The following is a 72089-nucleotide window of genomic DNA, read 5'->3' on the forward strand; positions in this document are numbered from 1 at the left end:
CGAAAATACACAATAAATAACAATACAAAAATATATAAAAAATCTAAACCATATTATTTGAACGTGTTCATGCACGTAGCTCAACAACATAAATGCCTACATAAAGAAATGAGTCTTAACTAAAAATATTATATTATTTTGTTTTTAAACAACTATACACTGACTGATTTTTGTTTTGCTAGTGGTAGCAATGCACTTAGCAATACATCTTGTGCCCTTCCTCTTTATTGTCTCTCTTTGAAGCGAAATGACCTTCCTGTTTAGAAAACAAAACAAAAAATTTTTTAGTAATTAATACTACATCTTTCAGATACCTTAACATATTTTGACACTATATGGCCAGAAGTGTGATAATGGGCCTTGAAGCCTAATACATATACATGTGTTGTAACAATATTATCATACATGTTTTAACCCGCCTCTAATATACAGGGTTACTCACGTCATGTCCATAACGACCAAATCATGCACTAATTGTGTGGTTTATTTTCCGTAGCATGTGGTCACAATGCTTTCCTTCTACACTATAATGTTGTTTAATCTGTTGTGTGATACTGTATTTAGCAAATATGCAAGAAAGTCATATTACAAACCCCCACACACACAAACACACCCACACACGCGCATTAACGGTATGAAATCTGAAATTCCTTCTTTTATTGCATTTAACGTGGATAATTAAATTCGAAAATGATTTACAGTATATTTCCAGCCTAGCCAAATGTTTTCGTTTCGACTGGTAATAAAAGTTGGACGATCCAAAAAATGCAGATTTTTCTTCAGATCGAAATATTATTGATATTCTTTCAAAGTTCTTCATCCAGTGCATTCTTTTATTTCTAAAGTGCTCCTTGTAACTGTATGTCAAGATATCTTACTGATAAGTTACAAATACACAACCGGAAACTGATTTAACTAGACCCTTTCCATTTCTATATTTAATTTCTTAAATGCGGATTGTTTTTCTCAACTGTGGACACTAATGATGATTTCTTGAAAAATCCATGTATAGTCTCTATGCCATGGGTTTTGCGCCAGAAGGCATGCACTCCTTTAGCTACGTTCCTTAAAAATAATCTTTTCATCTGCATCCACACCCCGTCTCCGTTATATTTTGTAGTTCCGTTAAAAATTGTATTTTACGTTTTGTTGTTGATTACTGTAACCACCTATTATAGAGGTTCATTTTGTTGTTGATTACTGTAACCACCTATTATACAGGTTCATTTTGTTGTTGATTACTGTAACCACCTATTATAAAGGTTCATTTTGTTGTTGATTACTGTAACCACCTATTAAACAGGTTCATTTTGTTGTTGATTACTGTAACCACCTATTAAACAGGTTCGTTTTGTAATTTATTACTGTAACTGCCTATTAAACAGGTTCATTTTGTTGTTGATTACTGTAACCATCTATTAAACAGGTTCATTTTGTTCTTGATAACTGTAACCACCTATTAAACAGGTTCATTTTGTTCTTGATTACTGTAACCACCGATTTTACAGGTTAATTATGTTGTTGATTACTGTAACCACCTATTACACAGGTTCATTTGGTTGTTCATTACTATAACCACCTATTATACAGGTTCATTTTAGTGCAGCTGGTGACCTGTACTGCGATCTGAGCCTGTTTTCTCCACCACGCTGTCTCATCCTGTCTCTCTGTCTGTATGTATGTCTGTCTGTCTGTCTCTCTCTCTCACACACATACACACACATATATACACACACATGAGTACGATACAATCATAGTGGGCGATATATGTCACAGAGCATCTTTAGGGTGACAGAATGACTTGAAGTTGCGTTATGTAACTGTAGCACATATTTCTATGTGAATTCATAAAAAATATATTATAATTGTTATTATCAAGCTGAGATAGGCATATCTGAAAAAACAAAGCTTTTTTAAACGACAACACACTTATGTCACAGTAATGCTACTTCACCATAATGCCTACAACCAACTGTGTCAGTCAAAATATCCTTCACACTTATGTCACCGTAATACTACTTCACCATAATGCCTACACCTGACTGTGTCAGTTAAAATATCCTTAACACTTATGTCACAGTAATACTACTTCACCATAATGCCTACACCCAACTGTGTCAGTCAAAATATCCTTAACACTTATGTCACAGTAATACTACTTCACCATAATGCCTACACCCAACTGTGTCAGTCAAAATATCCTTAACACTTATGTCACAGTAATATTACTTCACCATAATGTCCACACCCAACTGTGTCAGTCAAAATATCCTTAACACTTATGTCACCGTAATACTACTTCACCATAATGCCTACACCCAACTGTGTCTAGACAACCAAAGCGTCTTCAAACAGTTCTTCAGTGTCTTGGTCATAATGTTATCAATGTCTATTTAGGGGTAGTGAACGTTTATTTATTGTATTTCATTCCAGTGAGTTAAGATCATATTTTGTTTAGAAAATCCAGTATTCTAATGCCTATGGTAAGAAGAGAGGATATTCACTTGCTCGAAATCTGTTAGATATATGTACTTAATTTATTAGTACAGTTATACCATCTGATTATGTAGTACAAATGTTATATTGCCTATGCTCTATTTATTGCATATTTTAGATAGGAATGAATTTTAAGACAGAGGATAAATCTGGTATAAAATTTGCATAACCAGCTGAGTCCATCTTATTTGTACTAACATCATATATTAAATATTTACATATCAACTCTATTTAGACGCTCTAAGTCTTGAATATTTCCAAAACTCGGAACATAAGTTGTTTATTTTATGGAGGCCAGTTCAAACATATTCACATATTTGCTGCTTTAATTCATTATCTTCATGTGGCTGTAGATGTGAAAGCCCCTATTCTTTATTATGTTTGAATTTTGAAGACTGGTTAGACTACGAAAGTCCGGGTCCACGTCATCATTTAAATCATTACAGTGTGGGACAGGTACAACTAAACATTTTATCATATTGATATGGCAGTTGTTCTCTTTCCTCGTAATAAGATTAAGTCATATTTTCACTCTGTAATGACCTCAATAACTAGCCGCAACAGGATCTGGAAATGTTGGTAAGAGAGAAGAGAGAGACAGAATCTTATCACTAGGCAGAACAGTTCTTTTGTGTAGTTTTTTCCTGCCTTAATTCCATTTCTGAGTGAGTAGGCTGGAGATTATTGTTTGCTACTTCACAATAAGACAAATAATACAGAAAAATTACTCTCGGAACCTTATGTTAATAGTAGCTTCTCTATTATTTCGGATGGTCCATGAACAATATGACCAAAACCTGGTTCAATAAGAGCAAAACTTGACATTACAAGTATAATAAGTTCTACATTATTTGGAAACATGACTTTTGATTTTCGGCCAAAAGATTGAAGTATGATCTTGTAAGCAGTCTTAATGACTCCCAAATGACCAGCCAAATGATTTTCATGGGCTAAACTAATTATTTCATGTATATATGATTTAGGAACAACAATTGCTTAGCTCACAGCTCACTTGATAGCAGCGGATGCTTGAGGTGGTCTCCATTTTCTCATCAGGACCCAATTTTTCAGACAATAGCAAGTTGGTACCTTGCGAAATCAGCTTCTCTAATAGCCCTCTGAAACATCCAGATCTCGAGATCATTTTACTGTTCAACGACAAGTGATTGTCGTTTGTCACCCTGATTAAAAATGAGACAATGAGTAGTAAAAAGAAGATCACATTGACCAATACATTTTCATTGATCGGTTTCAGGAGCAAAAGTGACATCATCAGTAGCCTATCTAATACATGTGTCAGCCATAGGAATAATATGCTGATCATCTTCACTCCCAAGAGCTCCTTTTGCCGTATCTCTAATAACTGCAACAAATACGGTATTAATCGGTGATTTCGTTTTCAATAGGATCAGCGTATTGATCGAAACTACACTTGTCACTTACAAATGGATTAACCACCATATTGTGTCCAGCAAAGTCATTGCTAGCAACAAATGAACACCCTCGATGGGCAAATAATTTATCGCTCTGACAGTCACTGGTCCTGTAACTAAGTCAGACAAATAATAACGTCGACTCCATGTGTGGGGTTGGTTTACTATCAGTAATGTTGTTGTGCACTATGCATATTAGAATGGAGGTGTAGACCAGTTTAGTCGTAGCAAGAGCTCAAGTGGACCTTATTCCTACAAACCAACACTCCTTGCACCTGAAAGATCACTCTCGAATCCTTAATGCAAGGTTCTTATCTCTCAGGTGAAATAGATCATTTCGACACTCAAATACACCGTCTTAGGGGAATTCATAGTAGTAGGTTAAGAAAGGAATCGCAGTTTAGAAGATTCTGAAAGTTCTATTACCCTAATTTAATTTTAGTCAAATTTATACTACGTCTAAAGCTTCTAATTTTGAGCTTGAGTTTGAATTTTCCCTAAAATACGGAGCTAGCAACTTAGATATGCAATACCTGCAATAATCTTTTAGCAAGGTATTATCCAAGAGTAAATTCTAATAGTTCCAGCTCAAAAGGCTACAAAACTGATTTAAATTTAATTTCCAGGAAAAGAGGACAAACACAAACATTTTTTGGCGAATAAGAGACCTCAGAAGATTCAAGGCTTCGTAATCAATCATATCAGCCATCAATACTTAAAAAAGTTCCAAGAGATCTCAGTTTTGATGTTATCAACGACAAAAATGCAGTAAACACAATTTCATGTTGACTTCTCTAAGTTAGATTCAGAGATCTTACGTTACACAGGCTTATTTCCGATCTTTTTTCAACAGGTGAAAGCCTTGTTGCATATCTGAAAAAGAATAAAAAATGAAATCTTAAATTTAGTGAATAATTTATGAAGAGACTAATGGTGAAAATTATGTGGGAAAGAAGAAAAACTGCATGACATAAATGAAATCAAGCCACCTCATACTTATACAGTATGCGAATAAATTTGGAAGGCTGGTAGAAAATATCCCTTATTCTATATAGTCTTTTTTCGCTCGTTATCATTTCCCCATGAAATGTCATCCCGTCGGGAGCCTCAGCAACATGGCTCTTTTCTCTCACCGTCACAAAGAAATCTAGCTGTTTTGCCAACCCTACTTTTACTATCTCAGTCTGGTTTTCTCAGTCGGGTCTACTCTGTCATGGCGTTCATGCGCTAGGAACAACGTTTAGAAAGAAGAAACCCTTGTTGTATCCTGCTGTGCCTGACAGAGTTATTACAAAATCAAGTAGCAACAATTATATATATATATATATATATATATATATATATATATATATATATATATATATATATATATATATATATATTACAAGCCAGAAGTATTTCCTTGACCAAGCCTCGTCAAACCCTGGTATAATTCCGCTAGAAGTCATAAGTTTACCCCAAATTATCAAAGACTTCTATACAAGTTTAGTCCATTTCATACATAAATTTATTTTATTCAATACAAGACCACAGATCTCACAACTTTCCAAATGTATAACAACCGGACATCTTCATGGTTTCTCTTTATCAGGTTTCCGTACTGTCAGCAGTTCACGCCGTATAAACTATGCAACTATCCTCTAACACATGAAGCTATTTAACAACGCCACCTTAGGCCAGTCTATGGATTCATAGCACATTTCTCCAGTAAAACTGCATCACATTTGCGATCGTGGCGACCGAGTTCCAATAATCAAACAAGTAATCACAAAATTCTAAGAATTTCTTAAATCTGTTCGCTATAACAAAATGTCAAAATGTGCATACTCCAAATTTATTACAATATATTCACCCATAATGCAACTTAAGGTCTTTCCAACTTTGACAATACGTCATACACGTTGAGTGTGATGTGATGTGATTTGGATTTTTAACGTGGCTTTAACAATTTTTCAGTCGTATCGCTACGATGTCTGCAATGTGGCAGTTTATAGTGATGTCTAGCACTGGCATCATGCCGCAGACATGTAGCATGATGTCCCACCCAGTCACATTATCCTGACACCGGGCCGACCAGTCCTAACACTAACCTCTTAATGCTGAGCGCCAAGCGAGGCAGCTGTTAGTACCGTTTTTGTATTCTTTGGTATGACTCGGCCGGGGATCGAACCCACGACCTCCCGCATCTGAGGCGGACGCTCTAACCACTAGGCCACCGGAGCGGTCATACACGTTGAGAAACGGTTCTTTATGTCTGTGTTGTACAAATTTCCACAGCTCATCATTTTCGATCAAAATAAATCAATTGTATCTTTGTTAACACTTTCTCAGCTCAAATAATCTGTGTGTGTGTGATTTGCATTTTAACGTACCTTTACCAATTTCTCAGTCATATTGCTACTATGTCTGCAATGTGGCAGTTTATAGTGATGTCCAGCACTGGGGCATCATGCCGCAGACATGCAGTAGGATGTCCCACCTAGTCACATTATCCTGATACCAGGCCTACCAGTCCTAACACTAATCTTTTAATACTTAGCGCCAAGCGAGGCAGCTGTAAGTACCATTTTATAAATCTTTGGTATGATTCTGTAGGGGTTCGAACCCGCGACTTCTCGCATATGTATTTATTTTGTTTATTTTTTTTTTTTTGGCTGTGTCCTTATATCTCAGTGTTATCGAACTTTGTTATACCGTATTATTTTTAAAATTATAATTTTTTGTTTCGTCCAATCCTTTTGCCTTTAGAAAGACAAATGTTGTTGAGATAATTATATTTTATTACCACGTGACCCCGACGAATCAACTATTTACAGAATCGAAACAGAGTTTGAAAGTTTCAGTTTCGTGTCCTGTTTGAGACGGTGTCGTGAATCGAAGTACATAAACTCGAGTGTAGGACTATATGCAAAACGGATGCTGGCTATTGAGATAACGAAAGAGGATGTCGCCTTGCACAGAATTTCAAGAGCAATTCCAACATGTCAACCATCTCCTAAGTAAAATACACGATAAACAGAGATTTTTAATACATGAATAACATATTATCTTATTTATAAACGTCCACACTGACATTTGTCTTTCTTTTTGTGTGTCCCGTCCCACTTGCCAAACAAGAGATCGAGAGTTCGAAACTCGTGGCATCCCAGTTTTATTTCTTATTTTTTACTTCATTTATAATTTTTATCTTTGAACATGCTTTTAAACTCGATCATCACATTTTTATCTTTTTAAAATCATTTTATGTTTTTTTTTCGGACTGCCGTCCTAAGACGGGCATTTAAGTTAGTAAGGATAATATATCGAGACTTAACATGACCCGTGACCAGCCTTCTCTGGATAAATGTCCTTTTTACTTTCTAGGTCATAGTTGTAATCGGATATATATTTTACGAAAAGAGACAAAAGGATCATTATATAAATAAAGAATCAAATAAAAAAAATATATACTATGTGCTAAAGTTTAATAAAATGCATCATACGTTAACACACACACACGCACACACACACACACACACACACACACACACACACACACACACACACACACATATAGTTTGTGCGTATACGCTTCTGTTAGGCCTTTTCATGTTTTATTTTATGAATTATTTATTAAGCTCGTTTCGTTTAAGTAATCTTTACGAAAACCCAACTTTAACAGAATAATGACTATTGTTAAGTACAGGTCCGTTTCTTCTAAACCGTTCGATAAACTGCATTTTTTGTTTTGACGATAAATTTGATCTGAGAGAAAAGTAATAACAAGGATTGTATTACTTTATTTCAAATCAATTAAATCTTAAAACAGTGTTTCCCAGATTTCTAATATTCGACTACTCCTTTCGGGACATAGGTCGTACCATTTTTTGTATAACACTGCCTTAAAATTTTCATTAACTTTGAATAAATAAGGAGCACTTTTGGAAATATCGCCCTAAATATAATTCGCTGACAGTGGGAGAAAACACAACCGTAACTCACGGTTCAAGATTTACATAACAATACTTAATTAAAACGTACATTTCTTGTGTTAAAATGTTTAAATACTAGTATACGGTAAAACATGATACTTGTATGACATTCTGTCTAGTATAGGGCATCATGAAGCAGACGTGTAGCATCATGTCCCATCCAGTCACATTATCCTGACACCAGGGCAACCAGTACTAACACTAACCTCTTAATCCTGAAGGCCGATCAAGGCAGCTTCTAGTACCATTTTTATGTCTTTTGTTTGACTCGGCCGGGGTTCGAACCCACAACCTCACACATCTGAGGCGGACGCTCTAGCCTCTAACCACTTAGGCCACAGGAGCAGTATGAGAAACACACCTGAATGTTACATTTAAGTCCATATTCTCCGGGAGGTATGTGTGAGGGACACACCCAAAACTAATTTAATTATATTAGTCATTAATAATCAAATCCATGCTTAAAATAATTTTATAAACAAATGGATGCTGAAGGTATTGTTAACAAAGAGAAGGAATAAACTCTAAATAAACAAGTTTAGAAATTAGAAAGAAGTTATAATACTTGAATTAATACACCTGTAGTATGTAACCCTTCTCACTTAATACCAATTATCTGTCTGCGTTTATAAATTAACACTACGTCGTGCATTCGTTGTTCCTAGACATATCAATCTTTGCGGTAGACTAAAATGCAAATCATTGTCATCAATATAAATTAGTGCTACATGGGTAAGATGGCTTGACAAATAAAACAGACCGATGTAACATTTGGAAGTAGCATGGGTAAGATCGCTTGACATCTAAAACGGATCGATGTAAGGTTTGGAATTAGAGTAGGTATATTCGTTAGACATCTAAAACAGACCGATGTAACATTTGGAATTAGCGTGGGTAAGATCGCTTGACAAGCAAAACAGACAGAGAAATAATATTTAACTTTAAACCAGCTCTTCCTTAGTGCACGAAACCACAATAATAATAATAATAATAATAATAACAATAAAGAAGAAAAATTAGACAGAAATGTATAACATTTGGAAGTAAAACTTTTATTTCACTTTATAGCAGCTAGTGCTTAGAGCATGAAAACTAAAAAATACTACTACTACTACTACAATTAATAATAATAATAATAATAATAATAATAGAAAAATACATGGAAAGATAAATAAGATAAATAAACTAACAGCCATTTTTCTAATGCTTTTATTTCAGAACAATACTGGTAAAAGATACGCGTTAAAATTACATGAAACATTATTTTTAAAATCGTTTTTCCATTTATGAAATAAAATCCAAACTTAAGAATTGCACTCCTTTTACGCGTCTGATTTGATATTAAGTTGAAGAGATGTGCTGCGTATGAACCAAAAGGAAGTTCTGTTGAATGCCATGTCTCGCCCGGTATGCCTGTACATTACATAGCCCAAATACGACATTACCCATGCAGTACATAGCCCAAAGACAGCATTACCTCGTACAGTACACATTCCAGAGAATGTGCATTACCCATACAGTACATAGCCCATATACTGCATTACCCTTACAATACATAGCCCAAAGACTGCTTTATCTGGTACAGTGCACAGTGCAGAGAATGTGCATTGCCCGTACAGTACATAGCCCATAGACTGCATTACCCATGCAATACATAGCCCAAAGACTGCTTTATCTGATACAGTGCACAGTACAGAGAACGTGCATTGCGCGTACAGTGCATAGCCCATAGACTGAATTACCCATGCAATACATAACCCAAAGACTGCTTTACCTCGTACAGTACACATTACAGAGAATGTGCATTGCCCGTACAGTACATAGCCCGTAGACTGCATTACCTGTACAATACATAGCCCAAAGACTGCTTTATCTCGTACAATACGCAGTCTAGATACTCTGCATAGCCCATACAGTGCAAAGACTGTTTTGACTCGTACAGTACAGTCTAAAGACTGCATAGCCTATACAATACATAGCCCCAAAATGTTTTCCCGTACAGTATATAGTCCAGAGGCTCTGCATAGCCCGTAAGATAAATAGCCCCCAAACTGCTTTGTCCTTACAGCAAATAGCCCAGGGACTACAATGTCCATACAGTACATAGTCCAGGGACTTTGCATAGCCCGTAAAATAAGTAGCCCAGAAACTACTTAGCCATTACAGTACATAGCCCAGAGACTTTGCATAGCCCGTAAAATAAGTAGCCCAGAAACTACTTAGCCATTACAGTACATAGCCCAGAGACTTTGCATAGCCCGTAAAATAAGTAGCCCAGAAACTACTTAGCCATTACAGTACATAGCCCAGAGACTTTGCATAGCCCGTAAAATAAGTATCCCATAAACTACTTAGCCATTACAGTACATAGCCCAGAGATTCAGTATAGCCATTTTTCCTAGTAAATTTGCGAATTCCAGCAACTATAAACTTTGAAAGGCCTTAACATAAGTAGGTGTCAAATGGAGTTTCTAGTGCGGTTCAGTTGGTATATAAATAAATACAAAGATTGTTGTTTAAAGCGGTCAAAAGGATATTTTTTCAACAAACTATTTAAATAAACTATAAAAAATATTTAGGTACTTTGGGGATGGTTCTGCTGTAGTTTGTCATATACATAGAAATAAATGCAAAAATTGGCCCTTAAGGAAGTTAATAAAAAGTATTTTCATTTTAAATAAACACAGGTATAAATGAATAGAAAATGAATGTCTGAAATGCCTGTTCTGGGGTATTTCTGCTTGCATATAAAATTAAAGAAAAAGTTTTGCTTATCACAATCACTAAAAGTATTTTTCTTTAAAAGGTACTGAAACAGATTGAAAAATATGTTTGAGGCGGTGTTGCGAATCAAACAAAGAACGGAAGCAAGGGTGTAGGACTATATGCAAAACGGATGCTGGCTATTGAGATAGCGAGAAAGGATGTCCCCTTACACCGAATTTCAAGAGCAATTAGAACATGTCAACAATCTCATGAATAAACTACATGATAAACAAGTAGTTTTTATTACACGGACAATTGTCTTTCTGCGTGTCCCATCCCACTCGCCAAAACAAACGATCACGCCATGGAAACTCGAAGCATCCCAATTTTTTTTATTTTGTTTACTTCATTTTTAATTGTTATCTTCGAATTTGCTTTATAAACTCGCTCATCGAATTTTTAAATATTTTTTTAAATTTTTTATTTTGTTTTTTTGTTTGGTCTTAGTTGAAACACTCTTTTATGACTGCCGTCCTAAGAATAAATGCCCTTCATACTTTGGAGGTCATAGTTGTAAAAGGAAAATGTGTGTGTGTGTGTGTGTGTGTGTGTGATTTGGATTTTTAACGTGGCTTTAACAATTTTTCAGTCATATCGCTACGATGTCTGCAGTGTGACAGTTTATAGTGATGTCTAGCGCTGGGGCATCATGCCGCAGACATATAGCATGATGTCCCACCCAGTCACATTATCCTGACACCGGGCCGACCAGTCCTAACACTAACCTCTTAATGCTGAGCACCAAGCGAGGCAGTTGTTCATACCATTTTTGTAAGTCTTTGGTATGACTCGGCCGGGGGTCGAACCCACGACCTCCCGCATCCGAGGCGGACGCTCTAATCACTAGACCACCGGAGCGGTAAGTAAAAGGAAACAGATAAAAGGGCCACTATATAAATAAAGAATAAAATAAAACAAGTATATGCTATGTGCTAAAGTTTAGTAAAATGTATCTTACATTAACACATAGATGTATAAACATTGTTATACGCTCCTGTTAGACCTTTTTATGTTTTATTTTATGAATTATTTATTAAGTTCGTTTAGTGTTAAGTATTCGTTACAAAACCCAACTCTAAGAGAACACTAACATTTGCTAAGTTCATGTCGATTTCTTCTACTCAGCTTCGAAAACCTGCGAATTTTAGTGATTTATTTTCTGCCATGTACCACTTGAAACCTTGTCGCGTACTTTATGAAACACCGCCTTTAAATATTCATGAACTTCGAAAAATAAGATGCACTTTTCAATATATTGGCTTAATGATTATTCACCGACAGTGGGAGAAAAGACATCCTTAACACACGGTTCGATATTCTTATAAAAATATTTAACAAAAAACAAGCATTTCTTGCGTGAAAATTGGTAAATACTAGTATTCGGTAATACATAATGCATGTAGCAACATGTTCCATCCAGACACATTATCCTGACAACACGCTTACCAGCCCTAACACTAACCTGCTAGTGTCGAGCGCCAAGCCAAGCAGATGCTATTGCCATTTTTATGTTTTGGAATGTTAAATTTGAGTCCATATTTACCGGGTAATATATCTGAGGAACACATGAAAACCAACGTAATTATTTTTTCTCTTAAGCCTCAAATCCTTGTTAAAAATATTCTTGTAAACAAATGGATGCGGAAGGTATTGTCAACAAAGCCAAATAATAAACAAAACAAAAAATTAAAAATAAATAATTTTAGAAATTTGAAATAAGTTATAATTATTTAATTAATACACATATTATCTTAAACTCTTCTCACTTAATATCAATTACCGGCCTGCGTTTCGAAATTACCACTACGTCGTGCATTCGTTGTTCCTAGACATACCAACCTTATCGGCAAACTAAAATGCAAACCATTTCCAAATATAAATTATTGTTAAATGGTAAGATTGCTAGACATCTAAAATAGAGAAATAATATTTGGAAGTAATATTTTTATTTCACTTTATACCAGCTAGTTCTTGAGTACATGAATAATAATAATAATAATAATAATAATAACAACAACAACAACAAAAATAATAATAATCATATTAACAACAAGAACAGAAATAATAATAATAATAATAATAATAATAATAATAATAATAATAATAAAAATAATAATAATAATAACAGTCATCATCATCATCATAATAACAAAAATAAGAATAATCATATTAACAACAAGAACAGAAATAATAATAATAATAATAATAATAATAATAATAAAGAAAAATTAAATAGAATAGACAGAGAGAAACAATAGTTGGAAGCATCATTTTTATTTCGTTTGAAAACAATTAGTAACATGAAAGCATGCAAAATAATAATAATAATAATAATAATAATAATGATAATAATAATAATAATAACAACAAAAATAATAATAATCATATTAACAAGAACAGAAATTATAATGATAATAATAATAATAATAATAATAATAATAATAAATAAATAAATAAATAAATAAAGTAATAAATATATAAATGAATAAATAAAATAGATTTAGAAGTTGGATTTTTATTTCACTGTATACCAGCATTTCCTTGAGTGTATGCAAAGTAATAATAATAATAATAATAATAATAAAAATAATCATAATCATATTAACAACAGGAACATAAATGATAATAATAATAATAATAATAATAATAAAGAAAAATAAAATATAATAGACATAGAGAAATAATATTTGGAAGTAGCACTTTTATTTCGCTTGATAACAGATAGTCCTTGAAAGCATGCAAAATAATAATAATAATAATAATAATAATAATAATAATAATAATAATAAATAAAGTAATAAATATATAAATAAATAATAAAATAGATTTAGAAGGTGCATTTTTATTTCACTGTATAAAAACATTTCCTTGAGTGTATGCAAAGTAATAGTAATAATAAATAAATAAATAAATAAATAAATAAATAAATAAATAAATAAAAGAGATTTGGAAGTTGCATTTTTATTTCACTGTATGCCAACTAGACCTTGAGTGCATGCAAATTAATAATAATAATTATAATATTTAAAAACAAAATTAAGAATTTTTTATTTCAGAAAAGTACCAGGAAAGAATGCGAGTTAAACACTGAAAATGAGTTGTGTTTTGTTTTTACCGTTTTTCCCGTTGATGAAATAAAATGCAAACTTAAATATTGAACTTCCCTTACGTGTCTGATTTGATATTAATTTGAGGAGCTGTGCTGCGTATGAACCAAAAGGAAGTTCTGTTGAATGCCGTGTCTCGCCCGGTATGCTTGTACAGTACATAGTCCAAAGACTGCATTACCTGTAAATTAATAGTCCAGAGACTGTCTTTTTTTTCTCCGTACAGTACATAGTTCAAAACCTCAGCATAGCTATTTGTCCTGGTAAAGTTGATAATTACAACCACTATACATTTTGAAAGGCCTTAACATGAGTGACACGCTGATTAAGTAGGTGTAAAATGGGGTTTCTTGGTCAATTCTGTTTGCATATAAGTAAGTACAAAGATTGTTGTTTAATGCGGTCAAAAATGTATTTCTTTAAAAGACTATTGAAATAAATGAAAAAAAAAATATATATATATATTTAGGTGCTTCCGGGATGAGGGTTCTAGTGCATTTTGTCATAAAAATGTAAGTAAATTTTAAAATTATTCCTTGAGGAAGTTAATACAAGTAATTAAAACAAAAATAAAAACTGGTATCAGTTAAAAGAAAATAAGTGTCTTTGAAATGCCGGTTCTGGGGTGGTTAAATTAATGTTTTTAAGGAAATCAATTAAAGAAAGCAACTTCTAGAATATAAACAATACGCAATCTTACAGAATAATATAAAATATTACATTGGATCAAAAGCATATTGAATAAATAAATTATTTACCTAACATAAAAATAGTTACATTAAACAATTTATTTTTAAAGGTTATTTAGTTAAACAAATTAAAATAATATATGAAAAAAGAAGATATTGAGATAAAGTAGCAAAGCGTTCAATGAAAGGGATTATTCAGATATTATAAATAGTATTTCAATCAAACCGATTAATCAACTGAATTAATACTACGACAGAAGGATTAATTCTGTCACACAAATTATTCAAATAAGTCGTTCACATACAGTCAGATAATATAAAGATAGTGACATGAAACAAATCAATCAAGGGAATTATTCAAATAACTCAACAGTAGTTCAGTTTTTAAGCAAGTTACATAGAGGCATAGTTCATTCAATTAATCAGACACATTATTAAAGGTACTTTGCTTATAAAAATTATTCTGATATAAAAGTTGCTTGGTTTAACATATTATTAAGGTAATATAAAAATGTTTATAAACATTTAAACCTATTGTAAACTGTTTAGACAGGAGTTCCTCTCAATCAAACAAGTTATTCAAATGCATTAACTGTAATTTTGTTCTATAAATCAATCTGAAAACTTAAAAGTAGCTTATTAAATAATATTAAGGTAGTAAAAAAAACAGTATTATTAACAATGTAAGTCTCCCATTAGTCATCTCCTTGATTTCGAATAACTGCTGCTATTATCTTTTATTTACTAGTATTTGTCAGTCGTCTAGGATGGAGATATGTAAGTTTGGTGCATCCTTTAAACTGTATACAACATGCGTACGTTTGGTGCATTATTCAAAACTTTACCAAATTCAGAGAATATCTTATGGGTGATAAATTGTCCTCAGCGAGAAACCCATATATAACAATGACTTTCATTTTCGATTACTTGCAATATTCCTGAAATCCTTTCTCACATATGAATGCTTTCATATGTATGTCATTTTTTTTCATTTCTATGAATCATTGATTTAAGATAACACTTTGGACTATTTGACAAACAATTGCATAAATGACAAAAATTATTAGCAGAATACGGTTTGTGTTACATTTATATTTTATATTCCTTCTATATATCAATAAATGTATAAATATCCGTTTTATAAAGCTAATCCATTCTACCAGAGAGTCCCTAGAATACGATTTTATAAAACTAATTCGTTCTACCAGAATCCCTAGAATACGATTTTATAAAACTAATCCATTGTACCAGAAAGTCCATAGAATAACAATTTTATAAAACTAATCCATTCTACCGGGAAGTCCATAGAATACGATTTTATAAAACTAATCCATTCTACTAGAAAGTCCATAGAATACGATTCAGATTCAATAAAGCCTATCCCTAATAAATGTTAGTTACCATGTTTGACAAATATCTTACCAACACACACACACACACCGTATATATATATATATATATATATATATATATATATATATATATATATATATATATATATATACCCTGTTTTGATTATTCTTTGCGTTACCATTAAACGCAAGCGTAGAACTCCTGTTAGAATGTTTCGAAACATTAAAAAACAACATTCCTCATTTTTTCTTTGGATCTTATTTTTTAACTCGACTAGTTTCGACCACATTTTTATCCCATACAAACTGTTTACCAAATGGAGACTCTCTCTTGATACTGACATTATTGCTTTCATGTAAAATATGTGATATATCTATTTCAACTCTCTAAAACCTATTGATTTCAATACAATGTTAAATCCGTAATTAGTGTCACTTCCCTGAAAGCTATTGATTTCAATAAACTAAAGCGCTGTGACTATTTATGGTGTGTAAGGAAAATAATTGTCTTCACTCTTTGCGCTGTAGTTATTTCTATGATTCTAAATGTACTACTGGTCCAGAGATTTTAAATTTTGATTTGTATTTTTTTGTCCTATTTGTATACGCGGGATTTAAGAAACAAACAAACAAGAAAAGAAAACAACTCACTTTGACTAACATAACTCAAATCGTCTAGGAAATGAAATAATAATAAATAATTTGCTTATTAAAATGAATAGAATTTGTATTATTTGGAGGAAAGAAAGACATACAAGTTCCTGTAATACATAGTACTGTGTGCCTAAATAAACTTTAAAGAAACATATTTGTGGTCCATAATTTTGCCTGAAGTTCCAAAATTTCATTAACAAAAAGAATGAAACAGCAACAACAGCAACACCACCACCACCCACAATCTAATTGTGACGTGTCTACTTCGAAAGACGTTGAGCCGACTGAATAACAAGCAACCTACAACGCCTTATTCATTTCCAACGACAGAAAAGTATAAATTCACCCCACTCCACCCAAGTCACAATAATGAGCAAAAGCCCACAAAATTCACAGAGTGATATAATCTTCCAAAACGCCCTATGTATCGCGTAAAACAGTGAGTAGATAATGACCTGGCCAATTCAATATTTTATCTTCCAACAAGCCCTATCTATCATGTCAGACATTGATTAGATAATGGCATGGCCAATTCAATATTTTATCTTCCAACAAGCCCTATCTATCATGTCAGACATTGATTAGATAATGGCATGGCCAATTCAATATTTTATCTTCCAACAAGCCCTATCTATCATGTCAGACATTGATTAGATAATGGCATGGCCAATTTAATATTTTATCTTCCAACAAGCCCTATCTATCATGTCAATCAATGATTCTATGAAAGAAATTACAACTGAGTAGTTTACCCGTCAGCATACAATTATATCTAACAAAAAGTAAAACAATTTCGTTTGTCAATGTAAATACCATGTTTACCAACGTTGTTACTGGACACACGGTACTAATGGTATGGAAAATGGGAACTAGCGTGGAAATGGGTGTACCTAAAATAGAGTATATATGGGTTAGGCTGACCAGAATTGGTTAATAATGTAAGTTATGTTGCACGAAAAAGAACTTTTTGAGAGCTTATCCTAGTTGTAAATGATTTTTTTTATAGAGACATTGTTTTATTAATGGAATTTCAGTCATTTATCAGTTTTGCGTTTGGAACACTCATTACCAACAATAGCACCTGACTCTTTGGTGAGGAATTGTAACCACATGTTTCTAACACATGCAGGTCCACAAAATGCCGCGGCTTATATCCTTTCCTCTACACAAAAGCTGACATGCAGGTTTCATCATTTAGAGTTGTACTAACTGTGACATTGCACATTTCAATGGACTCTTTAGAGTTGTACTAACTGTAACATTGCCACATTCTATTGGATTCTTTAGAGTTGTACTTAGTGTGATGTTGCCACATTCCAATGGACTCGGTAGAGTTTAACTAAATATGACATTGACTCATTCCAATGGACTCTGCGGACATGTACTAACTCTAACATTGCCACATTCCAATGGACTCTTTAGAGTTGTACTAACATTTCCACACTCCAATGGACTCTTTTAGAGTTGTACTAACTGTAACATTACCAAATTCCAATTGACTCAGTGGAGTTGTACTAACCATACTATTGCCACATTCCAATGGACTCAATATAGATGTACTAACTGTAATAGTGCCACATTCCAATGGACTCAATATAGATGTACTAACTGTAACAGTGCCACATTCCAATGGAATCGGTGTAGTTGTACTAGCTGTAACACTGCCACATTCCAATAGACTCTTTAAAGCTGTACTAACATTGCCACATTCCAACAAACTTGGTAATGTTGTTGTAACATTGCCACATTCCAACGAACTTGGTAATGTTCAAGTAAGAATATTCACACCTTCCACTGTACAGACTGAAAGAACATTTCCATTCGGAATAAGTTTCAGGCTGACTCCAGATGAAACTGGGATACAGTAACAGTATATCATCTAAGTGTTTTGATCAAGAATGATGAGGAGGGAAATTAATATAATCCAGGCAGTGTTCTCCTAAGAAATTCACAAAATGTTTGCAGTACATACATGTATGAGGAGAATAAAAATGGATGTAAATTTCTGTGAAAGGCCTGATTTGATGGCTACCGTATACTTTGAAAGGACTGATTGAATGGTTGTCAATTACACTGAAAGGACTGACTGAATAGCTGTCAATTACACTGAAAGGACTGATTGAATGGCTGTCAATTACTCTGAACGGACTGATTGAATGGCTGTCAGTTACTCAGAAAGGACTGACTGAATGGCTGTCAATTACTCTGAAAGGACTGATTGAATGGCTGTCAATTACTCTGAAAGGATGGATTGAACAGCTGTAAATTACTCTGAAAGGACTGATTGAATAGCTGCCAATTATTGTGCAAGGACTGATTGAATGACTGTCAATTACTCTGAAAGGACTGATTGTATGGCTGTCAATTACTCTGAAAGGACTGATTGAATGGCTGTCAATTACTCTGAAAGGACTGATTGAATGGCTGTCAATTATTCTCAAAGGACTGATTGAATGGCTGTCAATTACTCTGAAAGGACTGATTGAATGGCTGTCAATTACTCTGAAAGGACTGATTGAATAGCTGCCAATTATTGTGCAAGGACTGATTGAATGACTGTCAATTACTCTGAAAGGACTGATTGAATGACTGTCAATTACTCTGAAAGGACTGATTGAATGGCTGTCAATTACTCTGAAAGGATTTATTGAATAGCTGTAAATTACTCTGAAAGGACTGATTGAATAGCTTCCAATTACTCTGAAAGGACTGATTGAATGGCTGTCAATTACTCTGAAAGGATTTATTGAATAGCTGTAAATTACTCTGAAAGGACTGATTGAATAGCTTCCAATTACTCTGAAAGGACTGATTGAAAGGCTGTCAATTACTCTGAAAGGATTTATTGAATAGCTGTAAATTACTCTGAAAGGACTGATTGAATAGTTGCCAATTATTGTGCAAGGACTGATTGAATGTGATGACCTGGATATTTTAATATTAGAAAAATGTTTAAAAAAATGAAATAGTTGTAATTTTTGTCCATCAATTGCTAAAAATCAAATCCTTGAACATTTGTCCTTGTTTAAGGTAAAATCTCTTCACAAAATTTAGGAAATTTATTTATCACTCATGTCCTGACCTGTCTTTTCTGTCCAATATTTGATGTCGGTTGGTAGGTCATGTAGCTGTCTTTTCTGTCCAATATTTGATGTTGGTTTGTAGCTCATATAGCTGTTATTTCTGTCCAATATTTGATGTCGGTTTGTAGCTCATATAGCTGTCTTTTCTGTCCAATATTTGATGTCGGTTGGTAGGTCATGTAGCTGTTATTTCTGTCCAATATTTGATGTCGGTTTGTAGCTCATATAGCTGTCTTTTCTGTCCAATATTTGTTGTCGATTGGTAGCTCGTGTAGCTGTCTTTTCTGTCCAATATTTGTTGTCGGTTGGATGATTATGTTGCTTTCTTTTCTGTCCAATATTTATTGTCGCTTGATAGGTCATGTATCTGTCTTGCCTGTCAAATATTTGATGTCGGTTGGTAGGTCATGTAGCTGTCTTTGATGTCCAAAGTAGTTAAGGGGGATCTTATAGCGTCAATGGGAATTAGCATTACAGACCCCCTTGGGAACATATAGCGTCAAGGGAAATTTAACATGGAGAAAAATCGTGGGAACATATAGCGTCAAGGGAAATTAACATGGAGAAAAATCGTGGGACTGTTGAGCGTCAAGGGGATTTGAACATGGGAATAGGGGACTGTATAGCGTCAAAGAAATTTAAACAGGGTGGGACTGTATAGCGTCAAGGGAAATGGAACATGGGATTTTTTTTTTTTAAAAAATAAAAAAGGGGTAGGCAATTCAAAGACTATCTCTTTTCGAGAAATATGGCTGGCCCTGAAAAGGGCCTTTGGGTTTTCTTCTTCTTCTTCTTCTTCTTCTAATTTCTTCTTTTCCTCCACCAAGTTCTTATTTTATCTCCTACACTCTTCTTCTCTTTCTTTTTTTTCTTCTCCTCCTCTTCTTTCTTCTTCTCTTCCTCCTCTTCTTTCTTCCTCTTTTCATTTTCTTCTTCTTTTTCAATTTTTTCATTCCATTCTCTCATCCTTATCCTTTCCTCTTCATCCTCCTTTTCCTCCTTTATTTCTTTTAACAGATCACTGATGATTACCTTCATTTTTCGTAAATTGTTTATCTCCATCTTCACTCTATGGGGACTATATGAGTAGTGATCCTCGTTTAGGTTAACCAACATTTGCTCAAACATTCCTAAATTGTCCATGACGTTTTGCAATTTTTCCATTTTGTTAAGGTGGTTTGAAGCCATCTTCTTTTTTATTCTTTGCAGAATGGTTTGAACCACGAATACTGTCGGTTCTTATACAAAAAGCGCGGACGTGATGGAAAACATCCCCTAAAACATAAAATGGATCTTACCTAGATCATAACCTAACAACGTGCGGACGTGAAGGAAAACATCCCCACTTTTCTCATTTCATATAATCAAACCCAAACTTTACTCTCCACATACTCTAAGAAACAATAAAGAAACCCATAATCTACTATTCACACCAACCTACTTCATCATTTACAAACACAAACTCACAAACACATACACTTCCACTATTAATAAAGAGTTAGTGTTTATTTTCACACTACTCTACCTACTCACATTGGCAAATTGATCGTTATTTCTTTTCTAGAGCATTGGGTAGCCCTGAAAAGGGCTGTTTTGTTTGGAACTTCATGGGCACCTGGTTAATGGTGGCACCTTCCAGGCCTGGCGCCACATACGCATCTTATCCCCCAGTTACTTTTTACCTTTTGGGGGGAGAGAGCAGAGGCAGGATATGTCGCTTCAGAATCCCAATTTTCGCTCTCTGGGATTTTGAAATTTCTTCTCTCCTTTTCCTCCTCCTCTTCTTTGTTTCTTCTTTCCTCTTTATATCTTCTTTCTTCTTCTTCTTCTTTATATCTTCTCTCCTCCTCTTCTTTGTTTCTTCTTTCCTCCTCTCTTATCCTTCCCTCCTCGACAATGGCTTCCGCGGCCAGTTCATTTAATATGCGCCTGGCATATTCCAGATGCACATGAAGCTCCAACAGTTTCTCAAGTCTCGTGTTCATTTTTGGTGTTGATCAATCAACAAGGGTAGCTGGACTGCCGAACGAGTTTCAATTTATAGTGAAAGCGCGGACGTGAAGGAAAACATCCCCTAATAACATAAAATTGATCTTACCTAGATCATGACCAAAAAAAACAACAACGCGCGGACCTAAAAGAAACACTCACTCACTTTTTATGCTACCCATCACTATTTTAAAATTTTTATAAATCACTTCAATAGACTATCCACATAAGCAAAACAATCCAATCTAACTCCAAATATACACCTCAAAAACCCAAAAAACATCATTTTAATCCACTATCCACACCAACCTACTTTATCACTTACAAACACCAACACATACCCTCACTTTTTTAATAGCAAGAGTTAGTGTTTATTTTCACACTACTCTACTCACACTCATTGGCAAATTAATAGTTATTTCTTTTCTAGAGTATTGGGTAGCCCTGAAAAGGGCTGTTTTTTTTGTTTGCTATGGCATTCTTTTTTAGTTTCTAAGAATGCGATGTCCTCTGAGGATAGACTTTCTGGCAATAGGTCTGCTTCTTCGGAAAGAGAAGAAGAACTCTTTGGTGTCGATACGGCAATCGACAAAGCCTCTGTCAGGTTCAGGTTGCTGCTGCTGCTGCTGCTGTTCTTGTTGTTGCTGCTGTTTTTGAAGTCTGTACTTCTCTGTCCATTCTTCTTTTTCCCTGTTCACTTCTTCTCTGAAGAGCTCTTCTATTAGGTCTTCAGTGATTTTTAACATTCTCACATTCTCTATTTCTTCTGGCTTCGGTATCAGACTGTGTCTGACCCTATGCAAATTCACGTAGGCTTCGTTGAGCTTAGCTAGTTTGGAGCACATCTTCTTAGGAGGATGAGTCGACAATGGATGGTTAGACTGGAAACAACCCCGGTTATTATATTGAAAGCGCGGACGTGAAGGAAAACATCCCCACACGATTTTCGATTCGCAACGTTCAGTGATTGTCATGAGAGGGATAGTAAGAAATGAAAGAGCATCAATTCAACATTCTTATAGCTAAACAAAAGACAAAAGCATTTTTTTCAAAACACAACATTTTTTATTCAAAAATCACTTAACACTTAACATCAACAACTCTAACATTTTTTAACAATAATCCAACATTATAACATCAAATAATTTTTTTCAAATCACTAACATTTTTTCTCAATAGACAATCTACTTTAAACAAGGCTGACAACGTTGTGAATGAAATCGTGATTTCCACTGTTGGAAATCATTAGGCCATTGATGGACACTACGTTTCCTAGCTTGAGACAAAAGATAAGCATAATGGTCACAAAACCATCGATCTACTTTCACATCGTTTCTAGCAGAAGAACGAGGATCGAAATGAGTCACTAAATGTTCTAAGGAATAGCCCAGGCTGCGATGATGCAGAAAATACACACAGTACTGTCCACACACCAAGGAATCTGTGCCTTGTAATTTCACATTATTGAATCGGGTGGTTTGAGCATTTCTTTTCATAAAGTCGATGATATCGTCTTCCAAAGGGGGCAATCCGTACGAATCGAAATATTCCACACATCCTTCTTGAGGAAAGTAGACGGCTACCCAGTGGCTTCCTGGGAGATGACTGTCATCCGTGTTGATCACGTAAGCTTGATGGTCTTTAGGTTTGCGATGAGGGAGTTCATCTTTAGCACAGACGACAGGATTCCAAGAAGCCGTATACGAACTGTGGTTCAAAAGGTAATGAAGTTCCCAGGTATCCATTGTTTTGTGTTTTTTTCTTCACAGGTAATAATAAGTTGTCAATTCGATCCTGACTTTTTGCTTGAAAATGTCTGACGAATAAACGGTTATTCGTTCTGTTTCCTCACTCTGATTTAGGAGAGCTTCGATACGATGGATCTCTTGAGTGGTTAATGGTGGACAAGAATGTTCACGCAAGTCTTTATACCACTTGTGCAACACGTCTTTGTTCGAGATGAGACTCCAAGCTTCGTCCAGATACTCGTCCAATTTTTCTTCTTGACTCAACATCAGGCATTTATCGTGTTGAATTTGACTGGGATGATCGTTTTGACATCCATAGCAATTTTTCTTGATCAATTCCGTCATTTTGTCGACCAAGTGTTTGGCAAAACAGGAGACTAAATGGGCTTCTTGTTCTGGCCATCTCGACTTCATCATGATCACTTCTTCTTTTTCCACACATTTCATCTCCAAAGTTTCTCCACTAGGTAAAGAGGGATAACAGTCTTCCATGGTTTCTAGTAATCTAGAATGACTTCTCTCAAACTGTTGATTTCTATGGTATTGTCGAATTCAGCATACAGAATGACGTTCACCGTTTCATCAGGGATTCGGTTTGCAAATTGAATTTCCACACGAATCTGGCCAGATTTTATAGGGTGGAAATGTCCCTCGTCGCTGCCTTGGTCAGGAGTGAAATCGAAAGCCCACAAAGCATAGCCTCCTGTGTAATCCTCGTACGTAATACCGTGACTGGTATTGGTTCCTAACTGGCCGGTGGCTTCGTACAGGGACAAGTACGATCTCAAGTAATTCTTCTTCTCAAAGTCAGGTTCGAAAGGTCGGGTACACAAGGTCTTGCCATCGCGACTGACTTCGATCTTGGACACGCCAAAGTGTTGAAAGTAGAAAGGATTTTTACCCAAATCTCCGTTGAAGGCTGTATTTTCGACGATACCAACGATCAAACGTTTGGGTAGCTGTCCTTGAAACAGATGATCTTCGATCATGGATCGTTGTCCCTTGGGAATGGTGAACGTTTTCACTTCCACGCGTCGGATGGGATACTTAGCGGTCGTTCTGCTCAACGACTGACTGATGTCGTTACCCACTTTAGGTAACACTTCCACACGGCGTACGTAGAGTCTGGCTTCCTCGATGACAGTTTTGCAAACAGTAGTACCTATCAAATGGAAAGCGGCACTGCTACGATTCAGTCTCAGGCGAACATTCACCCCGTTTAGCAAATATTTCTCTTGCAACCACATGTCCAGATGTAAACGATCCATCAGTTCTAAACTTTGTCCGTTTTTGATTTTGTCTCTTCGTTCTACAAATCCGTCATTGTTTGGTGTTTTGCTTGCATCAGTTTCGAATCTTTCAAACTGGCCTGCTTCGTCAGCTTCCCATATCACACAGGCATTGAGATGAGTGTTCTTGGCATCTATTCCGTACGTCAAGAGATTTTCCAGGTACGCTCGATAAGGGTAAGTATCCATGCTGCTGCTGACCAGTTTGTTGTTCAAGTACAAGTCCACTCCGCTAAACAAGGAATGCATGAAATTGTTGACGGGAGCTATTACCTCATCGCCATCTAGGGTCGAATTGTCCTCATCGACAACTTTGACTTTCAAGTACAAGTAACTGCTATTCAGACCGATGTAATCTTCGGGCTGTCCTTTGATTTCAAACTCGATGGGAGCTGAGGCTGTCAATGAGGAGACGGGGTGAAATTCCACCCACTGGGATTCTTGCATCGTCATCATGGTGGGGGGCATGGCAAACAGATCCAGTTCCGTCTTGGAACAGGCGCAAGACTCTCGGTGCATCATTTTTTCTATGTTTCAATAATCGAAAATGTCTAAGTCTCGAACGGTTCTTCTTTTCTTGGCCTTTTTCGCTTGAAGTCTGGTGAAAGGGTGTTTTCTGCGTCGTCTCTTTCTGCCTTGTCCTTGCTGAATGCCTGACTCGGTAGCGTGCAGGGCATTTATAGGTGTGTCTCGTCGGCCTAAAATGTCTTTACCCGTTTGCAGCAAGACATTTTTGCCTGCCCTCATGAAGGCTTCTTTAGGGTTTTGTTTGTCGATGATGACATTTTGGAGAAATTCTTTGCCTTGCGTCAGTGCCGCATCTTTCAAAGCGTGCAATCCGCGTGTCACCATCGGTTTCAACACTGGGGCCACCGAACGAAAGGCCGATTTTAACATGTCTCCTAAACCGTGTCCTCGCTGTCGAGCAACCCCTCGGTACACTGGATACATGACTTACTTACGAGTCGTGAGAGAACCGTTTTCGAAAATGGAGTTTCACCGTGACTTTTCCTTTGGTGAATGGAATATTTTGTCCTAAATCTCCTTTTATAGTAATGTTGACTGTGTCCAAATACGACTTGCTGACAGGCAAATAGTGAGGATGGACAAATTCACGGTGGACGTGGTAAGTGTTTCCACCTTCCTCGTCAGCGTTTGCGGCAGAATCCACTTTGAAAGGAATGACACGCAGTAACGGTACGGAGGTGTGTCCCACCACGTTATACTCCACCACATCGGAGTACACGAACATCAAATTCAGTCCTTGGTTCAGTTCTACCGGGGTACGAAAATACTTGGCAAAAGAATCGTTGTCAGAAATGACTGGTAATTCACCTTTTTCTTTTTCTACTTTCTTCCTTAGCTCCATGTCACCGCCCATCATGTCAAACAATTCATGACAAAATAAGAAAGACATGATTTTGGGCCCCTCAGGAAATTTCATCAGGAAGCGACGAGCTGTTTTGTGGTACTCCAGGGTGACACTTTTTTTGACACTTTCCAAAGCTTTCAGAAACACACTATTAAACCTGGTGGCTATGGTGTTGACCAAATGTTGACCACTAAAATAATAGCCTGGGGGAATGAACAAGTGATAGGTGGTCCACTTTGAATTTGGTCTACGGGTTTTCTTGTCATATTTGCTATGGGTATCCATCCACTGTTGCATTTGCTCGTCATGAACTTCCACATCAAATTTATTTTCATTGGGAAGGACATTGAGGACTTGGGTCGGGTGAATCATTTCTACTAAAGCCACTTCCCAATGGGCTTCGTGATCTAAGGGGATGGCCTGAGGTAATTTGGCCGTGTAACAGCACAACGTGTTGTTGGGAAACACCTCCATGGAACTGTCACTGGGTAAGGTCAAGTAAAATTGGTTTTGGTGACTCATAATTCCAGAGTTCTGTGGCTGTCCGAGGGAATATTAGTGGACGTCAGAGGCGTGTCTCCGCCCAAAATGGGGTTCTGGTTGTGGTTGCTGGAGTGGTGACTGGCACTGACACTGGACACAACGTTCCCGTTCGAGGAGAATTTCAAGGAGGGATTGGGAAGCAGGTAACCGATGCAACTGCTCAATAAAATGGTCCACAATTGTTTGTCTCCTTGTTGCAAACTCAAATTGGCGATGGCTGCCCCGATGACACAATACACCACGAAGATTTGGCAGAAAAAGACGATTTGCGTTTTAGGCACACGTTCTCCACACCACACCCACAAGGGTTGTTTTTGTAAATCTTGCACAGAAGAACTAGGGGAAGGAGGAGTGGTCGACGTAGCTGCGTCTGATGTGTGAAAGGGCATGATGGTCACTTCTTTTTATAGTCGATGACTTGCGAAGCGTCGATCCAAGAATCGAAACTGGGTGGATATCCTTTCCAACGTACTTTGACTTCTTTGACACGTCGTTTGCCCACTTTACGGGTTCTGCGTTCGAGAATGCTTTCGATGTCGTACACGTCGTCTTCTTTTTTGGTGACACGTTGTAACTCGGGCAAATAAAACGTTCCTTTGAGTACTTCTCCGTTCATGTCTTCCAATTTATAGACGGCAGGATGACGGCCATGTACTCGTCCAGTGACGCGAAACAATTCGGTTGTCCAGTTAGGTAAGTAACCTTTGTCGAAAGTGCGTTTGGTTTTGCCAATGCGCACCCAATCTCCTACGGTCAACTCTTCACTTTTCTTGGGGACAGCCCTCGTCGGGGACGTACCGAACAGACGCTCAAACACCAACACTTCATTGTCGGGAGTCACGTCTTGCGGGGCACGTCCGATGCTTCGATGGTAAGATTGGTTGTACGCTTGCACCAGGTGCGGTAAGATGTCGATGTACTTCAGAGTGTGTTGATGCGTAAAATATTTCCACATGCGTTCTTTCAAAGTGCGTTGAAAACGCTCCACGATGCTGGCTTTGGTTTCGGGATTCTCGGTGGTAAAAAAATGAATGTCACGTTTCTTTAATTCTTTTTGGAAAGCTTGGTTCAGAAATTCGGTGCCTTTGTCCGTTTGCCATCGAAGAGGGTGACGGCCACTTTGTTTCAACACTCGTTGCAGGGCTCGCACTAACTCGCTGCTGGATTTGGAAGTCAAGGGCACGACCCAGGCAAATTTGGAAAAGACGTCGATGACACAAAACAGATATTTGTAGCCACGATTGTAGCTGGCCAAATGAGAGACATCGGCTAAATCGGCTTGCCATTGATGATCGATGCCTTCCACTCGGGTGCGACTTCTGGCAAACTTGCGTCGAATGGGTTTGTGCAAAGTGTAGGTAGCTTGTTCTTGTAACCATCGTTGCACTTGAGGTAAACGGAGACTTTTCATTCGCGTTTTGGCAGCACGATACAATTTTTGAACTCCTGCGTAACCTGCAGGATGCGAGGGATCGTAGTAAATGCTAGCTAAGACTTTTTCCATTTTTTTGTGTTGATTGGTGTCTTAATAAGGCACCCACTCTTGGAAGAGGCTACTCTTTTTCTCTTGGGGTATTTTCTTGGATTGCAAGGCTTTGCGTGTGCGACCGGCAATAGGTGTCGAAGAGGAGGATGTCTGAGCAGGGGATATCGGTTCTTGTTTCACTTCTGTCTTCACTTTCTTTTTCTCTTGTGAGGAAGAAGGGGTGGCCATCATCTTTTTAATCCATCCAATTCTGGAGGTAGGTGGTGTTGTTAACTTGCGTACTTTTTCTGGTGGAGTTTGAAACCCTTCTTCTTCTTCTTCTTTTCCTTTTTCTGTCTTGACCACTGGTACCGGTACTGGTACTGGTACTGGTGATGGTGCTGGACTTTTCATCAAGGTCTTAAAATCTTTCAGAGTGGGTAAAGCTGTTTCGTCTAAAGCTTTCTGGTGAAAGAGTTGCAGTCGTTGCAAGAGTTGACCGTACTTTTGCGATTTTTCTGTTTCGGACAAATCTTGGCGATCCATCAAGGATTGCAATTCGTGTTGTAACTGGGACATCTCGCTCAAATTGGGATTGGGAGGTAAATGCGGGGTGCGTTGTTCTTGCCACCGATGGTATTCCATCCATCGTTTGTAAGGCACTAAAGCTAGTTTTCGTCCTTCCATGGGGTTGTCAGGGGTCAATTCTGAGATCTTGGGACTTTCGAAGGCCTTTTTATCTTGCTCCCATCAGTCCTCCCAACATGGTTCCCAAGACTCCTTTCAGTATGGGGCCTAACAAGAGAGGCAAAATGCCTCCACGTTGAACCAACATCTTCTTTTTTTGATGAATGGGAATTTTCTTTTGAACCATTTGGCGAAGAACGTGACGATGTTTGCCTAAGCATTGTTTCTGGTGTTTGGACAAAGGGATCGTGCCTTTCAAAACGTTCAAACAACATTCGCAGACGGTATCGATGACCTCTTTGGAGGCCGTTTGAATGAGTTTTTTTCGTAGGGGCGAAGAAGCTTTGGACAGGACAGATAACAGGTCCCCATGTTTAGCTAAACGTGGTGGCAGTCCTTTCCTTTTCTTTCCTTGGGGTTTTCTGGAGGGTGACATTTTTGCTTGTGGGTTCCGGGACATTCACCGAACAGACACTAACGTCGATGACTTAACGCACACCCTTTTATCTTTTTTTTTGGGACTATCGCTTTGTCATAAAGGTGACAATGTTTTTCCCAAAATCGCCAAGGAATCCTCCCCTTTGTTGACGCCTCTTTTTCTTGGAACGACTGTGTCTTTTCTTAGGGTAATGTCGATGCTTGGCTAAGCGCTTTGTCGGATGACGCGTCTGCCTTTGTCTCTTTCTTTTGTGGCTTCTTGGAGGTGACATCTTTTTTACAAGTTCACTGATACCCCGACTTGGTCACAGGCTCTTTTTATACTGGAACGCGTCGCCACTGATTGTCTTTACGTTTTATCAGTTTGAGGACAGGCATGACACGTCGTGCAGGGGTACGCAACGGACTAAATCGAGCCAGTTCTTGCTTGGACAAATCCAGTAAACTTTGTAACATGCCCGATCTTTCTTGGACTTTGATTTTGGGAGAAGGTACTTTGTGAGCAGCAGCCACTGCCACTAAATTGGAGGGTCCTGCCACTGGGGAAGTTCTTTTGGGGGTCATCAACGGAGATGTTCTTGGTGTGATCAACGTCTCCAAGTACTCTTCAGTTCTGGGTGTCATCAACGGAGAAGTGGATGAACGTGAGGATGCCGGAGACGCAGTCACTGCCGTGGCAGGTCGTGGTTTGCGAGTGTAAGGTTGCGTCCTGGCCGAAGTGCCTCTCTTGCGACTAGTTTTCTTCTGTGGACTTTTCTTTTTCTGGGGACTTTTTCTCTGTTTCTTTTTCTGGGGGCTTCTTTTCTTTTTCCGGGGTGGTGTCTGGTAAGAGGAGGGTCCCGCCACTGGAGAAGTTCTCCTTGGGGACCTGGTCTTTTTCTTCTTCTTCTTGGGGCTTCGTTGGACTTTTTTCTTGGGGAGAAGTTTGGGGGCATTAGGATCCCATCTTAAGAGAGAGCGAATGATGACCCCTCCTAGAGTACCGCTCCCTCCAGGTTTCAAAATGATTTGTTTTTTGGTTTGAGTGTCGATGCGGGGATCGGCCAGTTGGACCAAAGCGACTTTGTTTCGATCGAAAAAGCGTTGGGTTTGATGAGGAATCTGAATGATTCCTTGGAGTAATTGACGTGCCGTCACCGTAAACCATCGTAAGACTTCTTTGAGACTAGCTTCTAAGACACGAGCTCGTGTTTGTGGATCTTTTTCTCGACTTATGCCATACAAGGCACGAATCAATTTGACGGGAAGATGCGACTGAAGGGACGTCATGTTCGCACTGAGAGTGAGACAGACGAAAAAGGGTCTGAGGTTTTTATAGATTTTTTGATGGGGAGTGAAATGAAGTCGAGGACGGAGACGTGTACAGGACAGGCCCTCCGTCTTGGCACCAGTGGTGAAACAAGTGGGTACGAAATCGCAAATCCTCAGGAGTCGTAGGTTTCAAATCGACGAGTAAATAGGCGTGTGGCGTTTGAGTGGCATCGTCGTACGCCTGAGTCAGCCAAGGCGTTCCTAACTGTTTGGCTAAGACTTGCACTTGCGATTTATCTCGAGGGCTTTTAAACAAGACCACGTAATGCGCATTGAGACTGATGGTGCGATGGGCTTTACTTTGTTGAAACAAATTTTGGGTGATGTAAACGACACTGGCATTACGGTGATGCCCTTTGCGCGTGAACCACAATTTAATTTCTTCTTCGTCTTCTCCTAACATGTCGTCGAAAATGACCAAATGGGTTAGACGGGAGTCAGAGACGATGCCGTCGTCTTCTTTAGGAATGCCTTCCACAAACACGATGGAATCGCCTTGACTTTCTCGCAAAAGGCTGTACGCCGATTGCCACTCTTTGTAACACCACACGATCCGTTGAGGGGGCCGATCGATCAAATGATGTTTATGTTCGATCAAACGTTTGACGAATTCGGTTTTGCCAGAACCGCTAGGTCCAGCAATGAGCATGTTAAAGGGATGGCGAAGATACAAAGCCTCCCAACTGGCACGATCTAAGTGTTCGTCGATGACTTTGACAGTAGAGGAAGAGGGAGCAGAGAAAGCAGAGGTAGCCATGGTGTGAGAAATGTCACTTGTGACACGAAAAACAAACAAGACAAGAGTTTATATACTTTTTTCAGAACACGTTTATTGAATGTTTCAAATATGAACACGAAAGACAAAAATACATACAACCCAAATAGTGATGTACAGGAATATAAAACACAGCAAAGTGATCAAAGTGGAATATAAACAAGTGTCTGTACAACATGTTTTGGGTAACGAAGATGTCCTAGGGACAGTGTGTAATGTTCTTACAGTCTCTACATGAGGTATTGTCACACAAGTGTCCTCCCGGAATGACCTTTCAGGCCTGTCCATGACAGTCCTGTCCTGAAGCGAGTGGTTGTTCTCGGTGACGGGTTCTTCTGGCACCGTCACTAACACAGGTTGAAAAGTAACTTTTTTCCTTGAACAACTCTTGTGCATACTGGGCCACTTCTTGGGTCCAAACCTCAAAACCCCCCTTTTTCCAGTCACGAACATCTGTCCAATGAGGGTGTAAGTCACAAGCTACACACACATCGTCATACACGTCTTGGGTAGCTAAAAGTTGACGAATCTTTTTTTCCTGTTGAGGTCGAGAAGTATCCAGATGAAACCGCAAGGCTTTGAGCAAAAGGAGTTTTTCGTGACCATTTAAGGCCATGGAGGTGGTAAGTACTGATCGTAAAGAGTCCACAAAGAATCGGCTGGTAAACGAAATCCCAGAAAACAAGTCACTAAGACACACACCACTTTTCGTCCCAAATTGAATGGATACAGTTCTTGTAATAATCGATGGTAATGATCCACGGTTTGAATATGGTCATTGAGTTCCTTCCACGGAATCTGTTGGATGACATGTGACATAAGTCGTGGCATGGCAGCCTGTTTTTATAGTCTCTTTGTTTCGGAAACAATACACGTACTTTCTAGCCAGAGATCTTCGTTCTCCAGTAGGGAATCTAAATCTTGCATACTGTAACCGAAACTTCAGAGTTCGGTTAGAAGTTTCCTCTTCCGCTAAGTAGATTCCACGGAAAATATGTTGGTAATCCTTTACCTCGTCTTCCTCAATGCGTTGCTCTAGGTGAATCTCGAAGTAACCAAAATGATCAACAGGTGGATCATCGGGGGCCTGGAAGTATTGAACAAGGTCTGACCACTGAAACAATTTCTGACGAATCAGTTCTCTTATACCATTCAGGTACCAGTGCTTAAAGATCTGGTGACGTAACGGATGCAATTGTTCTTTACGTTTGACTTGTATTTTCACCAGCTCTCGGTAAATGCGTTCTCTCAACTCCACAGGCAAAGCACGAATGTTCTCTAGCAAAGTATCCATGAATAGGTCATACTAAATCCTCTTTGGTCTGACACAAGAAATGTACTCTTTGCACAAACATGGTTTCACTTCAGTGTCAAATTTAAATCGTTGAGTCACTAATCTACACATTACAATTCGTTCAGAAGTTTCCTCTTTCACCAAGTTGACATTGTGTTCAAGATGTTGGTAATTCGTTAACTCTTCCTCTGGAATTCGATGCAGTACGTTTACAATGATGTAGGTAGAATCGTCCATACCAAACCAATCCTTTTTAAAACTAGAGGATCGTTGATCAATGTCTGTCCGATGGAACACTTTCAATTGAATCAATCCTTGTATAGCCTTCAGGTACCAGTGGTTCAAACACCGGTGACGTAACGGATGCAATTGTTCTTTACGTTTCACTTGTATTTTGACCAGCTCTCGGTAAATGCGTTCTCTCAACTCCACAGGCAAAGCACGAATGTTCTCTTGTAAAGTATCCATGAACAGATTATTATGGTAAGAAGTTACTTCAATGTCTCGGTCCCACTAAAGGTAAGTAATGACAATTCGGTGACCATCGAGCATGTTCTACGTAGGCCGAATCTTGCGGTTCCCAGTGGTGAAGTGTCACATCGCAACTGAAGCACCTGACTTTATCTCCTTCGCCCAAGTAGAAAAATCCGGCTCTGGCTAATTCTTCGGGGGTCGGTCCTCCCAGATACTTTGGCCATTTTCCTTTGAACGATTGAAGACGATTTTCAAAGTCGCAGTATTCCGACAAACGCACAGGAAACGAATATTCGTTTTTCACAGGTTCGTTTCGATGAGGGTTGAGTGACATGGGTAGGAGTTTGCTCAAGGCTGGATGACATCCGTAGGGGGGTAGACGTGAAGGTGAACATTCCCCTTTAAAACGAAACCCAGTAAAATGTCCAAGAGGACGAGCGGCATCACTTTCGCATCCGACAGGTTTGACACGCACAGCATCACTTTCCATGATAGGGGTAGGGGCACTAAAGTTCCCATGATGCTTTACGGCATCGCTCAGGTCACAACGTACAGCATCGTATCCATCGCAAGGCTCACAATCGCACTCGTCTGCAAACTCCGTTACGCAATTACAATGGTAACCACATGGACAATCGCAGTTTCCTTCCGGACATTTTCCGTCGCAATGCCTGGGTCTTATCCATCCAATATTAGTCACACTAGAAGAAGATACAACTTTTTTACAATCCCCAAACTGGAACGATGTCTCTTTCAAAGTATTCATCTTGTTTGCTCGGTCTTGGTAGTCACAATGAACTATCGATCTTGTCTAGGATTCCTTTTTATATACAGACCAATACCGACGTGACCGTACGGTAAGGTGAAATGATTGGGAAGTCGAACTCGCTTCTGGTATACAATTTGATAGACTTTTTCCAAGGGTCGACTGACGATGTGGTGAGTGGGTAAACGTACAATCTTGTTAGGTTGATAGGTAGTCACTTTAAAGTTTCCATCCTCTTCCGATTGCAAGGCTTCTTTCAATACCCCAAAGTTGACCACTCGACTGGTACGATGATTCAGAGTCAGTCCTTTCACTTTGCACGTCGTGTGCACTTCTCCTTGTTTGTCCCGGTATTCGTAGCCGTAATTTTTGGGACCGCCACTGACGAAACTTAGAATCTTGTCGTCGGGATGCTCGTCTGTCCAGGCTCCTAAACGGTCTCCTTCGATGTCAGGGTGATGTTGAATCGGGTGATGGATGTAAATGCAACTGTCCGTGTCAAAGTACAGGACGCGTTCTTCTAACAGTTCTAAAGCTTCGTACAATTTTAAGCGAGCATGGGCTGTCACGTAAGCCGCAATGATGACATTTCCAAAGGGGTCGTCTTGTACAAAGTCCAGATCTTCTTCGTAATTGACTAAGATCAAATCCTCGCGAACGACGTCCACGTGTTTCATGAATTTGGTTTTGTCGTGAATCATCTGAAAGTAGCGGGAAGGTTCTGTCAAATATTCCGTCTTGGGTAAACACGGGCGTTGTGCCATTTTACCCCACAAGCAATTTAACATCACTTTGGCAAACGATCGCCTGCCTTCGTTTTTCTCGATGTGGTCTAAAGTGATGCCTTCTTGTTCGTAGTATTTCTCTTTGAATTGTATTTGGTCTTCGGGAGTGTGACACCAGGAAGGATAGCCGCTGGCTTCTTGCTTCAGTTTCAAAAAGGCATCCACGTAGTCTGCGAAAATGCCTTTCTGAGTAGGGTCACCCTTGTGGTATTGTTGTGTCTTGGGAAAGTGGCAAATTTCGTACACTTCTAACAGCTGGTATCCCATGTCCAGAGCTTTGAACAATTCTACGCTGACCCAGGTTCCCGTCAAGGCCCGTTCTTCCTGGCTGTGATGGCAAGGTTGGTCTTGGTTGCACGTTTCGGCACAAGTACGGCACAAGGGAAACATCAGTTTGCCTTGACAATGGTGAGGTAAGACGGGATGGTATAGGTTCGTGGGAGGCAAAACTTTACACTTGATCAAGCCTTCGTATTGTCGAATGTTGACCAGGTCGATGTGTTCCGTCAGCAATTGCGGGTGCCCTACAGGAAAGCGACAATATTTGCACACGTAGGGATACAGCGAACACACGTCCAAGTATTTGATTTCTTCTCCTTTCTCTTCTTCGGCTTGGTACAGCAAACAGGTGGCATTGGTCCTTCCTCCGTACAAACTATCCCTCGGGTTCAGCGGGTCCATGAACTGGTAACTTTCCACGAGGCGTTTAAACTCGGGATCGGTTTTCAAACGGTGATCGTACTCGTGTTCCCACATTTCCACCACTTGGTATCCTTGCTGTTCTAACTTTAGGCGTCGCTGACAAGTGTCCTGGTACAAGTCTTCCATGGTTCGTTGTAAAAACTGATTTTTAGTGCCACGGTCAGGGTAACAAACGGGACATCCGTGAAATAAGCAACCGTTAAACTCGTACACGATCTTGGGGTTTTCTAAGTCCCAGCCATCGACCGAATACGTTCCGATGGTCTTTTCACCCCCTCCGTTGCGAGCATGCTGAATCCACTTGTCTTCCTTGTCGCACAAGTAATGTAACCAGCGTAGGGCTTTGACCGAGTATTGACGCTTGACAAAGTGGGTCGTTTGAGGACTGATGACAGCCACGGTGTTTTCAGGCATGAATCGTTGTCGATACACTAAGGAACACGCTTTGGCAATGGTGCAAGCTTCTTTCAAAGGATCGACCCCTCCGTGTTCCATGAACAGTTCTCGAAATTTTCCACAGCAACGCCGTAAAATGTCCACGTCGGAACGACAATACTTTAACATTTCTTCCTGAAAGTCGAAAGGGTCCAAAGCGTGAGCCTGGTACCAAGCGTAGAAAGCTTCTCGTTGTTCGGTACGCATGTTGTCGGGGTCGTAATAGTGAGCCTCGGGCAAATGGGGTAGAACGGCATGTTGATTGGCTTCCGTATTGAAAAAGTGTGGAAAGTACCCTTTAGCCATTTCTGTCATTCCAAACGTTTTAGGCATTCGACTCAAAGGCATGGCCAAATAGCTCATCGAATCTTTAAACTGTACTTGTCCCACTTGCATGAAAATGATTTTGGCTCCGTTCAAAGTCACTTTAGGACGCTCGGTGCCTTGTTCCGCATAGTACCTCAAAAGAAACTGTCCATCGTATCCGGAGAAATTGTGAGCCATCACTGTGGCATGACGATGACAATCTCCGTAAAGTTCGATGTCCTCTTGGCTCCACGTCTTGTCGACGGGGTCTAAGACCCATTGGGCAAAATCGGCTAACGTGTTGGGTCCCCGAAATATTTTTTCACGCCCTCCAGGAATCTTGCTGCAGTGAGGGCAATGACTGAAGATAGGTTCTTGAATGCACTTCTCGCACGCTCGATGAGCCACGCAGAAATTAGGAATGTGAATGCCAGTCTCTTGCATGCATTCGAAATCGAAAAAGATGAAATTGCCTTTCTTCTTGTGACCGTCCTCTTTCTCTGGTGGGGGTTGGTATTTTTGCACGTAACATTCGTGTTCCAAGTCCACGATGTGGTGACAAATGTGACATTTTTTCTTTCCTGAACATACGTGTGCCTTGGTATTATTGGTACGTATGACTTGTTCACACGTAGGGCACAATCTCAGGAGTTGACAAGCACATTTCTTCTGTGAACCTTGCGTTTTCAGATGTTGTTGGTAACAGGTAGGGCTGACAAACGTACGCAGACAAGTTGAACAAGGCACTGGTTCTTCGCTCAGACAGGGTTGAGCGGCCAAACATCCTGAGCATTTCCATCCACAATGCTTGTGTTGCTCTCGATTATTATAACCATGGTCACATTTCTCACAGTAATAACCGTATCCCAGGAATCCAGGGATACTGGTAATGGTATCGAAATGGTCATCGTGATGATAAACATGAATGTATTTTCCGTCCTTAAAATCTTGCCCTCGAAACAACATAGGCCCTCGCACTTCTTGAGGGTGCACTTTCAAGGTGTATCGTGGAGCTAGGACATCTTGCAATTTTTGCATCTCAGGAATGCCACAGGGTGTGTCTTTGGACAGGCCAGCTTGTTGCAACAGGAGTTCTGCTTCGTTTCGTTGTTTGGCTCGGTCGGATTGTTGAATAGTTTTCCAGGTTCTTTTCCATTCTACCGTGTCGTTCTTGTTGGCATAGGTTCGTCCCACCACGATGGCACGGGCTAAACACATCTGGTCATGAGGGTTGTGAATTTGGACAAGGCTACGCTTAATGCTGCGAAGGTCGTTCACCAATAACATCTTTTTGCGTCCGGTCCCTTGAGGAGGAGATACGTGGGTCATGTCCAATGTGGCTTTTCCATCGGTGATGTCAAACTGGTCATTAGATTGTTGCACGTGTTGAATCTTGTCCATGACTTTGGAAGCGGTCAATTCTGCAGGGGTGCTAAACTCGATCCAAACAGGGGATTTCAAACCGTCGTGTTGTATGGAAAGTCTCAAGCGATCGTCTTCTTTGGGTTGACATTGTTGCTTGAGTGAAGTGAGCAAAGAATCCCACACTCCGGTGATAAACACTTCTGCTTTCTCTAACGGCACTTCAGCCTTGAAATCTTTAAACTTCACCGTGTATTTGTAAGCCGTGGTTCTAAATTTTCTAGAGGAGCGCTTTTCCGTCTCTCGAATGGAATAGTACTTTTCAGGGTTGACTAAGGGTGGTGAACTTGGTTTAGAGGGTTCGGATTCTGGTTCACTCATGTCCTCTTCAAAATCACTGGCATGAATTTGTGCCAAGATTTCAGCCCTGGTACGAGGCGATAGATCACGTTTCTGCCTCTTACTTCTTTCTTCTTCTTCTTTCTTCTCGAATGAATGGGATCGTTTCATCTTGAAAGCAAAAAGTCAAATGACTCAAGTTCAAACACCATAAACTACTTTATAGTCATGGCAGACCAGCGTATATAAAAGGGTGTGTGTCTTGTCCTTTCACTATTCATTTCACTCTCAAGCCGAGCACAACGATGGAAGAGACTAACCAGATGGAACGTTTCGTCAGAGCTTTGCGAGGGGTCATTAGAAAATTCTCTTCAGACCAGCCTACGGACTACTCTCCTTCCTTTCGAGATAAAAGTCAAGATACTTGCTATATCTGTCAGAAGAAAGGGCATTGGTCTTCAGAGTGTCCAGACCGTGAAAAAAGAACAAAAACAGGGACTAAAAAAGACAAAAGTCAAGATACCTGTTATTATTGTAAAGAAAAAGGACATTGGTCTCCAGATTGCCCAAAAAAGAAACAAGAGGAGTCAGAAGAAAAGAAGGATTCTTCAGAAGAAGAGAGGGATTCTTCAGAAGAAGAGAGGAATTCTTCAGAGGAAGAAAGCAGACAGGTGAAGAAAAAGAAACAGGAGAAGAAAAGAAGAAGGGAAGAAAGTGAGGAGGAAGAAGAGGAAAAGAGTGTGACAGTGAAGAAATTCAAAAAACAGAGAGACTAAACAAGGAGAAAGAAGAAGTCAATGAACTTTTTATTAAAGTGTTGTGTTGTGAATTGTGAATTGAATTGTAAAAAAATGGAGAAAAGAATAAATGAATGATATAAGGTAAGTGTCTTTGAGTTGTGATTTTAAAATAAGAACGTACACTCACGCACTCATACACAGACACGTACTATAAGGGTAAAATGAGTGGGGTTTATTTTTTTTTTGAGTTATTGGCAAATTGAAATTGTATTTCTTTTCTAGAGTATTGGGTGGCCCTGAAAAGGGCCTTTTTTCTTCATGGTGAAAGGGTGAGTTTAAGCAATCAACTTTAACTGCCTTATGCCTTTGCCACGGCCAAGGCCTACTTCTGGACTGCGTAATGTTGATGATGATTGGGTTGAAATCACTAAGGGTGGTACGGTAGGCTTAGTCACAGGGTTAACGTGTTTAGCTCGGGAAGGTCGTATTCTCTTCGGTCGTGATAAAGAAGTCTGATACATTTGTTTCAGACTTCTTAACTCCGCTAAAATGTCCAACAGTACCGTGGTCGTTTGATTTTCACCCTCTTGTTTCTTTGCTGCTACTTCTTCTTGCTGTTGCTGCTGTTGTTTTTTTCTTACCTCTTCTTCTTGTTGCTGTTGCTGTAGGAGAAAAGCTTGTTCCGCTTCCTTTTGTCGTTGCATAAATTTCTCCAATTCTTCTTTCTGTCTCTGTCTAAAATTCTCCACTTGCGGTAATGAAGAAGGTAACGAAGGTTCCGGAACAAATTCTTGCGAGGAGAGAAAATCCACAAAATCCCAATTCACTTCTTCTGAAAGTAAGTCCGAGTTCCCTTGGGCAGTCTCCCCTGCTGGTGCAGCCCAATGGATCGTTTTCTGAGTTTCCGTCATGTTGAATCACTGTCGCATAGATTGACTGCACACAAGCGTTAGCGAATCTATATTGACTACGTGACGTCACAGACTGCTCTCTTCGGATTGGATGCGGGCTGACTGAATTCTGTAACGCGTGTTCGGATTGGTGAATGAACTCAATCCGTTTCAATCCCTCCTGTCCCTATAAATAAGCGCCGTTCACTGCATTGATTCACCTATTCTCGTCGCTTCAAGATGTGGACTACAGTTGAGTCATCCACCCTTGTGTCTTCCATGATGTTTCGGACAGACTTGCTTATGTATGTCCGATCGAAGTGGACCGTTGTCCACAGGACAAACACCAGCCTGTGGATACGTAGGATCTACGTCGAAAGACAAGGATGCCTGAAAAGAGTGCTGATGTACGGACCAACAGTAAGACGCAGCCTAAGGAGAAGAAGAAGACCAATGCGGTGCCATTTATGTTTATGAATACATTAACATAAACCCAAAGGCCCTTTTCAGGGCCAGCCATATTTCTCGAAAAGAGATAGTCTTTGAATTGCCTACCCCTTTTTTATTTTTAAAAAAAAAAAAATCCCATGTTCCATTTCCCTTGACGCTATACAGTCCCACCCTGTTTAAATTTCTTTGACGCTATACAGTCCCCTATTCCCATGTTCAAATCCCCTTGACGCTCAACAGTCCCACGATTTTTCTCCATGTTAATTTCCCTTGACGCTATATGTTCCCACGATTTTTCTCCATGTTAAATTTCCCTTGACGCTATATGTTCCCAAGGGGGTCTGTAATGCTAATTCCCATTGACGCTATAAGATCCCCCTTAACTACTGTCCAATATTTTGATGTCGGTTGGTACGTCATGTAGCTGTTTTTTCTGTCCACTATTTGATGCCTGTTTGTAGGTCATGTACCTATCTTTTCTTTCAAATATGTGATGAAATTGTGACAAGTGAAATGACCCATTACATGATGAAATTTTGACTAGCAAAATGACCATTACTTGATGACATTTTGATCAGTGAACTGACCCATTAGATGATGGCAATTTGACCGTGAAATGTCACATTACATGATGGCCTTTTGACCGGTAAAATAACCCATTAAATGATGGCATGTTGACCAGTAAAATCACACATTAAATGATTGCATTTTCAACAATGAAATGACCTATCACAATGATGGCCTCTTGACCAGTGAAATGACCTATTACATCATGAAATTATGACCACTGAAATGACCCATTACATGATGGCATTTTGACCAGGGAAATGACCCACTATATGTTGAAATTATGACCACTGAAATGACCCATTACATGATAGCATTTTTACCAGTAAATGACACATTACATGATGAAATTATGACCACTGAAATGACCTATTATATAATGGCATTTTAGCCAATGAAATGATATATAACATGATGGCCTTTTGGCCCGTGAAATATCCATTACATGATATCCCTATGACCTGTGAAATGACCGATTACGTGATGAAATTATGACCAGTGAAATGATCCATTACAGGATGACATTTTTGCCAGTGAAATGACCCATTACACGATGAAATTATGACCAGTGAAATGACCCATTACATGATGGCATTTTAAACAGAGAAATGACCTATAACATGACGGCCTTTTGACCAGTGAAATGCCCCATAACATGATGGTATTTTGAGCAGTGAAATGACCCATTACATGATGTCATTTTGACCAGTGAAATGACCTATAACATGATGGCCTTTTGACCAGTGAAATGCCACATAACATGATGGTATTTTGAGCAGTGAAATGACCCATTACATGATGTCATTTTGACCAGTGAAATGACATATAACATGATGGCCTTTTGACCAGTGAAATGACCCATTACTTGGTGTCATTTTGACCAGTGAAATGACCTATAACATGATGGCCTTTTGACCAGTGAAATGCCCCATAACATGATGGTATTTTGAGCAGTGAAATGATCCATTACCTGATGGCATTTTGACCAGTGAAATGACATATAACATGATGGCCTTTTGACCAGTTGAATGACCCATTACTTAGTGTCATTTTGACCAGTGAAATGACCCATTACAGGATGACATTTCGACCAGTCAAATGACATATAACATGATGGCCTTTTGACCAGTGAAATGACACAATACTCGATGGCATCTTGACCAGTGAAATGACACATTACATGATGGCCTTTTGACCAGTGAAATTACACATTACATGATGGCCTTTTGACCAGTGAAAATACCTGTTACATGAAGTATGGTGAAAATTCTGGTTATATTGAACTGGTTGAAAGAAACATGGAATCAGCAGTTTGGAATTATTTCAGAGATAGTGGAAATATAGTGGAATGAAATGTAAGTAGAACAGAGTTGTCTCCCTTACGTGAGTCAGAAACAGGATTGTTAGGACATGTTCTTGCTTTCCTTAAGAATGATTTATTTTGTGTTTGGCAGTGAAGATGATTACCATTTGACAACCAAGCCATTAAATTGGCTGATTACTGTATGACAGCCATGTCATTAATTTGACTGATAAGTGAATGACAACCATGCCATTAAATTGGCTGATTACTGTATATCAATCATGCCATTATATAGCCTGATTACTGTATGACAACTGTGTCATTAAATTAACTGATTACTGTATGACAACCGTGTCATTAAAATGGCTGATTACTGTATGACAGACATGTCATTAAATTGACAGATAACTGAATGACAACCATGCCATTAAATTGGCTGATTACTGTATGACAACCATGCCATTAAATTGTCTGATAAGTGAATGGCAAACATGCCATTAAATCGGCTGATTACTGTATGACAACCATGCCATTATATTGGCTGATTACTGTATGACAGCCATGCCAATAAATTGACTGATTACTAAAGTCAGTACCTTGCTCAAAATTTATAAGTTTGTGTGTGTGTGTGTGTGTGCATGGGAGAATGCACGTTTCCCTGACTAAGATGAAATAACTTACATCGAAGTGTCGTACCAGGGTGAAGCCCTTTCCTTTTTTACCTAATAATAATAATAATAATAATAACAAGAATAACAATACTATTATTATTAATTATAATAGTATAATTAGTATTATTGTTATTATTATCATTATCATCAGTATCATTATTATTATTAGTATTATTATTTAAATGGACATAATTTAAATTATATCCAGTTAACTGGACAAATTTAACATTCAACTTATTTGAGAGAGAGAGAGAGAGAATGATGTATTCTGCTAGTGCAGTTTCTTGAGGCTTTGTCCCTTTGCATAAAGGTGCCTTTAGGTTGGTGAGTGACAAACGGAATGGAACTTACCTATTGACATCTCACAGTTGTCCCCGTCGGACTGAGTCTTGATTCGGGCAGCGTGGATAGTTGAAAAAGCTTGCCAGTAGCTTCCCGTGCGTCGGTAGTTATTCTATAAGTTCTTCCTCCACCAAGTATATAGACTCCATGTATAACCAATCCTATGATGAAAAGAATAGCGATAAACCCACGAAACCACAGACCGTTTGCTGGAACATACTATCAGGCAAGCAAGCAAATATGTTGGTCAAAAATCATGTGTAAATTATCTTAACAAAGCAAACACTGTCTTGCAAAATGGTAAAGGAAAGGAAAGACAATTGTAAACGAAAGAAAGTTGAGAAAACTACATCCTTTTGTGTCGGATAAAATTATAACAATAAACTTTTAATTTAAAGTTCATTCGTGAAAAATGCAAATATTTCTAGTTTTGATTAATAATACATTTTAACGTGTTTGTCCCCAAAGATCAGAAAAATATGTATATAATTGTCAAATGAATATCATGGGATGAAATATAGTCAGGCCACCTCAATGTAATTGCGATATATAAATTCTGAATTTCAAAATTATATCTCAAGTGTTTTCTACTAAAACGTTCTATTAAATTTGCTCAGAATGTCTCAATAGAAAAGTATATCCCCAAAATAATTAAAATGGTTAAAAATCTGTAATGGCCTGAAACTAAGTAGATCATCGATAAACTAACACAGATATTCTATCATATTTGCAGTTTTCTATGTTGAGTATTTTCTGCTCGAAGATCGTGCTGAACACTCTTAACGCCTGGACCGTTGTGCCGCTAGTTTAATGTAAATTGATAAGGAAGAACATGTCGAAATCACGATTCCCCCGACGGAAGAATGAATTGTGGTATAAAAGTCACTGGAGTGCAAAGTCAGTACATGGTTGTCCGATTGTAATATCTTCTACCAATCTCTCAAGTTTTGTGAAAGTTCACCCAAAGCGGCATATAGTCCAGGCAACCGCGGAAGAGGACTGGGTCTTCTTTAGAGACACTGTCTGTTCTATCGCCCTCTAACATCTGGGGCATACAGCAGGCAAGAACCTGAAATGATGTGATAAGAACGCTTAGAAGATAGGGATGTAGCTTGCAGAAAAACACCTCGTACACAGAGCCCTTCTGAACGACCCGTATTCGGCCGCAAAAAGGGCAGCCTCCACCAGTATGCGCAGAAAATTTCAGACCTGACCCAACGGTAAAGCAAACGAAAATTAGACACATGAAGACAGAAACGACTCAAGCGCTTCTACGATGCACTGAAAGCTGTATACGCCATCTCCCCAGTATCATGTGCTTCCTCTCAATTTCTTAGTGCAGATGGAAAAATACTGCTAAATTAAAACGCTCAGATCCCGGATCGAAGGGCCGAACACTTCAGTGGTATCCTCAACCGTCCATCATCCATCAATGATGAAACTATTGAACGACTGCATCAAGTGGAAACTAAATGCAGGGCTGGGCACTCCACCCAGTGAAAAAGAAGTTAATAAAGTCATCAATAACTTGTCCTATGGAAAAGCCACATAATCAGTTGCCATACCTGCAGAGATGCAAATCTGTGGAATCTGCACTGCTGCAGAAGATCACAGACCTCTTCCAAGCAGTATGGAATGAAGCACCAGTCGCTAAGGTATTTAAAGACGCATAAATATTCCACCTCTACAAGTTGCAACTTAGGTGCAACTGTCAATGCCACGACATCCATTGAGGAATATCTCTACTGTCAATTGCTGGCAAGACACTTTCTCGCGTTCTGCTCAAACGTCACATTCACTATCTTGAGCTGGATCTACTACTACAAATTCAGTTTGGTTCCGCGTATGACTTGGGACAGACGACAGGTAAAATACCAGGAGAAACACAGAGACCTCCTCAAATGCTTTGTAGACCTGACCAAGGAGTTAGAAATAGTCAACAGGGATGGAGTATGGACAATCATGGTAAAATTCGGCTGCCCTTATAAGTTTATCCCCCAGATGCCTTCCCTGTCACAAATGATGTCGAACAAAGCTGCATTCTGGCGCGCACACTCTTCAGCATAATGTTCACTTCATGCTCATGGATGTGTTCCAAAACAATTATGAGGGAATCCATGTCAGATATCGGACTCATAGGACGTTATTCAACCACACACAACTGCAGGTAGTCATGAAGATGAAGGAAACATTCGTCAGGGCCTTTGCTGACTACTACACCCTCAGTACCAGCTCTGAAGTGAGACATGCGGACTAGCATGGACAGGTTCACTGAGGCATACGATTACTCACGAACAGCACCAACACAAAACGAAGCCATGTACCTGATTGCTCCTGAGAAACCATATTGTGACCGATGGGTCAGAAACTCCAGGCTGTTGGCAGTTTCGCGTATTTGGGCAGCAACCTATCAAGAGTAGTCAATATTGACACTGAGGTCAATAGCAGAATTGCCAAAGCCAGCCCAGCCTTCGGGAGACTAAGTGGGAATGTGTTGGACTGCAGAGGAATCAGTCTTACAACCAAGCTGAAAGTGTACCATTCCAACTTCATCTAAGCCAGTGTGACGTGGACTGTGTAAAGCAGACATTCCCGACAACTCAATCAATGCTGAAGAGGGCCCGAGGTAGATGCCCAGTACGAATGGTCTGTATACCCTATGAACGTATTCCTAAACACCTGCAAGGGAAAGGGCATTGTTGGAGGACAAAAGAAGCTCTTCAAGGGATCACTGAAAGCTTCTTTGAAATATTAGCATATCAACAGTGACTCATGGGCGACCTTTGCGCAAAAGTGTCCCTCCTGGCGTAGCAGGATGACATATGGCCCCCAATAAACAGATCAGTAGAAAATGGATGAGGTGCAGAGAAAATTGGCCGAACTTAAAGATAGATGTGCCAAAGACTCTTACTCTGTACCAACCCTTGTGTGTTTCACTTCCGGGAGACACTTCCATGCATCGATTGGCCTGACTAGTCATCACTGAACACACCGCTTGACAACAAATAACTGATGCTACGGTCATGATCGACACCGATAGACAGATATTCATATATACACAAATGACAGGAACACTGACATGCTGAAGTGAAAAACTGGTATCAAACGTTGTTAACAATTCCTACCTTGCTGTTACTGCATTAATCCTTTGTATTTCAATTGTGTTTTCTGTTTTGCAATGATGTCGTTTGTGTAATTGCCTCATGTGGCTTTGTGCATTTCAAAAGAAATCTGAAGAGGTTTAAAGCTGGGCTGGTTTCATATTAGTTTTGCACTGTTATTTGTCCGTTTTTCCGTAAGATATAGTATGTCCCTGGCCAGTTTTTTGAGAAAGTCTCTTGTTTGATGTGCAATTTATATATGTGATATATATATATATATATATATATATATATATATATATATATATATATATATATATATATATGTGTGTGTGTGTGTGTGATATTATATATATATATATATATATATATATATATATATATATATATATATATATATATGTGATATTATATATATATATATATATATATATATATATATATATATACGCAACGAGGGTCATAACTCCGGAGAAACACACACGGTATGCACATCACGAACTCATTCCAGATCTTTGTCACAGAAGGGTATGGTAAAGTGGTCCATTGATCACCGAATTTATATATCGATTAATATTGAGGTGACCTGACTATATTTCACCCCATGATATTCATTTGACAATATACATATTTTTCTGATCTTTGGGGACAAACACGTTAAAATTTATAAATTAATCAAAACTAGAAATATTTGCATTTTTCACGAACGAACTTTAAATTAAAAGTTTATTGTTATAATTTTATCCGACACAAAAGGATGTAGTTTTCTCAACTTTCTTTCGTTTACAATTGTCTTTTCTTTCCTTTACCATTTTGCAAGACAGCGTTTGCTTTGTTAAGATAATTTACACATGATTTTTGACCAACATATTTGCTTACTTGCCTGATAGTATGTTCCAGCAAACGGTCTGTGGTTTCGTGGGTTTATAGCTATTCTTTTCTTCATAGGATTGGTTATATATGGAGTCTATATACTTGGTGGAGGAAGAACTTATAGAATAACTACCGACGCACGGGAAGCTACTGGCAAGCTTTTTCAAATATCCACGCTGCCCGAATCGAGACTCAATCCGACGGGGACAACTGTGAGATGTCATTAATAGGTAAGTTCAATTCCGTTTATCACTCACCAACCTAAAGGCACCCTTCTGCAAAGGGACAAAGCCTCAAGAAACTGCACTAGCAGAAAACATCATTCTCTCTCTCACTCTCTCTCTCTCTCTCTGTCTCAAATAATTTGAATGTTAAATTTGTCTAGTTCACTAGATATAATTTATTTTATGTCCATTTAACTAATAATAATAATAATAATAATAATCATGATGATAATAATAATAGTAATGATACTTATTAACTATTATAATTAATAATAATAGTATTGTTATTACTATTATTATTATTATTATTATTATTATTATTATTATTAGTTAAATAAGGAAAGGGCATCAGTCTGGTGCGACACTTCGATGTAAACATTCAGTTATATCCCCCTTGTCAGGAAAACGTGCATTCTCCCACCCTCCCACCCTCTATCTCTCTCTCACTCTCTCCTTCTTGTTTTCGTATGTTTTGTAAGCTCATAGATTGTTCATTTTATATAAGTGACGTTTGTTTGTCCTGAAATATGGCGAATTGCAGTTAAAAAGTGAGCCGATAAAGTTATCAGCAATTTAACATATGCTAGGAAAGTAAATTCGAGCAGGATTAGCTTGCATAGCAATGGAGAAGACCTACTCGTATGCCATTAGTTTGTACATCTTTCATTTTAAACCAGATTGGTTCAGCTTTGTCACTCTCTACATCAATCGTCCCGTTCATGTCATTGTTTTGATTGCTATTAGTTTCATTGTTTCGCCCATGTGTTATATTGATGTTATCCTATTAGAAATACCTGACAGGTTTCGATTTATATTGCAATGTAATTGTCCTGAAAACATTTTAAAGTACAAAACTTATTAATTTCGAGAAAGGTATTGACTTGAAAGGTAACATATGACTAGAGCAATAACAAAGTTCAGGAAAGAAACATGAACAGTGTTTTGTCTCCAATCTTACTCTTGCTAATAAGTCAGTTCGTTTGTAAGAATATATGACTGATTCATCAATCACAATCCGACCTAATCATGAAATACATCTTATGTGATTAAGAAAAGGATGCGCTAATTTCATCAATGGTAAGATAATTGGTTCGAGCATGATGTTGGCTAGAATCCCCTGTATGTAATGGACACCTGCCTTTTGAGAGTTGAACTTCCATCTAAGCCTTCATTGCATCGAGTTAAACATTTCCATAATGTGTCTGAACAATATGTATTGATAATGCGATTAGGAATGTATAACATATATATTTTAAAGCATTGTATGATTTTAAAATATTCGTAACCACTATGTATAATAGGTGGAATGTGCTATTTATTATAAACAAAGACTTGACACATATTTATTTCATATGAAATCAAAAGCTCAACGAAAGGAGAAGTGTGTGCATTATTCATGCTTTTAATACCAACTTACAAAACCTTCACCCGTAACGCTATTTTTCATTCATTATTAAATTGTAAAAGTTATGGAGCAGCAGAGAGGGCGAACAGACCACTTTGTAGGAGCTCCAAAACCAAAATAAACCTTTTGATATTTGATATTATATCTTAAGCAAATATATTTGAAACAAAAATGCTAACCAACTCGGGGAAGTCTCGAATCGGTTAAATAAACTGTTTTTATAATTGTATCCGATGATATTATATGGCATGTAGACAACCCGCATAGATAATGAAATAATTTTAAAATTAACAAGGTGAGGATGTTATCAAATGTAAGTCAAGCTTTCTAGTTGCCACGTTTGTACGATACTGGACAGATTCAAATAAAAGGGTCCGTTCACATCACTGGAATGTTTTTTTTCCATATTAAAGGAAAGTATTGCAAAACAATATGAGATAATTATATTAACATGCATTGTTTTTATATAGATATCTGTATATTTTGGATATATTCCAATGCATGCTAGCGTCATGACCTTCCATCTTGTGAATTGTCTGCAAAATTATAAACACATACATGAAAACGTTAATATGTTATATGTTATGAAATAAAGCGACTATGCAGCGGTCTATTTTTGCCCTGATAGACCGTCCCCTTCGCATTGGTGTCTTTGGTCCCTGATATAGCGTACCACTTCGCATTGGTGTCTTTGGTCCCTGTTATAGCGTCCCCTTCGTATTGGTGTCTTTGGTCCCTGATATAGCGTCCCACTTCGCACTGGTGTCTTTGGTCCCTGATAGACCGTCCCCTTCGCATTGGTGTATTTGGTCCCTGATATAGCGTCCCACTTCGCACTGGTGTCTTTGGTCCCTGATATATCGTCCCACTTCGCTCAAAAATGTTGGTTTTGAAGGAGATGTTTCAAAAAATGATTGTCTTTCTTTATTTAATGGCTTTTTATCATTTACGATATTTAGTTTTCCATTCGTTCATAACATTTCCACCAAATTGTCATATAGTTTTACTAATATTTTAACCAGTTCTGATACATTTTTAAAAACAATCTAATAGAAAATATTAAAAGTATTCACAAATTTGTAAAATCATCTATGTTAAAATAAGCTGCTACTTCTACTACTACTACTACTGTTACCTATTATTATTATTATTATTATTATTATTATTAAAATTAAAGTATAGGAGAAAACTTCAAGAGCTTGAAGATGAAGCATATATTTCCATCTTGTATATACAAATAATATAACACTATAGCATCTGATATTGTATTTACGGACCAGTTATTATATTCTATAAATTTAAGTGATCATTTATTTGATTATGGGAAAGGATGTTGAGAAGATATTTCTCAAAATCAAAACTAGTTAGTATGTACAGTATTCATATCGAACCGTATTCTCGAACCATAATGGCAACTTGGTTTAGAAATCCGCCTTAGCAATAATTATGTTTATTAGTTGTTTGATGCGCAGGTAAACAATGTTTCTTTAAAATATATTTATTAAAGTAGACAACTATACTCGACCCGGAAGGTCAACACAGCCTTACAGGATTACAGTTGATGTTGTAGCATGTATACATTCAGTATCAGATGGATTTGAAGAAGTGAGGTTACCATTTCTTCTCAAGGGTTTACATGATTTTCAACTGTTGTTTTTCTGCTGTTAGAAACATCTGGATCGTGGCCGTCATGTGATACTGGGGACTGCTTCAGATGCAAGGTCATTATGGTTCAGATGTTGCGTCCTATTAAATGGAAGAGAGGAGCCTACCTAGGCCAATTGATGGATCTACTCAGCCTTCGTAACCGATATGGGCTATAAGATTGGGACTCATTATCTTGTCCTTTCCCTTAATATAACTTCATGCCAGAAGAGGTTCACAGTTTTGGTAGGCAGTCCAAAGTATATCTCCGTTGTTCCTGAGACAGAAAAAAGGCAGCCCTTCTTACTTCTATTTTCTTATACTTGAGAAGGATGCATTTGTTAAATTAACGTGTGTAGTTGGACATTTATGTTTTATGTTTCATTAAATGTGATACGTCTTGCTTGTAATTTGTATTGCGTGTTGATATGTTCACATTCAATATTTTGCATTAATCTCTTTTGGTCATCTCATGGTACTATAATTTGGACTTCGCATTAAATAAACTGCTTCAAGCTATATTACTTCAATACCTCCCTTCGTCTTTAATTTTTTACCACATGCGGTTCTATAATGAAAATGCATCAAAGATAAAACAACCTGCACAAATCTTAGTCGTTTCATTCATTTTATTTATCATATTTAAACTGATTATCGCTAGGGTGTCCCTATAACTATCATATTGCTCGAGTCACAACCAAACTAGAGTTTTTAGTGCTAAATAGGAGCGTGCTCAATGTCCTTTTCCTGGTCCTGGAAAAGTCCGTTTTCTGTCAAGGGGTGTCACGTACGGTACAACACGGATAGAGAAAGTTCAAAATGTGTTGTCTGCATCTCATATTTTCAACATCTAGTTTTAATGGTTCTCCCAAATTTTAGCAATCTTTAAAAGGCAACCGTTGCAGACCTTATGTCCATGGGTTCAAAGGATGCAACTCTTAAATTTACGGAAATTCTCGGACTTATTCGGAGCTTTCAAAGATGATGAAGCATATCAATCACTATCTGAAAAGACAGACTTTCTCACTTAAATACGGGGGCACTACTAGGACATGAACCCCAGATTGGATTGAAAGCCAAACAGGATGACAGAGAAAGACACCCCCTAGCGATAACCATGTCATAACATATAAATTAATGAAATAAATGTATGCGTTTTGTGCATTCTGTTCTGTCTGTGATGCTATTCGTTTTTAAAATTAATAGTGGTATACAAACTGCCGTGGTGGGAGGTATTGTATATTCCTATGACACAAGGATGTTATATTTTCCATAAGACAATAATATCCAACCTGTACATGGCTTATTTATTATTTAAAAAAAAATGGATTTTAATGTAACACTCATATGTATTGAGAATTTGTCTCATCATACTTATTATATATGCGATTGGTTCTTTTTCACATATCTATCGTGCTTTAATGTCTTGATACAACATTTGGTATATTCAATGTACCATGTATATAATACAGTATAGTCTATAACGGTTAATGATATTGTAATAACTTCACATAATCTGTTTTGTGTTTTATTAGGTATGTCTACTCTTTCTATTTGTTTAGATGTGTCTTTCTTTGCTCCATATTGTGTTCATAAAACAGCCCTAATATAGCTAGTGTTCTCACGTGATATTCAGACAACCTCCTTATAACTTGTTTCCTCAGCCCCGATATTTTTTCTACTCGACATTGGCTAATCAAGTGATATTCAGACAACCTCCTTATAACTTGCATCCTCAGCCCCGATATGTTTTCTACCCGACATTGGTTAATCACGTGATATTCAGACAACCTCCTTATAACTCGTTTCCTCAGCTCCGATATGTTTTCTACTCGACATTGGCTAATCACGTGATATTCAGACAACTTCCTTATTACTTGAATCCTCAGCCCCGATATGTTTTCTACTCGACATTGGCTAATCACGTGATATTCAGACAACTTCCTTATTACTTGTATCCTCAGCCTCGATATGTTTTCTAGACATTGGCTAATCACGTGATATTCAGACAACTTCCTTATTACTTGTATCCACAGCCCCGATATGTTTTCTACTCGACATTGGCTAATCACGTGATATTCAGACAACTTCCTTATTACTTGTATTCTCGGCCCCGATATGTTTTCTACTCGACATTGGCTAATCACGACAGAAACAGCTTTAATTGTGTAATGCGAAATCTGCATCACTAACAGTCAAGTAGTGTACCATTAGACATTCAAGTCATACTTTCTCAGCTGTTGCAAATCTTAATTTAGTACTTGTATTCAATCACGAATAGAGGGTCGGTTCTAAGAATCTGGATATTTTATGTAAGTGGTTTTATGATATTACATATAGAACTCCATAAAGTGACGATGAAGTGAAACACGTTAACATAAAACATTAATGGTTTCAAGGTGATCATTTTTTAAGTCAACAGTTAAAGGACATACGAACAAAACATGCATGTCCATTAACGCTTGTTCTCGCCGTTGATTTCTAATCAGATAGGAAATACACAATGAATATCGTTCAAGCAACAAGTATCACATCTTCTACGTCAAGGACTCAAATGCGTGCGTGCAGAAAATGTAATTGTATCGAATGCTGAAGCGTGTGGAGATTTACTGGATTGCTTCCCTTTGGAAGAAAATAACTAAAGTGTATTTAGATAGCGTCATAAAAAACAGATCTCACTAAATAGGAATGGAAGGAAAAAAGTTTAAGTTTACTTATAGACAGTGTTTAATGAAAATAAGTAAAAAGTATCAGTTTTATATACATTTCAATAGACACTATTTAATAACGTGGTTACAGTGGTTCAAGAAGGCTATACATTTTGAAAAGAAATATTTCTATATCATTTATTCAGCTATGTATCGATATGTTAATGTATTTGACTAGGGACACATATGTCCCGTATGTGTGTGGCTTTATCCTTCTAGAGACATTTATGCTGGATGCAATCCTTTGTTCAAGATTATAATTAATACTTAAGAATCAATAGGTCAATGTCTTTGATTTATCCTAGAGATATTTACACCGAATTTATTATCGGAAACATGAGCACATAATAGAGCGTGGATCAGCGTAAAGTATGGCAGAGGACAGAAGATTATGAAAGCACCTTGTAGAATTACTTTCATGCACTAATTACTAATAATTCCTGAAATTCTGTTTTATATGCACACTCATTCACGTCTCTTTGTCCTAATCGCAAGATAAACAATACATAAGTTATTAAGATCAATTCAACTTAGGTAAATTGGCACGACTTGGATTGTGGAGGTTGTGCTTTATTTCTGAACGTTTTTTGCATTGGTGCAAAGGAGCTACCAAGAATATTATCGACAGAGCTATCATATTGATGCTGCGGCTTGATGAAGATAATAGTGAAAGCTAAATGATATAGATTGGAAAGATTGGGCTCTTTGCAGATGAAGCAAATTGACTCACCCTTGAATTGCAAAATATAAGTCTTCCTGAAAATCGCCAAATAAATCGCAAAAAGGGATCGCGGTGACTGGGTGCCCAGTATGAGACTTCGCCCTCGTTGCTGCCATCAAGTAAAATACAGTTATATCAGATAATGCCACCAGCGCAGGAATCTTGCACAGCTAGATTAGCTCGAGAGCAACTAGAAATAACTGAGAAATATATTCCGTTGAGAGATGCTGTTAAACAAAAACTACAAGCGCGTCAAGAAGCACTTGTTAATTCGTTACAGGTACAGCACAAATATTTAAGCTTATCACAGCAGGTACTGAAAAAGTCTTAGCGACTACTGAAAAAGCAGCAGAAAGAACTAAACAAACAAAAAAGTTTTTTTAAGAGATCTTCCGGCTGATATAGCTGCAGATCACCTTCCACCTCAACAGCAGCCTCCGCCTCAACCTTCGCTTGAAGAAGAAGCAAAAAAAGGCAAACCGAACTAGTTTTATAGAGAAATTTACTGAAGGTAGTATAGCAACAGTAAAACAAGTACCATCAGAGAAACATGATAATATAATTGAGTTGGCAGTGTTTGCTGCCGCAAGTTATCCTTCGAGACAAAAAATTTTAAAACCCGAATATGTTAAAGGTGTAAGTCGCGATGCGCGGAATGATTGGATGTATAAGATAAACCAAAACGCTTGTCAGATGAACAAACAAGACGTTCATTATAGAACGTTTTTATCCGGAGTGGGCGCCTATGATAAAATGATACAAAAACAAGCAGAACAACAACAACGAGAACAACACAATTCAACAACGAGAACAACGACGACTAGAGCGAGAACAACGACGAGTAGAAAAAGAACAAAATCAACAACAAATAACGGAAATGGGAAAACAACACCCACCCACCGGCAAAGATTTAAGCCTTCTCGGAGAATGGTAATATAATCTTCACTGAGAGAACAACAACGAGGAATAGACAAGCTAAATCAAAAAACTCCACATCAAGAGCCTTATCCCAAAGATGAGTCTGTGCGTGATTATCAGTACTATTCTTATGATGCTCGCACACCAGACGCACGTGGAAGAATTGAATTACAAGTTCCGGATACAAGCATATATTATCTACATTCTGAAGCATTTATCGAAGTTGAAGGTAGACTTTTAAAAGCAGATGATGCACCATATGGAGATAACGATCGAGTAGGTTTTGTTAACACGGGATAATGGCGTTATTTAACAGAGCCACATACCCGATTGATGGAAAGGGTATATAATCATGTCCTGTTAGAGTTACTTTACCATCATCAGCTCCATCAGAATGCCATTTTGCATTGCTGTCGGTGGGTTTTCTAACAAGTACTACTGTGTGCTTGGGGCCAAATATAAGCTTTCTAATATCTCTGCAAAATCCAAAAATATGAGTCAGTGGAATCGCGTATGAGAACTCTTGATCGCCGTTTAACATTGATCGACGTGTAGCAAAACCCAAGTTTTAATTTGCATTCTATGATATTACCGCAGGTGTTTCTGCGTTTCCAGCCGCGTTTCTCACAATATCCATGGTTACATCTCTGTGTTCTGGGTAATAATTTGTGTCTTTCGCAAACAACATTGTTGGACCAGCCGATCTCGTATAGTCATCGGAGTATCTTGCAAGCCAAGTATCGTCGTGGAAAATTCAACGTGTTCAAACTGTCACTGTGGATGCCAGTAATGATTCCATCGATCGCTGAAGAACAGCAATTACTTTCTTTTATGAACAGAGGTGGGAAATCGATGTTATCTTGGTTTACAACAACTACAGATAGTGACCGCGTTAACGCCACTGGGCTTCCCACGTGGCAAATAGCATCACAGCAGGGAGTGACAGCACCTCGACATATATTTGTTGCGCTTCAGGCAAATGCGCGAGTAACAATCAACAAAGAAATACAAACATACCTGACACACTTGGAGTTTCTGAAGTTGCTTTAAGGATAAACGGACATCAAGAACTATCTGAAGAAATATTGTTGAATTTTGAGAATAATCATGTTGTACGTGCGTATCATCGATTAATGTGGTGTATGTGGTATATGGGACGTGTTCAGAACATCGAGACTGGTTTACATATATCTCAGCGCGATTTTACAACACTGTATTCGATTTATTACTTCTCGCTGGAACATCTTGATTTATTCAAGCAATATGTCGTTGAGATACACTTCCGAGCTCGTATAGGAGATATTGGTGCTGAGGTTGCTAGAGCAATTTCGGTTATGCTCAGCGACAAGGCAATGTTGCTTGAAGGCGCTGGTGGCAAAATGAAAATCGTTGATGCCCCAGTAATGTCTTTCAAGTGTAGAACGATTTGAAAACACGAGTATTTTATAAAATGTCTTACCATCACGTTAGTGTTAGTCTGACTCCTGGTCAGATTAAAAAACTACAATCCGCGTTAGCGAATAAAACAGGAACCACAATAACGTTAAAAAAAAAGAATCAAATCACAGGCGGTGAAAATAAACTGTCGTTGATAACGCGTCAACTTAAACATCTCGATATGGCCAGACAAACCAAGACCGGAATACAACTTAAACTTTCCACTGGTGCCATCAGCGATACCGGTAAGACCGGAGGTATCTTTCCGTTATTCGCGGCAATACCACCGCTGATAGCTGCTGCGTTAGGTATTGTTGGAACCGCCGCTGGAATGGCATTAAAAAGGCAGCATACAAGGGCTTAAGGCTTCCAGGGACTCAGCCTTGAGGAAAGGGTCTGAGACTTCCAGGAACACTGCGTTAATTTCACCGGTGTCAAATTTTGAGCAACTAAAAAGATTTAGAGGTGTTTTTGTGCGCGATTAGTTACCGCAACGACTAAACAACACCGAGACGGGTATTATTAATCTCGATAACAACACTGTACCCGGAACTCATTGGGTAGCATACGCGATTGATCACCGTGGTATTATTTATTTTGACTCGTATGGGTTAGCTCCACCGCAGGAATTCATGCACTATGTTTCTGCGTACAAAGTTGGGTACCGAGTGCCAATCTGGCACTGAACGCTACCAACACAAACACTAACCGATGCACCAATATGCGGCCGTGAAGCAATATTTGTAATTGACGCTGTATCAGCGAAACCATCGTTGCCACCTCACAAAGTCGTATCTAATTAAACAAGTCAACAGTTTGAGAAATCATTGATTTAGATCAGAAACAAAAGAATAATGGTAGATATTTATGGAGGATCCCGTGGTGATACTACTAAGAGTAACAAAAAAGTTCGACGAAATAGATTTATCAAATTACGCGACTGAAGACAAACTCGGTAATATCATCAACCTCTCTGGGGTTGACCGAGATGAGGTTGTTGTTTTTCAGGACAAATACGGTGTTTAAAACATGAGCAATATCAAATGGAATGATATAATTCGTACAGTTCTCTATGCTACCACTGATAACATTCCAGTGTTTACTGACGGCCGTAGAATCAGAGACTCAAATATATCGTTTATAACCATCAGAGATGAAATTGCAAGAAGCGTTGCTTATCGTTTGGAAGAATACAATGACAGGTGAATCAGCATGAACGGAAGTAAAATAGTCGTGATAAGAGATCCAACATCCGACGAAGATGCGGCAACAAATAACTATGTTGACGTTGACTACAGCACCGTAGATGGTAAATTATCCATGTTGCGGGGAGAGTATGATGTCCACGTAAGTGCGTTTACAAATCTCCTTTGAAACGTTAGAAAATTTAATGAAATCGTAGATGATTTCTTTGGCAACCCGTTGACCACTGATGTGAAACTCTCTGATGTCAAGACGAGCATTGAAACGATTAAAAACACTAGAAGCACTAGAAGATGTCGTAAGTGGAATTCCTGATATCGCTAACAAAATTAATCTGATAAAAAGTCCCCACAAACAGGTCACCAATATAGTATACACGGTGTCTTTGGGATTCTCAACATGGTCATAGCAGAATAATACTATGAAACATACCGTGAAATCACTGGTGTGTACAGGTTGGCTGTGTTCAGGGCTGCAAAATTTAGTATATACACCACATATCCCTAGCGGCATTCAACCGATAAGTTTTCCGGGGTTGCGTCTGTTAAATGGCGGAAACGAAGAGACATTTATATTGGAAGCAGCTGATAAGAAATTAACCGCAACATCTTACTGGTGGTGTCTGGAATTTGTTGCTCAAGCGCCTCAATTGGTTACTGTGTAAAATATAATGGACGTTCAACAATTTAGATTTAATCAGTAAGTGACTGGCAAACAGCACTAAAAACCATCATTGACAATTATACAACGAAAGTAAAACAACACCAAAGACGTGTTGTTGTCATCGATGTTATTGTATATTCGGTATCTACACTCGTTGCGTCCACTGACGTGGTGTTATCAGCTCTAACACCATTACCAGTAACAATAGCAACGATATGCGTTTCATCATCAACAATTGCTGAGCTTTTAAATATTATCGCGAAAAAGATATCCACGTGCACGAGTACAAAATTGAACGATTATGTTTTGCGATTACACACGGCAACAAGCGCGTACTCTAAATTGTCGCCGCTGATATCATTAAGCATTCGAGATACGACGATATCAGATTCTGAATTTGATATAATGGTTAAGACATACAATGAAGTAATTGATTTAGATAACCGCCACTTCATAACCGTCCGTTGAGAACCACGATGATATCAGCGAGTTCAACAAACCTGAATTCAGTATTGATTTTCCAACCGCGATTCCAGTAAGAGAAATTGCCGTTGCGCCTGCGAGTATAATACGGTTGGCCCAATATCCGGTCAAGGTCATTCGTCGGACTGCAGTCATATAATTCTCTGGTATTTGCAAATAAAAATAAAGATGATGGAACACCTGACTTGGTAGTTGTTGGAATATCCACAGGCAGTTATCAAATCGAACAGATGAATGATGAATTTCAACATTGACTAAACAGAATAATTGGGAAAGAATCCACGATAGCCATAATAGTCCTTGAACCAACACTGTCAACCGCGATAGAGATACATTCTCCGAATTACGACGTTGATATCTATCTGTCATCGATCCGATCCGTGCTAGGATGGCCTGATGTTGCCCCAAAGGTACCATCACCAACACCTTAAGCAACCCGAGCTGATTTTACTTCAGACAAATGCTCATACCATGGAATTACTCTGAGTTGTATAAATGAATATCCGACGTGGATCGTAAAAACTCGAAGATAGGATAGATGGGACGCGTTTAGGATTGAACATGGTAAACATGTTTGGGTTTTACACAGCGATATAGAGGAACGGGGAGGTTACCTTTACGAGGAACACTTTGAGCCAGCCTTTAACTATGTAAACCATGATCACAAACCACAACAAAAAAAATTACGTCAGCGTTTTACCGAGTATCATTTCAACGTGACATCTACACGAGATGAAATTATCAAACAAATTCACAAATAGAGATTTTAAATCAGATCACTGATGATTTTGAATATTATCACAACATAATTGGGAATTTAGTCATTGAAGGATCAAGTGAACTTAGAAGATCTTTTCTTTATAAACATAAAATAACAGAAGCTGATCCACCGACATTTAAATATCCTGGATATAACGTAGACGAATATCCTGAATATAACGTAGACGAACTAAGAAAATCAGTCAATCATATCATCGATGAATTTTATCCGAAAATACTCGCTGAACAGAGAAAGATAACACCATCCCGGGATAAAAATTCTCAGATACAACAATGGACAACACGGACAAGGCCGTCATATTTCTCCGGGAATTGCAAATATAACCTCATCCATCGCGTTCAATCTTGTATGTGACGTAATTGATGGCAGCTATCAGACAACTACAGAAATATCAATTAAGCCCAATAAGGATATATCTTATGTAATTTTACCCCGTATATCCCACCCGGATATCTGATTGTGCAAGAACCAATTAACCCGACGTACGATGTCATAATCCGCTATTATCAAGAATAAATGTCAAACTAACTGACCAGTCCGACAACTTGCTTGACCTTCGTGGAGCGACTTTGAGTCTGAATTTATATGTAAAATCGGAAAATTCTACGATTTTCGAGGATTTTTAATCTTTCGCAATTGATTATACAGTATATAATACATTTGTGTACGACGCAACTTCTAGATTACTGTAGAAAATATTTCACTTACCTCTGCTGCCCTCCCCCCCCCCCATTCCGGAATGAATAGAAAGTCGCTCTCTCCGTCTTTTTATAGTTATAAAATTAATGTTTCCGGTGAGTTATTTAGGGAACTTACACATGGATAATTCACTAGAAAGTCGCTCACTCCGTCTTTTTATAATCATACACATAATATTTCCGGTGAGATATATTGGGAACTTACAGATGGATGATTCGCTAGAAAACATGTGTATAACTATAAAAGACGGAGATAGCGACTTTCTAGTCATTCTGGACTAAGGGCAGGCATCCGAGCTAAGTGAAATATTTTCTGTCAATTATCACGTAGATATTTAAATTTTATGCTCGTAACAAAACATGTTTATTTACAAATATTCTGAAATTGATTTCCGTTGATAAAATCAGGGACAGTGTCAGAGGAACAACGATAACACTATCAATCGAGTTACATATTCGCGGCAGAGCTGAATTATATATTTTATTTGCGACTTTTTGTACTGAAGGCATGTAGATATTGAAATACTTGGCAGCTGCATTCATCGATTGAAATATTATTTCTTCACCGGTATGAATAGTTTTTTATTTGACGGCTCTCCTCCTAGAAATTCATTCACACTTCCCAGTATTTCCGAATAAACAATTTTTCGCTCTGTGTGATAGCTTCAAAGTTGTGTAAAGAGTTATTGTGCTTTTGTTCGTCAATATGGTCAATCACAAGACCATCTTTGATCACCCCAAAGTAACATTCTAATATGAGCCTGTGAAAGAGATACATTTTCTTCCCAACATTGAATCTAAAATAACCAGAATTATTATCAGCAGTACCAAATAATTTTTTTCCGCTGACAGTGTCCGATTACACCATCCAGAGATGCTTTGTAATTCTTGATGATAGGATGTCTGACAAATTCTTATTTGCTCCATATATATAATAATATTTGTCTAAATTATTATTTGTCTTCAAATCTAGCTATATAATATTCAGGGGTTGTTATAACATTATTAATAGCGGAGTCTTTGACAGAGCCAGGGTTGTTATTTTTTATCATAATACCGTTTACTTCTCTACATCTTGTACCTCCACATTGCCCACACAACTGCTTTTTCCTGTTACTCCAACAGCACACCATAAACACGGTTATGGACCAAGACTTCCTCGACGCACGCTTTGCAAATGCTGTCCGCAGATATCATTTACGCAGGATTTATTAAAGGAGTTAAAGACTCTACCATCAACCACTTGCACTGATTCCTTATTTGAGTCATTATATATATATATATATATATATATATATATATATATATATATATATATATATATATATATATATATATATATATATATATATCTTAATTTAAATACTTGTTTTTAAAATAATGCGGAAAAATTCGGGAGATATCTACAATCAAGCCTTGGAAAACGTCGTTTCCTGAATCCAGATTCGATCTTGAAAGAATAACTCCTGACTTGCGGAGGCGAACTCTGCCTAATCCAACAAATAATCTGATTAATATTATTCGGGATTTTTTAAAATAATTTCGTGATCATAGGGCATCTCACACGTGGTCGACATTCAAGGTCATACTTGATAAAGTCATTGATACTACAATGAACGATGAGCGGGCGAAAATGATTATCGATTATCTCAACGATCAAGAATACTTTTTCAAAATAAAATTTGTTGTATTATCTGGAATGCTGACTGAAATCGATAGACCATATTACGCTCGAGCGTATCCTATGACCGTGGTTATTTATGGAATTTATCAGCTAAATAGTAACTCTAACATTAATGATCTTGCGCCAATGAGATTTTCAAAGCTGAACTGTGTAGCCGAACGAGTAATCGAATATTTTACAAACGCAATAGGTTAACGGATCTACGACGTGAAAAAATAAACAAGTGGGCAGAATCCAGTCAAGGATACCGGAGCTACAATAAATGATGTCGCCGACTTAGGAAGTAAATTAAAATTTCCGATAACATTACCAACGATAACAGGAAAGAATTTATACGAATGAAATAATACATCAAATGGAGCTCCAATTGAAATTAGTGATCATAGTGCGCACGCATGGACCAGCGCAGTCACAATATTTCCACGAGATCGAAACGTAAGATTTTACCCAGAGAAAGACTCCGAAATATTTCGTAAAGAATCTCTCCAGCAAGAAATAACAAATCTTGCGCAGAAATGCTCAACAGAGAATACTGAGCAATTACTAAATAATTGTTATACAGTTAAGTCAGTTGCCGCTCACTTTGCAAGAGAGAACAATTCGTGGAAGCCAAAACGATTTGAATTTCTCGAAGACGTACAACTAAGTTGCTGTGAATACGGACACGGTGGATTGTGGAATACTAAGTATTATTACAGTTAGGTTATCTCGATTGATATGGTCGCTTGTTATCCGGGAAGTGTTTTTGGTTGCGGAGAGTGTTCTGGATATTATAAAAGATTTGGACAGCCAATAAAAGAAATGACCAGATTATCGATAAATGGACCACTACCTGATTTTGCTCTAACCGGATTCACTCGTATTGTATCATTCGAGTTTGCTTAAGGTCTTCATCCGATCTGTTATGTTTGGCTTGGCAGGCACTTTTCAGAAAAATATTGGGCACCAATAGTTTTATTACGATATATGCTTGATTGTAAATATTAATATTGTTGACTGTAAGTGAGGCAATAATATCATATTGGAAGCAGACCGAAGTTTGGCTACCACTACCTGATGATGATAAATCCGCAAAAGATCTCGATACAAGTATAATCGGTAAATTTACTATAGAGGGTATATGATTATAAACAACATTATGAACGATTAATTCTAGATGATGCTGAATATGACTTTATTATCGCCGATGGATGTTTATGCTCCAGTATCAAGACACAAGACGGTCTATCCAAACGGACCGAGAGGTTCTGGTAAGACGACTCAAGTTATTGAATTATTTCGGCAGCGTTCGGATGATATGGCTGTTTTAACACCTACACACAGACTCGCAAGAGAAATGAAACAACGAGGAGTGTGACCATGTACTTTTCAAAGCTTTTTTCGATACAAAGGTGATACATGGACTCCTGATCGAATGGGAGAGAAATATATTCCAATGATCATCGTTTGGGATGAGATATGTACAGTGTCGCTAGGTATATTAAAAAAGTTTCTCGTTTTTCTGTTATTGAAAAATACAGTTGTGGTCGTGTGTGGCGATCACGGTCAACCACCACCGTTTTTTGGGTTATCTCCGCACGGGTGGCTAAAGAATTGTGTGGATTATTACTAGGAGATATCTGATGATCATAGATCTGTTGAGGTAGAATTTAAGGGAGTTTAAAAAATTAATCAGTCTACAACCGAATAAAATTCAATGTGAAATAATGCGTACAATAATTTCAGAAACTTCTATGAACGATTTTCTGCAAGTGTGGAGACCAAATGATTTAATAAGTGGCAAGTAGAAAGATAGTTCATGATACACTACAACAGTGGTTATTTCAGTTGCATAAAGAAATTGTTTTAGATCTACGTGTACCATTGTGTTATAGACCAGCTGATACACGACGACAGAATATCGACGTTGAAATACCAGGACAGACTGAGAAACAGAATCTAGAATTAAATGATGTTGTCGTAGTTGATGCTAGTGTTGTTAAGGATACGCTCAGCGGGAATAAATCCCCGTGGACACTGGGATACGCATTGACTATTCACTCATCTCAGGGGCTAATCATGTCATATACGCGAGTTTGGATCATGGATGATCGTGTGGAATGGTCAAACTTAATTTATCTCGCAGTGTCTAAAGTCAGAAGAATATCTCAACTGCGACGGATTGTCATAGACGTTGCAGAAACCATTGATAAATTTCAAAGTGATAATGATATAGTAAGACAACAATTAACTGGTTATAAACAACGTGACAAAAAAAAAAACAAACAAACTAAACTTTGATCTCGATGTCGAATTTGTCATAGCGCTAAAACAGCAGCAGAATAATCATTGTGCAAGTTGTAATACAGTAATGTTGTGGCGATATTCAAATAATGATCCAATACAATTTACAATGGATAGAAAAGATAATAGTCTTGGTCCTACACGCGAAAATAAGATGCTGACCTGTCTTGAGTGTAATCGAAGTAAGGGTGCTAGTAAAGTGATCGCGGTGGTAATTTTGTATCCGTAGGAATTACTTGAAATTGTTCACGTGTAAATCCACGTTGAGGAGCAGTTGAGTCTAATCTGTAGATTGCGGGTCTACCCGTAGATGTAACTACACGGGAAAGTTTGTGTGTGGTAATACTTAAGATAGGATCAGTCGCTCTTTTAACCACCTTCAAGTTCAACGGGTTCATATAAATATATTAGTCACATTACCCAATACTGGCTGCGCTGAAAAATCACGTCCTTCTACGGGTATATACGCGCTTGTGATCGCGGTAATAGGTTTCACGTTGGTTGTTCGAGTAATTTCATTATTTAATGCAGCTATCACACTTGGTAATCTTGCAACCCATTCGCGAGATCTTTTGTATTGAATAATTTCCTTCGCGTATTGATATCCTAATAACCGCTCAGCAAGTTTTCGATTAAATCATTAAACAATTGCCTGATCACGGTGTATTGCAGTATGTCCTCGTTAGATTTTGGGATTATGTTTTTTCATCAATGATGATACTGCACCTTGAAAGGATCAACTTGTTTCAGCTGGAGCCATAGCAAGGGTCCACGTCGATAAATTCGTTCAAATGCAGATGCTACTTCAGTTGCTGTCTTTGTTGATAACGACTTAGCTTCCTTGTATCTACTTGCAACATGAACGACAGTTAGCGCGTATTAGTACGTTAATCGACGTCTTCCAATTTTGATAGTATCATGAGGCAAAACAAAAATCAGCCTGATGAACTTCATCTGGCACGCTGCCATTAAAATGTGCGTACTGGTTTGTTTTAGGCGGTGGTAGTAAAATTTGCCATTTTGCCTGTCGTGCTATCCATTTTTCAGCAGCAACACGTTCGACACATGCTGCTTCAGCGAGTTTACTAATCACTGCTCTACCCCACCCAGTATCCTCTTGTGCTATAATAAATCGACTCAGTTATTGATTAATTACCAGTCCCTAATACCAGTGTACCTTTCATCAAGGATCTTATTAACCAATTAGCTAATGATTCTTTGAAGGATTTATTTTTTATGAAATTTAGCGTGTGAATTAATTTTACATCTGCGATATCTCTATCTTGCATGTTTTTACTTTTATAAGCTACATCATGAGCGTGACACGCTTTATCAATAGCATTTACTAGATGTTCACCTGGTTTAGGCTGATCTTGGTTATCAAGCCTGATATCAAGTCGGGTACCAGGACCACCATGATTATATCCTGAAAGATGCTTTTCTCCTGGGTATTTACCCTATGGAGTTCCTGGTAACTTCGTTAGCTGGGCTTCAATATCACTTCCCTTTTTTTAACTCCGCCTGTTGAACTAAACTGAAATGCTTTTGTATTACATCGTTCCCACTTACTTGTAACTACTGATCTGTTATTTTTTGTTGTGATGGTTGTTAGTCCACATGTACGAGTACATGTCCTGCATTTCACACAGTATAAATCCATATTGTTTTATTATATTTCTATAACATGGGGGTCACTGATTTCTTAGCCACAATAAAGCTCGAACCGATCAAGCATCATCCAATGTTGCCAAATTCTATTCGAATGATAATTAGTGGATTGTCTTATTCTGGTAAAACACAATTACTACATAATTTGATAATGAAGTGGATGAAATTGGATACGTTGTATTTGATAGCTCCGTCAGCTCATGATCAACGATGTTACGATATACTAAAGGATTTTAACAAGCGCGCGAAAAGGATGAAAGACGAAAACGTCATTGAACTTTTCACGGACATCAATGATGCACCCGGCATAGATGACCTTGACAGGGACATTTACATTTTAGTTGTATACGACGACATAATGCTAGACAAACAGGAAAACCCTGCTAGAATATTTTCCCGATGAAGGCATAAAAACGCCAATGTGATTTTATGTACTCAGCGGTACTCACAAATACCTAGAGTGATCAGGGATAACTGTAATTTATTTATGGTGTTTAACGGAGTTGATAAGTATAAGATAAGACATATTTATCAGACCTGCTGCAGCAGTGATATCTATTATAATCACTTTAAAAATTTAAATTATTTGTTAGCGTGGTGTCAATCCCATATGGGTTTATATCAATAAACTTGCATGACCCGAGTGCGCAATATCGAATTGGTTTTGATATATATAAAAATATTGACAGCAGCAACGAGGGCGAAGTCGCATACTCGGCACCCAATCACCGCGATCTCATTTTTTTGCGAATTTCTTTGCGATTTTCAGGAAGGCTTGGTTTTGCAATTCAAGGGTGAGGCAATTAGAGGCTATTCACTCTCTCTCTGCTGCTCATTAAGATGATATTTAGTACAAACTAATTTTGGTTAATGTTTTCTTCATCCATACAATATATTTTAAACAAAATACAAAACTTTCCTTTTATATATATACCATCCTTATTGATCAATACTGTTTCTCATTCCATGAAACAGAATAAAAACGTAATTCAATACCTTGTTTGTCTTCTTTCAAGTGTCCACTGTGGCAGAGACTAAGAAACAGGGGCATATTAATTTAAATTTATCTTAGTTGTTCAGCGAGGCTGGAGATAATATAAATGCATAAGGTAAAACACACTATATACATGAATAGTCTTTATATGAAATAATTATTCTCTTTTAACATGCGACACATAAATTTAGCTCCGCGTTAAGCAGGTACTATTTTAGTCGATATGGTAGTGCAAAAAGTTCAATGCATTTAAACAATAAAGTAGTAGTAGTTTTCGTATAGAAACAACTCTCTTATCTGGTGCTCCGATGTTTCAGAGAAAATACGAAAATGTTCAGCTTACTGTTGGTGTTCATAAAATTGGAATAGCTGCATCAGCTGTGTTTAAACGGTACACAAAACTGTACAGTATGAGGAATGAATACATTATGCATTTAATGTGTTTATTTTCCTTTCAATAAACTGTGAAATTATCATAATAATTTTAAGGCCCATTTATAACGATTCTCAAAAGCAGATTTATAATTTTGGGATGATCGAGTTAGATTGAAACAGATAACAAGGAATAAGTATCAGCTGCTAGAAAGGCAACAGTAGAATTGGAATGAAGACGTTTAAGAGGAATGCTAAAAACTCGTTCGAAGTTCGGATCATGTTGCAGATGGATATGCAGTTGACGTACTGATCTAAACTAAAGACGAGTTATCAAAAATATGTATTCTTTGGCTGTTTTATTGCATTTTATGTAAGTAATTATGGACAATATATTAGGCGTCATCATGACGGTCCTGAAAAGCAGCAGAGGGGGCGAATCGGACATTTTGTCCAATCGTTATTTTGCTTAATTATTACTTTCTGCACTCAACGATCTAGTGTCGTCAGCGCCTGGTAAAAAAAAAACGACGTCGTCGTTGGGGGATCATCCAATCGTCATTTGGTTTAATTAACACCTTCTGCGCGCCGATCCCCAGCGTCGTCAGCGTCCGGTAAGCACATCGACGACCGCGTCGATGTCATCGCCCCCTCTGCTGCTAAGTGGTTATTTACAATGATCTTACAAACAGAGTGATCACTAACTCCTCCTCTTGTAGATCAATTAGGTTATTTGACTGATCGGTAAGTCTAAAATTAATTCTCGTTAAAAACCGATCATGGCATCGCATATAGACCGGATTAATTGGACTCTCAACGATTAAGAATCCCGGAGGGGTTGTTGGTGAAAATGAATAAAGGATATACCCCTGTTGAGCCTGATTTGATTGCTTGGTATCCACCTGGTAACTCCCTTCGATAACATCACATACTAGATTGATTGCTATCACCGATGCGATATTTACGTTGTACGGGCAATATGCCTACCATCATCTCCGTTATCGTGTCTGAGGATAGTTGGTGGGGCGAGAAGATCATTAAGATATTTTTTTAGTTCTGGTGCGTTGTATCCTGGAAACTTGAAATCGGGTAAATTGGCTTCTGCGATATTATACTCGGTTAGGAATTTTTGTTTATTATCATCGCTGTTAGCAGATATTACCCCGACAATTCGTTCATTGATATATTCCATGTCTGATATAAGTTGATTTAACACCTCAACGTGTTTTTGTGCTTTTGTTTTCTGTAGTTTTTCTATTTGTGATTGGTAAATATAATTAATCTCGACAAACGCATCATTGATATCATTTAAACCAACTGTGATCACGGCGGACGATTCGGGGGTTTCCTTATACGGAAAATACCATTGCATGGTATCCTTGTCTTGAAATATAAACCTGCTGGGTAATAACGCGCTCCTTATAATAGACCAATCATTTCGATAACTGGGATTAATCTTGTGATACGATTGCACATTCGTGTTAAAGTCCGCGGGGTTTTTATGAGGTGGATTCTTAGGCCATCCTAGTATGGTTCTTATTGAACTGTTATAGATATCAACCATATACTCCGGTGTGCTTATTTCAATCGTCGACGATAACGTCGGTTCATGAACCGTAATAGCGATTTTTGATTCTCTTCCTGTGATCGATTTTATCCTGTGTTGAAATTCGTTATTGATTTGTTCTATTTGGTATGATCCAGTTGGTATTGTAACCTCCTTCCAGTCTGGGGTCCCATCGGGCTTATTTGTCCATGCAAAAACCAGCGAGTTATTAGGTTGTTGTCCGTTAAATGCGTCCGCTCGGATATTAGGCCAACTGTGATATACTCGCAATTTTGCCAGCGCTATTTCCTTCACTGGAACCGGCGACGGGAAGTTCACACTGAATTCTGGCTTCGTTGACGTTATCGATATCATATTTGTTTGTACCGGAGTGGTGTTATCCGCGATCCGCTGAAGTAATTGAAACCCTTCGGGGTTCAGCGACATTATTATTATTTGTTGTCTTTAGTGTCTAATTTCAACAACCAGGTGGTTCCGGCTTCCAGTTGAAAATCCTCGATTTTTGACATCGCGGAGCTATACAACTGGACCATCGTGGAGAATTCAACATCGGATACGAACAAATTATCAATCGATAACGAGATTAACCCGGATAATTTCGAGTACGCGTCGGATACTATTTGATGTTTTACTGTATACTCGTTGAGTTTTTTCTGAAAACACGATGATATCTTCCTAGTGATTGCGTTGGCGACTCCAGCAACTGTTGTCATTGCGGAGACAGCGATTGGAACAGCGATCGTGGTCACCGTGGATAAAATAACACCGGCGCCAGCTACTATGCCCGACACCGAGTACACGACCGCGTCGATGGCGGTTATTTTTCTGCGGTATTTTTTTATTTTTGCACGGTATTGTTCGGAAAGCGTTTTCAAATTCGCGGAGAATTCTTTTGCGGTATCGAATCGATATTGATGTGACGTTGGTGATGCCTCTGATTCAATTACCCTGGTGGTCATTTTTATTCTAAAAGAGTTAGTGTTTTTAATTACTTAGATTCGCTGCAAATTCCACATACCATGTAATGTTTGCCCGGGCTAGATTTCTATCAACGGCATAAATTGTAAACTGTTCAGTTGCGTTCCTGTCTATATTTGTTGATATTGTATTGTTAAACCCGGATGAACTCGACGATAATATATTAAACTGCATCATTGAAACCAGTGTCAATCGATAAATGCCCTTAACAGTTGCGGTAATATTTACTGTATTCTGTGTAGGAGTCCAATCGAATGATCCATGCCGAATTGTGTATACTGTGTTGATGATGTTCTCATGAGGGATTTTTATTTTTTCGAATTGCTCTGCTACTCTCGGTAGTCCGTCTTTAATCGCTTCAACATCAGTTTTAATCGTTCCTATTTCCTGTATATGCGTGTCCACATCTTTTTTGTTCGCTGCAACCCTAGTAATGAGTGTATTTATTTCCTGTATATGCGTGTCTATACTTTTTTTGTTCGCTATAACATTAATTTTAAGTACTTCTATTTCCCCTTCATGCACGTCTATACTTTTTTTGCTCGCTATAGCATTAGTGTTAATTGTTTCTATTCTCTGTCCATGCGCGTCTACATTATTTATGATCGTTGTAACATTAGTAATGAGTGTATTTATTTCCCGTTCATGCACGTCTATACTCCTTTTGTTCGTTGCAACATTAGTGTTGATTGTTTTTATTTCCTGTCCATACGCAGTGATATCATTTATAGTTATTGTAATCTCATCCGGTTTGACATTTTTTTTACCAAAGAATTTATCAACGGCGTTATCAACCCTGTAAAAATTTTTTCGTATCGAGGTAAATTGACCCGACAGCGTCGTAAACTCCGAAATAGTATTCTTTATTGTTGCAATATTTGGTTCGGTTACCGGCGGGGTCCCAAAAAAACTAGCGGTAGTGAGTTGTATATCGGTTACCAATCTATCCAACCTTATAAAACCGTTCTGGGCGGATATTATCCTATCCGTTATCATCGATATATCTTCACCCGGTTTGATTCGTCCGTCGCCGGTATACAACACGATAGCGTTCTCGGCGGCATCACGCTGTCGTGTTAAAACATCATTCAGTGACACATTACCGGATTTCAATTTACCCTGGCGGTCTTGAAATACAACTATTTCGCCCGGGTCAACACTTGTTAAATTTAACGTATCAGCGATTTTATCCTCGATTAGTTTTTTTATGTCATCGGTGGTGGTCGTTTCCGTGGGTTTTTTCAGCGCCGAAACCGGTCGTCCCCAAATATCAATCATCGTTATTGTAGAAAAAAACGACGTTTCTAATTAACCCGCCGGGCGTCTACGACCCCACTAGTGTATTCGTTTACAACCACATGAGGTGGTTTCCGCGATGATGAAATCGCCGCGAGTACGTTTAATGCCTCACGGCCACATATCGGTGGGTCGCTTAATCGCTGTGTTGGCAGCGTGGAATAAAAAACCCGGGCTGAACACACCCGGGCTGAACACGCCCGGATATACCGCATGAACTCTTTCGGCGGAGCTAACCCGTATGAATCAAAATAGACGATTGCACGCGGATCAATCGCGTACGCAACCCAATGAGTTCCCGCTCCGGAGGACCCATCGAGGTTAATTATACCGGTTTCAATATTCCTTGGTACCGCCGGTAATTGATCCCTCATCAAAACACCTCTGAAGTTTTTTATCGCTAACGCGTTTGCGGCGTCTATTAAATCAAAATTAGACATTGGAGTCATAGACTCAGGAGTCATTGACTCCCGAGTCAATAAACGGTTCCCGGTAGTCTTAGACCCTTTCCCGAGTACCATGAATACGGGGTTCCCAGTAGTCTTAGACCCTTTCCGGCTACGGGTCGTTTTTTTTTGTAGCCTTTCCCGGTTGCCTTCTTTAATGCCATTCCCGCCGCGGTACCAACGGCCCCCAACGCCGCCGCCTTAGCCACTGCTGGGGCCGCCGCGGCAATCAACGCTGGAATCGCAGCTAACAGCGGAAATATCCCACCGGTCTTTTCCATGTTTTTAATTGCTGCGGCTGAAAAATCTATTTGAACACCCTTTTTATTCTTCATCGCATCATTGAAATGTTTTATTTGACGCGCCGTCAACGATATCTTATAATTACCACCTGCCATCTGCGACGGCTTCAGCGTTATTGTGGTCCCGCATTGTTTAGCCGACTTTGATCGTAATTTCTTGACTTGACCATCAGTCAACTCTACACTGACGACACTATACGACATTTTATTGTAAACGCGTTTGTGTTTTCAATTACATGTTTTCCACTGGCGCATCAACGATTCTCATTCGTCCACCAACACCTTCTAGCAGCATTGATTTATCGCTGAGAATGACAGCAACCGCTCTATAATTAACACCACCCGGGGCTATACGAGCTCGGAAGTGTATATCAACGACGGATTGTCTCGTTAAATCAAGATGTTCCAGCGAAAAATAATAAATCGGATACCGGTTTTTAAAATCAAGTTGTGATATTTGCAAACCAGTGTCGACGTTTTGATCACGACCCATATACGACAGCAATCGATGATACACGCGTGCGATATGGTTGTCGCCGTAATTAAGCTGTATATCCTCGGATGGTTCCTGTTGTCCGTTTATTCTCAGCGAAACATCCCTGACTCCTAATTGATCAAATATCATATGGCTGCGTTCTTGACTGCCCAATCGTTCCCTATTCTGTAGCGCTATGAATATATGACGCGGGGCTGAAACACCCTGTTTTGATGCCAAGTGCCATGTAAACGTATCGGCGACGTTATCCTCTTTAGCATCAGTTGTTACCGCTAGCCAACTCAACAGCGATTTCCCTCCCTGTTCCATAAATGCTAACAATCGTGCTTCCGTGGTAACTGATGGAGTCAGCACCGGCATCCACAATGCCATTTTAGTTAAAATGACTTTACCGGCAGCGACGCCAGCAGCACGCCATATTGCATTGTTATCATCGCCCCTTCGCGTCAGCGCGATTGTATGCTTAGCCCCATAGACAACTTTTCTGACATTTCTGCAGAATCCAAATATGTGATGGAGTGGAATCGCGCATGAAAACTGTCGGCGTGGT

General features: G+C 38.3%; 1 long non-coding RNA gene across 1 annotated transcript; it reads right to left on the reverse strand.

Annotated features, from left to right (window-relative positions):
- Nucleotides 1-4532: 4532 nt before the first annotated feature.
- Nucleotides 4533-44020, reverse strand: LOC149792843 (uncharacterized). Its single transcript, XR_016422526.1, has 3 exons — nucleotides 43304-44020; nucleotides 42604-42755; nucleotides 4533-4802 (listed from the first exon to the last, which is right to left on the reverse strand). It is a non-coding gene; the product is annotated as an uncharacterized LOC149792843 (long non-coding RNA).
- Nucleotides 44021-72089: the final 28069 nt, after the last annotated feature.

This window comes from Sinohyriopsis cumingii, chromosome 8, assembly GCF_028554795.1.
Source record: "Sinohyriopsis cumingii isolate HCF-2022 chromosome 8, ASM2855479v2, whole genome shotgun sequence".
Classification (NCBI taxonomy): domain Eukaryota; kingdom Metazoa; phylum Mollusca; class Bivalvia; order Unionida; family Unionidae; genus Sinohyriopsis; species Sinohyriopsis cumingii.